Source organism: Danio rerio, chromosome 14, assembly GCF_052040795.2.
Source record: "Danio rerio strain M-AB ecotype USA chromosome 14, GRCz13ab, whole genome shotgun sequence".
In the NCBI taxonomy this organism is placed as follows: Eukaryota; Metazoa; Chordata; class Actinopteri; order Cypriniformes; family Danionidae; genus Danio; species Danio rerio.
Window position 1 is genome coordinate 47871630 of NC_141034.1, and position 72089 is coordinate 47943718.

At 36.3% G+C, this 72089-nt stretch overlaps 2 protein-coding genes across 3 annotated transcripts; both read right to left on the bottom strand.

Annotated features, from left to right (window-relative positions):
* Window positions 1-3359: 3359 nt before the first annotated feature.
* Window positions 3360-15514, bottom strand: adh5 (alcohol dehydrogenase 5). The gene is given in 9 exon segments (NM_131849.2): window positions 3360-3543; window positions 3659-3797; window positions 5072-5207; window positions 6859-7119; window positions 9149-9368; window positions 10406-10493; window positions 10660-10801; window positions 14837-14938; window positions 15496-15514. Coding segments are annotated over 9 exon segments (1131 nt in total). The 5' UTR covers window position 15514; the 3' UTR covers window positions 3360-3518.
* A 2115-nt stretch (window positions 15515-17629) lies between these two features.
* Window positions 17630-29143, bottom strand: gar1 (GAR1 homolog, ribonucleoprotein). 2 transcript variants are annotated; one of them, XR_015506660.1, is made up of 7 exons: window positions 29052-29139; window positions 27928-28133; window positions 27695-27849; window positions 26687-26746; window positions 25317-25431; window positions 21686-22883; window positions 17630-18683 (listed from the first exon to the last, which is right to left on the bottom strand). XR_015506660.1 is itself a non-coding variant. In NM_200975.2 (7 exons), exons 2-7 carry the CDS (start codon window positions 28121-28123, stop codon window positions 18134-18136), a joined length of 678 nt encoding a protein of 225 aa, NP_957269.2. In that variant the 5' UTR covers window positions 28124-28133; window positions 29052-29143; the 3' UTR covers window positions 17630-18133. The 2 variants fall into 2 exon arrangements, 1 of the variants encoding a protein (NP_957269.2); NM_200975.2 differs by having other exon boundaries at window positions 17630-18144; window positions 22743-22883; window positions 29052-29143.
* Between the last annotated feature and the right edge of the window lie 42946 nt (window positions 29144-72089).

The window sequence follows — 72089 nt, forward strand, 5'->3', positions numbered from 1 at the left end:
ACACAATGACTCAGTGGTTAGCACTGTCGCTTCACAGCTTGAAGGTCGCTGGTTCAAGTCCCAGGGTCAGTTGGCATTTCTGTCAGATTGCATGGGCTCCCCTTGTATTTGTGTGGGTTTCCTCCGATTTCTCCCACAGTCAAAAGACATGCGGTATGGGTGAATTGAATAAACTAAATTAGCTGTGTATTTGTGCATGTAAGAGTGTATGGTTGTTTTTCAGTACTGGGTTGCAGCTGGAAAGGCATCAGTTGTGTAAAACAAAAGGACTAAGCGGAGAGAAAATGAATGCATGAATGAATGATTTTGACAATTTATGTAGTGTAAGTGTTAGCATTACCATTATTTGACAGTATTTTTAATCAAACATTTTATTTGGAAAATTTATTTGATTTTAAGAATCAACATTTCACAATTATTTGACAGTTTTACTGAAATCTTTTTGGAACATGTTTTAATACAAATCAAACAATTAAAAGTGGTTATAGTATCACTGACAAACTAGTTGAACTGATTTTTTTAATGAACATTTTACAAAATAAAACAAACAATGAAGACTTCAGATGCAAAATCTCTAAGTGCTGTCTCAAATTTCCCCCTAAAATGAGCTTTTTTTTTAAGCCTCCCATGTTTATGTTTAGTTATTTCACTTTAAAGGCAATGAAAAAACGTATCCATCACTGTAAAAGTAAAATCATTAAGCTGACACACGAGTCTGAGAAAAATGCAAAAATTTCAAATGCCATTAGGAGGTTTTTGCATCTAAACTCTTCAAATATGGTTTTAATGTTCAAACCTTCAAAATGATTTTATCATTTACACTACAACAGTTCATTGTGTAAAATAAAAATCACAAAATAAATTTGGAACAAATCATAGAACATCAAATTGACCTGAAACAACGCCAGAAAAAAGTGAAACTTGATTTAAAAAAAAAAAAAAGAATTTAAAAACCTTCATTTAACCTTTATTTAGCTTTTTTTCCCCAAAGCAAAATCTCTTTGAATGTGTTTAATATTAAATAAATTTATTTATTTGAAAAATTTATACTGGGTCAATTTCTGTCTATTTGCATGTTCTCCCCATGTTGGTGTGGGTTTCCTCCTGGTGCTCCCATTTCCCGCACAAGTCCAAAGACATGTGGTACAGGTGAATGCAATTTAGGTGTGCTAAATTGGCCGTATGTGGGTGATTGAGTATGTATGGACGTTTCCCAGTACTGGGTTGCAACTGGAAGGGCATCCGCTGTGTAAAACATGCTGGATTCATTCTGCTGTGGCAACCCCTGATGACTAAAGGGACTAAGCCGAAGAAGAATGAATAAATGAATAATTATATTGTTTAAGAATCATATTGTCACTAATATTTAACAATTTATTTTTGAACGTTTTACAATAACAGAGCACTTTATATGGAATATACAGGTTTATTTGGCCATTTACAAATTTTTGGCAGTTTTTAAATATAAAAAAAAAAATTATGGGTAATTTTTAATGTTTTATAAATCATGATTTCACTACAAAGTACAAATTATTTAATATTTTTACATTTCATAATTTATTTCGCCAACTTGTATTTTTCATGATAATTTTTTTTTTTAATTTATGTACTTTTAAGAATCAAAATTTAACAATTACTTGACAATTTTACTTTTCTGAAACATGTCCTATTACAATCAAACATTAAAAAATATGTGCAGTATGCAAGGTTGACACCCAGTGGTTGAACTAGGTATTGCATTCAAAATGAACGCAGGCACGGGTTGCCAGATAGTAGACCAAGGAGCAGGTATGACGATCAACCCTAAAGGCTGATTTAAACCGTGGTCTATATAAAAGCATTGGCACACGATAGGAGGAATATTTTTTTTTATTTTAAAAGGAGTTTTTGTTCTAACCAACACCTCAAATCGATATATTAGAAACGATTTCTATTTTTTTTGCAGCTGAACAACAGAAAAATGACAATGATTACCTCAGGTAAACCTCATATGCTATATTCAGTGTTAAATGCAAACAATGCGAGTTTGAATGCCATTTTACCTGACATTTATTGCAGATAGTTCATCTCAGACCTTGAAAATAAAGTAAACTGTTTGAAATTGAAGGTTAGAACTGTGTAATAATACAAACAGCACATATCAGTGAATCAGCATCTACATTTAATAATGTTAAAGAGGTTTAATATGTATTAATTAGAATATAAAGCTTACCAATTCGTGAGGGAGTGCATATTCTGTTCTTCTGAATGGCTGCATTTAAATTTCTGTCGTGTTTCGTTTGGTGCAAACAGCCAAATTGCTTATTGCTGCAAATCTCATCATGTAGCATGTTGTTAAGACACGGGATTACAATGTAACCTGCTCAGCTAATGTTTACGCTCGGAATATTGATATTATTGGCTAATTAACAACCTCATGTGGAATTTTGAATCTGTGTCACATTTCGTAAGCTGTAACTGTCCACCGGAGGTCGCATTTTGGTCATGGCGTATGGTTAAATAAATCATATATTTTATAGCAAGGCAAACCGGAGTGCTGAAATATAAGTGGCACTAGGCAGGTTAAAATAACCAAAACAAAGACAGTGTTCTGGCACGTCACGCACATGTTCAAAGCAGATTATCTGACTAACCCTTGTATGGTGTTCGGGTCTGTGGGACCCGTTTTCATTTTTTTTAAAAAGAAAAATTAAACAATGAATTACTTTTTCAACCTGAAATTCAATGGCTTAGGCTTATTTTCTTTGAAGAACATAAATCTGAACAAATTTTCAATGACCGCATAATGTACCTACCCCCAAACATTTACGTTACATACAAGGTGTTCGGGTCCATTAGACCCAGGTAAAAATAAAAGTCTTGAAAGTGGAGTAGGAACATGGTAGGAACAATATGAAAAAACAAATTTGTGGGTTTTATTTTTTTCATAACATTAATAATAATAATAAAAAAAAAGAGAAGCGTATTAATTCATCAATATGATCGAACAAAGGTAAAGGGGAAAAATTAACCATGTTTGCTGTGCATATGGCTTGTAATTGGGACTAAGTAAACATTTGTTGAGTAATTTAATGTAAAATTGTTTGATAGTGTTAATTTGAAAAGCCAAAACTCTAGCGGGTCCACCAGACCCATGAACACTGGCTGAGTAACCAAAATACGAACACCACAAAAGGGTTAAATATCTGCAAACATATTTTGGTGTTTTCATGCTTTAGAAGAGTCAAACTTAACAGCACCCTAAAACTGAATTCTTTCTGAGCATTTTACATAATAAAACAATGTTCAAAATGTTAAAAGCTTCAAAAATAAAAAAATATATATCAAGCCATTAAAACAGTAACAGCACATAAACTGTGTTTGGTAATCAAATTTATTGAGTGTGCAACTGAAACCAGACACACAGATAACCGTAATCAAAACAACCTCAAACACAACAGTGAACAGTGCAACTACTGAGACAAAGGTGACCGTGATTAGTTTGTTTGCAGGACGAGGCTCAGGCTTCAATTCAAGGCTCAGAACTGCAGGACGGCTCGGATACTGTTGAAGACACATAATAAAAGTTTGCTTTTAGATATTGATGCTAAAATGGGGATCAAATTGATGTTTTACCAAAAAGCAGTAAATAAATACAAGCATCTTATAAGGCGTTTACCTCTTCCCAGCATGCATCAGGTCAAAGGCCTCATTGATCTGGGCAAAGGGCAAAGTGTGAGTGACAAACTCATCAACCATCAGCTTCTTGTTCATGTAGTCGTTCACCAGCTTTGGGACGCTCTCCACACTCTTCCAGCCTGAAAGACACAGAGAAAAGTTACTGATGTTAAAGAAGCATACTTCCCAAAACATCATATACATGATTATATATTAGGGGTTCTCAACTGGTTTGGCCATGGGACCCACATTTTTACATGGTCATCAAGCCGCGACCTAAATTTTTAACAACTATAATATAATTAAAGACTTACAAATAAACAATATTTTATTGCTGTCATTTAACAAAATGTATCAAATTATAGAAATATTACAAAATAAAAACGAGAAATACTGTAAACAGTGGTTATGGTAAGGAAAGGTTCAGTTACCATAAACCAAACTGAACTAATTAAATTAATAAAACATGTTTTCTGGTTTCTAAATGTAGTTTTAATTTAGAAGGTTTCCGGCTCTCTTGTGAGAGCACCTTACTACATATGACTCTGAGGCTTTAGGTCTTTTTTGCCGTCAATTTATGTAAATCCACACTTTACATATTCAGGGTCGTACTAGCGCTTCGACATATTTGTTGCTATAATTAAATGAAATTTCACATGTCAAACAGTATAGTTGTCGTGCACGCATTTCAAAATAAAAGTCAAAATAAGTTAAAAGTTTAACTTTTGTTGATTTTTTTGACTACGCTCTGCGTGACCCACTGAAAATGTTCCCACAATTCACCAGTTGAGAAACACTGCTGTATATGTTATAGATATAATATTAATAATAATAATAATAATAGAACAAGATAAACAAAAAGTAACAAAAAAGTGTTACAAAATGATGCTGATAAAAAAGCAATAAAATTATTAACAAAGTCATTACATTATAATAAAAAATGCATTTTCTTAAAAATTAAATGATTTATGAATAATAATAGCACCAAGTAATATATATATATACATATATATATATATATATATATATATATATATATATATATATATATATATATATATATATAAATGATGAATGTAACATTGTAAATTATTAAAGTGTGTAACCAAATGTAAATAAAATTTATTTTACAATATACAGAATCAAAATCAAACATAAAACAAGTAACAAAATCTAAAAATATAATTAATATAATTTAAAATAGAATCATACATATAGTCATACATTTTATTGTTATTTTGATCAAATTGTAATTAAAGTATTTATATAATTTCTTAAAATATTAATAAAAAGGATTCATAAAGTTTAAAATCTATTGTAAAACTGCTTTAGCTTTTATTAAGAAGAGAATAAAATTTCATTAAACACAAAAGTAAATTTAAAATGCATAACAATTTCCATTCTAAAACCATACCACCAAAAGCGGTGCCTTTCCATGTGCGGCCGGTGACCAGCTGGAACGGCCGGGTGGAGATTTCTTGTCCTGCTCCTGCTACACCAATGATCACACTGGTTCCCCAGCCTTTATGACAAGCCTCGAGAGCAGCTCTCTGAATTAAAATAATAATAATAATAAAATAAAATAAAAAAACACTGTCAAAAATATAATATTAGAGCCATGGCTGTGGTGAGTCGGCAAAATGTCTAAAATGAAACTATTTTTCTCATCAGAAAACAACAAACGCATATTGCAAGCGAAACATTGTGTTAGACTTTAGCAAATACAAATGTGACACTGTTAATTACTTTTGTGATAATGGCAAGACCTGAAGGCGCGTTCAACTGAACAAAAATATGAAGAAAACGCCTTCATCGCATAGAAACAACAAAAAATGTGTAAAATTTTGTATTATTATTATGTTTTTTAACTCAAATTTGAAAGTGTACCTTCTGTGTGGTGGTCTAGGGTGCTGTATTTAATTTTGTTGCTTCCTGCACATGTCTGTAGTCATAGGAAAAAAGAAAAATGTCTCTACCATAATCTATGCAAAAGTTATTGTATTCCAACAGATGAGAAGTGCTAGAAAAACCACAGGGACCAATTATTGTTTTCATATTTCACTATTCTTTTGTTTGATCAAACATAATTCACTGTGTATGGACCACGTCAGACATATAAAAGGACTACTTACGCACATCACCTCAAAAACAGAGGAGAAATGGCCCTGAAGCGCACAGCATGAGGTAAGAGATGACAGCTGTCTTTGCTATCTGGGGCTGCTTATTGATTATGAATGTATTGTTTTCACTTCTGCGCCATGGAAACACGGAGATTCATTTGACAACTGTTTGATTTGTGGATATAATTCAGTGAAAAGAATGCTAGAACCGTATAAGCATTTGCAAGAGTTTTCATTTGAGCTATAACTGGTACATGTGTCATATATGAACCATATGAAAATGAACCAAATGTTCAAAACCCAGCTCGGGTATCCAAAATACTGAGTATTTAAGAGTAAATAACTTTTGTACAGTAGGATAAAAACCAAAGTGATGCATATGTGCATAAAATATAGATTCTACACTTTTAAATGAAACCACTTAAAGGGGTCTGCTGCAATGCTAGCCCTTCAAATCTTAAAGCGAAAGTTGATGACATCACGCAGAGTTTAACTGGTTAAATGTTTAGAGATGGTTAAATAAATGAGCAAATAATTAAACATAGCACTGCTGCGCCCCCACCGCGATAGTATCGTGTATCGGCGATCTCACAGGGGGACGATATGGCGATCTAAAAACTATGTATACCACACAACACTAGTCTCTAAGATCAGAGAAGTGTATTTGAGTTTAAGTGTATGTGTTATCCTTGAAGTATAATAATAATAATAATAATAATAATCAGGATGATCCAATGCCATGTACAACAGAATTCCAATCGATGTGTTTTTGGATCCTCTTTTTATGAAGTGGGATTATTAAAGAAAATAGATGAATTTTTATCATTAGAGGCTGGCTATATTCTCTAACTGTAGCCTCAAAAAGGTATTTAAACCCCTATAAAAGTATTTCTTGCCTATTAGGTCCCCTTAAAATCACTGCATGTCTTATTATGAGTTACAAAGGCAGCAAATATTTGGATGAAAATATTGATTTGTACAACTGAGCAGAGATCTGCAGTTCAGGAGCACACAGCTGGGTGTCTGAATCAGTCGGCTTTCGTTGATCCCAAACTAAACGGCTGGTGTTTCTGCAGCTCACCATAATGCCAACATTGCCGATGCATTCGAAGGAATAGTCAACTCCTCCATCTGTCAGCTCCACCAGCACCTCCTGAATAGGCTTGCTGTGGTCCTTGGGGTTCACGAACTCGGTGGCTCCGAACTTCTTGGCGATTTCAAACTTGTCCGGGTTGACGTCGATGCCGATGATCCTGGTGGCGCCAGCAGACTTGCAGCCCATTACGACAGCAAGACCCACGGCTCCCAGACCAAACACGGCACACGTAGAGCCCGCTTCAACCTGCAGGGACAATAGGAGCCTACTGAGCACATTGTGAGGTAGTGGAATATACTACTTATTGTTAGACGATGCAAAAATCAGGGTTTCTGCACCTGTCAGTTTGGAGATTTTCACAAAGATTTTATTTTATTTTTTTCATTTTCATTGAATTCAAACTAAGTTTATTTGCATAGCACTTTTCACAAAAAATAATAAGATAAATAAAGCATTGCCCAGAGATGGGTTGCGGCTGGAAGGGCATCCGCTGTGTAAAAACTTGCTGGATAAGTTGGCGGTTCATTCCGCTGTGGCGACCCCAGATTAATAAATGGACTAAGCCGACAAGAAAATTAATGAATAAATAAATAAAGTAGCTTTACAAAAGTGCACATTATTGCATCAAAATCAGAAAAGTTAAGGTATTAGTTTCCATAAATTTATTAGTTACTAATAATTTCAACCAATAAGTTATCTATTTAAGAAAACATCCAACCTACACATTTAAGCATTTCATGTTTTACAGAGAGGTGTTTTCTGGATTCTATACAACATTAAACTCCATGAGAAAATTGCGCATTTATGTACCGGTCAAATGTTTGGGGTCAGTTGGATTTTAAAATGTTTTAAAATAAGCTTATCCTGCTTACCAAGGCTGCATTTATTTCATTAAAAACGGTAATAGTAATTAAAGCAATAATGACTGGACGAATAATTTCATTTTAAACTGTATAAAATAAGAAAGCAATTATTTAACAATTTAATAAATTGTTAAATTAAGTCTTTTACATTTAATGGCTTTTAAAATATTTAAAACTGCTTTTATTCTAGCCCAAATAAAACAAATAAGACTTTCTACAGAAGAAAAAATATTATCAGACATACTGTGAAACTGTACCTTGATCAGTTAAACATCATTTGGCAAATATAAAAAAAAAAGAACAAAAAAATAAAAATAATAATTCTGACTTCAACTGTGTGTTTGTGTGTGTGTGTGTGTGTATGTATATATATATATATATATATATATATATATATATATATATATATATATATATATATATATATAAAATTTTATTTATTTAAATTTTTTTCTGGAAAGCAGTATTATTCTGAATTGTGAAGTGATAAAAGATTCCAGAATCCCCTAAATAAAAACTTTTCGATTTGCATGTGTCAGAAAATATCGACTTTTTAAAGGAGATTTTCTTTTTTGTGCCATAAATGTCTTTAAATTTTTTTTTTTGCAAGAAATGTATGCACACATTTATTAAAACTTTGTGTGTATGTATTTAGTGCACCCCTCATAAATCTATTTTTAAAAAATGCAGTTTACTTTACAAAAAAAAATATTTGTGCAAGTAAATAATGGGAAAAATATTTATTTATTTATTTTTTATTTATTTATTTATTTTCTATCAAAAATATTATACATAATATATCATTAACAAAAAATATATTTCAACATGGTCAAAAATGGAGTGGGATGAAGCACAAGCTCATTTTAAAGCGAAACAAAAAATATATACAATTTAATTAATTTTGTAGTTTGTAATTGGTTCTTGCAAAACTTTGCAAGAAATTAGATGCATTATTGTTTCATTTCTAAGGGCGTTCGGTGACTAAAATATAGTTTGAAAAAAATATCTGTTTAATAAATCTGTTTCGTTTATATACACCAAAATACATAACCTATATTTACTGAGAAATAGACACAAATGTTAATTTTCAAAATGGATAGTACTTATTTATGCTAAACACTAAACAACATTTAAGTAAAACAAAAAATAAAAATATATATTATTATTATAATCAATCAACTGGTGAAGTATGCTGATAATCATTTGGAAATGAATATGCATTGTCATTCAGTCTGAATATATCTATTGTTCTGTATAGGTCGGCTATTATGCAGCATCATTTATGTAGCAAGTCAAATCATTATGCTTTAAATTTTAAAAATGTAATAAGAGAAAAAAAATGATGTTATAATTAACCATCAAGTATTTTTTTACCCTATTCACCTGCAGTGTCTTATTAAATTGAATTAGACCTTAGCAGTATTGATGGCAGCTCCATATCCAGTGGAGATGCCGCAGCCCAGCAGACACACTTTATCCAGAGGAGCGTGTTCATCTACTTTGGCCAGAGAGATCTCAGCCACCACGGTGTACTCAGAGAAGGTGCTGGTGCCCATGAAGTGGAAGAGCTGCTTCCCTTTACAGGTGAACCTGGAGGTGTTATCGGGCATCAGACCCTGGCCCTGGGTCACTCTGAAAAATAAATGAATAAATAACAGCACAACTGAGTGTCTGCAACTACAGTCATGTCCATAAATATTGGGACAACAACACAATCTTAACAGTTTTGGCTCTATACACCAACACAATGGATTTACGATTAAATGAACAAGATGTCCTTTAACTGCAAACTGGCAGCTTCAATCTGAGGGCATTTACATCCAAATAAGGTGAACGCTGTAGGAATTACAACACTTTGCATATGTGCCTCCCACTTGTTAAGGGACCAAAAGTAATGGGACAATTGGCTCTGCACAAGATGTTTGGCCATCGAAGAAAAGGTCTTGCCCAATTGAGCCTGCTTTCTCTTAAGGTTTTTTTCTTTACTTTCGCCAATAGGTAAAGTTCTTTCCTCGCCGCTGTCACCACTGGCTTGCATGGTTCGGGTCCTGTAGTGCTGCGCATGGATGGATTTGCTCTTCAGTGTTTGGACTCTCAGTAGTGACTATTAAATCAATCAAGCCTTTATTTGTCACTACACTTTCGTATAGCTAAATTGGACCCCCCAGACCATACACAAAACATCACATTTTTCAGGGGAGACAGATCATAGGAGGTAGCATTTAGAAACGAAGAAAGATACATTTGGACAGTTAGGCAAAAAAAAAACACCCCCTTAGCTTGTCCTTGATTAGGACAAAGTGAGAAAAGGGAGAAAAACAGCCCTATCTTAGCATAAGCACACCGGCAAGACACAACATAGACACAGTGGATGGGAACAGGGGTAATGGAAAACAGTCCGTTGAGTGCGGGCAGCCAACCGGTCCAGCAGCCATTTCAAGGCGCAAGTCACAGCCCCGCCAACGCCCCACGTGGGTAAAAGCACACGAAGGCGTTTGGATGGGGATTAAACCACACTGAACTGAGCTAAACTGCTCTGAACTTAAACTCTGAAAACTGGACTGACACTGTTTCAATTCACCAAAATCTTCTATGTGAAGCTGCTTCGGCACAATCTACATTGTTAAAGTGCTGAACAAATAAAGATAAATTGAATAATTCATAATTACCTGATTTTCTGGCACAGGTTGGTTTTTGGATTTTTACAGAACTTGCACTCGCCGCATTGAGGCACATACAGTGGAATAACAGTATCACCTTCATAAAAATAAAGAAAAATAAAGTGAGCTTTAGGATTTTAAAATACCACAAACATCACTCTGTTCACCATGTCTTTTCATTGCTAATTTTCACTGTTTGCAATCTGTTAGCAAACCTGTCTCTGTGTTATTCGAGTCAGGGTAAATAGTCTATTTTGACGTGCCTGGTTTGAATTTGGTGACCCCTTCACCAACACTCTCAACAGTGCCTGCCCCCTCATGACCCAGGATGACAGGAAACAAGCCCTCGGGGTCACTTCCACTGAGAGTGTACGCATCAGTGTGACACACACCTGTAGCATGGATCTGAAACACACAAACACGTTCAAGATTTCCGACTACATTACACACTTTGAATACATTGCTCTCTATACATGTTTTTATTGCTTTATTATTTTAATATAGCACACAGATATTCTGCATAACGGTGCTTAAAACGAGAAAGGCTGCACCTGTACAGTGTAAAGCTGACGCAAAACATGGTCCCTTGACAGGTTGCAGCTGCAAACCTGATCTTGTATCCCTCCTAATGCTCATTGACCAGGTGGGAACCTTGGGCTCATCTATCTCTGAGCTCAGGGTTCTCTACCGGGACAGCATGCCAAACCTGCTATCGTAGTTGAGCATTATCTAAGTGTGAACTCTTGAAAACAACATTAGCACTATTTGACTGTGAATAATGTTGTACTGTCATTGGCTGCTAATAATAATCACTAATACTATTTAGAATTTGCAAATACTTTTAACGAAATTATATTATTAAAGGGCCATGAAACCCCCTCGTTTCAGCAGGGTGTTTTCACACCTCTACTTTGGAAAAAGTCAGAAAAGTGGGCGTGTCCAGCTTTGTTTAGGGGGACGTGTCGGAGGAAGAAAAGTGGGATGGTGTAGGAGTGTCTATTTGGGCACGCGCGAGTTTCAGAGTCAAAATAAACACACAAACACACAGGAGAAAGTGATGGTGTTTAACCTACATGGACATCTGTAGTCGAATTATTTGCCAAATTATTAAATGGTGGACTTTAACTGCAGTTTGGCTCTTTCATTCAGGGAATTCATTCATGTCCCTCGTGACAAACGAGATATTTGATTTGAGGAACTGCTCTAAGCGTGTATTTTTCATGCAATGTTTGATACCGCACGGCGAATGAGAGAAAAAAAACCCTCCGCATTTCCCGGAAACTTAGATGCACACGGCAGGTAGCGTCCATTCCTGTCACTAAATGCGGTGAAAACCCTACACGAGGTTAAAGTTTGGTTGTGGTGCTAACATGTTTACACTCGGTGCAATAGTTTGTTCGATACGAACAAACTGAATAAACAAAGAGCGCTGGTTGCTCGCTTACCAAATCTGTAGAGACAGGACAATCACCAGCAACTAGAGCCGCGTCTTTATGAAAGGAAGTCTACAAGCGAATCCGGATCTCAGCGTTTGCAGATGAGAACAGCTCTCAGGTAAACAATAGCCGCATTTCCACTATCAGGCCAGTGCGAGCCAGGGCTTATATCGGCCAGGCCGGGCCAATCGCCCGGGAGGTTGAGCAGTGAGGCCGAAATCATGTCGCGTTTCCACTGTGGGGCTAGTAGCTCGCAGCGCGTCACGCAAACCCCGCCCCCAGAACATCCCCCGAATCGAACGTCACTCAAACCGCCCACTTCAGCGAGATTCATGCAGATAAAGCACACCATCACATCATCACGAAACTATTAAAATTAGGACAACCAAAACAAACAAATGACACGTTACTGTACAGCAGTACAACGCATGTCTATACGCACATGCCTGTGTGTTTTCATTCATCATATTCATTTACTCGCCGACCGACTGGCATCGAAATCCAGTGGTCTTGCCACCAACGGAGGGACCCGGAGCGCAGGGAGCGCACACATCCATAATATAACACCACATATATATAATTCTCCGTTAATAACTCGATATAAAATGTTTTTTATAACATCCTCTAGACAGAATCTGTCCAACATTCATCCCAAATGCTCCGGAGAGAACTGAAACATGATTATTTTCCCCCTATAGGCTTTATGACACTTAGTAGGTGATTCCCTTTATTTAAAGATGTTGCTTATTATATCTTAAGTAAAGGAAAGTGTTCAGTGTTTCAGCACATAAGAGCAGCACGTAATAAAATATAGCCTATATTTCGTTGCGCTCTGCAGCTATGCACTAATAAAGCTCTTTATGTATTTAAAATGTCCTTTTTTAATTTTACCACGTCATATAAAAACATACACACTTGTTTGAGGACACAGAGCACATTTTGAACTTGCAGTTTTCCCCGTCAAAAAAGTGCTGCGCGTCTGCAGTCAGAAAAAAAGGTCGCCTAGTTTCTGCTTTCACTCACCCCGAAAATGCTCTGTTTGCATGATTTGATTAATTTCATTGTATCCAAATACTTTATAAATAATATTTAAAACATTTTCCGGTGTTTATTTATTTTTATTTTTTTAGAAAATATCTAAAATCTTTTTTTCAAAGAGGCTTTTGAAAAATGAAAGTTTAATATAAATTTGAAACAGTTTGATATAGTACCTAATTGTTATAGCTATAGCTTTTGTTAGTTTTATATTGGTTTATTTATTTAATGTGAATTTTTTATAGGCCTATCTAATATTTGTAATTCTTTAAATTATTTCAATATAGGGCTATTTTATCTAGATATGACACTATTGTTTTGAGCCTACAAAAGTGGACATGAAATTTGTAAACTTTAATGTCCTACTGTTGTATTCATATTATCTCCAAAATAAATTAAAACAATAAAAATAAAAGAAAAAAGCCGCTCGCGGCATCAACAGAGCTATGAATGGAGCGCTCTTTTCCTCTGTCTCACACACATACACAGGCATCTAAACGCACAAAAACACACACAGTATTAAACTTGACAAAACCTCTTGAAAACCTTTACTGTCTGCTGTGTCTTTAATATGGTGTAAAGATTATTATGCGTTATTGAAACATCAAAGATGCAGCAAAGAAAGATCATTTTATGCAACAGCCTTACATTTAAAAGAGAAACTTAAGGGCGATCATATGCAAAAAAGACCCCAGCCTATAATTTGTTCCAGATGTTTTCTTTCCCTTATTTATTTATTTGTTTGGCGCATGTACTCGAGTGCGATCGGAAAACTGTGCCCGCCTCTCCTTTCACTCCGCCCCGAAGCCCCGGCTGGCCTTCCTTGGCCCAAGGTATTCGGCGGGCCGAAAAAGGCTGGCCGTTGGCCCCGAGAAAGCCCCGCTTTGGCCCGATTAGGCCCCGGAAGTGACAGTGGAAACGCCACTGGCCTTGGCTCGCCCTGGCTCGCTCGCTTTAGGCGCGATAGTGGAAACGCGGCTAATGTTCCTCCTTAGACACATAAGTTATTGTTAAGCGTCGCGTACACTGTTAATCCACACGTGAGTCTGAGCTCTCACAGAGAGAAAATGAAAACGAAACTTAACTGCAGCAAACTATAAAAGCAACACTTCACGCTTGTTTTGCCAACACAACGTGGTGTGTCTGTCGTCTAAGCACTGTGACAGTAATGAATATTAATGAAGTTGCACAATAGAGCGCACTGATTGGTTTGAACCAAGTCTTACTCATGCATTAATGCAAAAATTTGTTTCAAACCGGAAGTACGAATTTGCTTGAAATAACGCAAAAACAACCAATTTACACTTTTTAGTGAAATATAGGTGTCCTAATAGTGTTTTTAGCAGTGTGGGACACATATACGACTGTCAACAGCTCAAAAAATGTGTTTTGGTGTTTCGTGACCCTTTAAGGAGAAAGTCAGAATGTGGGAATATAAAACCAACTTTACCTCAATTCTAACTACCCCCTGTGAATGAAATGAAGTGAAAACCCCTAATGTCCCCCTGAGAAACAATTACCATCCTGGTAGGACTAAAGTTATGACAGCATTTGACCTAAAACCATCAATGTGGCCCACAGTTTCAGCTACAAATCATCTTTTATGTCCTACTGAGGGGCTGCATGGTGTTCGTAGTGTATGTGTGTAAATAAGTTTGTATGGATGTTTCCCAGTGATGGGTTGCAGCTGGAAGGGCATTCACGGTGTAAAACATATGCTGGATAAGTTGGTTGTTCATTCCGCTGTTGTAACCCTATAATAATGGGACTAAGCCGAAAAGAAAATGAATGAATTAATGTCCTACTGAACAAGAGGAAAAAGTCGCCTACATCTTAGATGGGGTGAAGTTGAGTCAGCTGAAGGAATGCTTACATTATTGTGTGATTGTTAATTAACAACTGTAGTCTTCGCACTACAAATGATGTATTGCTTTTGTCGAGAGGTACAATGTTCAGATTAATAGTTTACCTTCACTCGAACTTCATGGGCTTTCGGTGGAGCAACCTCCACCTCCTCAATGGAAAGAGGCTTACCAGCTTCCCAGGCCACTGCTGCCTTACATTTGATCACCTGAAAATTAATTTAGAAGCTTTTTAGTTAACAAACACTTATAAGAGATGCTGTAGTAACAATTTTTAACATAAAACGAAGGTTATGTAAGCCAGTGCTCTAATACAGTACACTTAAATACACACTGTAGTTTCTTGTGGTTTATGTATTGCAAAATATGTCCAGCATATGGCGAATCTGTATTTGCATGCGATAAGAAATCGGTGCTGACGGTGAAAGGTTGTTGAATGCAACAATGAAGAGATCAGACGAACATGTTTCTGATCGTTTATGCATGCACAAGATCACACAGCTGAATACTGAAAACAAGGGCAACTGGAAACAGGTCAAAGCAGCACAAAAGATCTCTTCATACTCGGATTTGCACTTGGACTTGCAGTCCTGTCATGAACAAGGACTGCTACACACTCTGCTATTCTGCTATATTTTTTGATTGAACTGCGTTTGGTGCTCGAGTTTTTACACAAATATTGCAAAATTATGCACATTACAAACGAGCAGATGTACTCTTTTGATATTAATTCAGAGGGTGAAGGCAAATTTCGCTGCCGACTTACTTTCCCAGTTGTGTCCATGCTTTTTCTTTCAGCGCGAGAGGAAGAGAAGGAGGGGCGTGGCAAACTGAAGAACTCTTTCTTCGGCCAATGAGAGACGAGGACGTGCCTACGCTTGAACAAAGTACGTTGTTTTTCTAATCGAGGGCAGTTCGTTTGCGTCTCATTGGTTTGTTGGTAAACGATTTATAGGACGATAAATTAAAAAGCGAGCATTTTTCCCTTCTCCAACTAGAAATAGCTTGCCAAACCATTTCTAATACTTGTATTCTGTATATTATTATTTATATTATTTTATTATTTATATGGATTTCATTTAATGATTTGATATAGGCTTGTATGTATATATCCAAAATGACGAGCAAATGAATATTCAAAGTAAGAAAATAAACAAAATGTTAAAAGTAACGTACATAAGTTTAAATTTCTATTGAGGCCACTGCAGTATTTACATACAGAATTCAAGTTTTAGATAAATACCTTTCATCAAAGTTGTCCTAATGAACATCACCCATTTTTATCTTAGGACTATTTTGAAAAGCTGTTTTGATCCACGTCAAATGTTGACTACTATATTAAGAAGCCTTTGTTATTTTTATTTTTAAACGCAACAGTAAACAGCTTCTTGAAGGATCTAGCAAACTATATTTTTAAAATGACAAAACTTAGTTATTCTACTTTTATTTTTTAATATGAAAACAAATCCAGGAGGAATCTTTAATATTGTTAATCTCTGTATTTTATTGGCAAAATTTTACATGCACAACAGCAATATGCTTTCATCTCCCACATTAACCATTTTTGTATCGATTTTGGTTTATTTCTACTGTAAAATTGTTGAAAAGTATCAATTATTATAATAGTTTTTTCAATTTTCCCTGTTAATTCTTAAAATCATTGGATGTAGAAATGCTGTACATTATGCTTTGTGATTTTTTTTTTTACCATTGTTATATTAGTTTGTTAACCTTTTAAACTGTGTATGCATGTATGTTCCTGATGGTTTGTGCAATATATATATATATATATATATATAGAGAGAGAGAGAGAGAGAGAGAGAGAGAGAATGCAATGTACTCTGATCTATTTTATTCATTTGTATGAATCAATAAAAAAATGTCAATGTCAAAAAATGAACGACTAACATGTGACACATTGAATAATAATATATTATTTATGTTGTATTTAATATTTGCCAGTATCATGCCAATAAAGCAATTATTGCATTGAGAGAGGGATTTTTTTAAATACTTAAATAACTTGTTTATTATGACAACAGATATGCATATATAACGATATATGCATGCGTGTTCATTATTACTTAAATTCTTGTATATGTTTTGTATTTTATTTATTGTTACTGCTTTGGCATCATTGTGCTTGGTTTCAGTCATGCCAATAAAACTCTTTGAATACGAGAGTGAGTTTAATAGTGGGGTCAGACTGTTTTTTGGGGTGAAAGTCAAATGCTAAATAAAAGCATCAGTGTTAGAAGACAAGTCTTTTTTAGATACATTTAAATTAAGATCTATAACCATCATCATCTACATAGATTGCTTTATAGTTATTGGTAAACATTTTCAGGCAATTACATTTATGCTAAACCATTAAAATGCATTTTCTTGTGGGGAAAAAGTAACAATCACATTATAATTATTAGGACATTTCAACAAACTACAAGCGGCCATTCCCTTTTATCAAAAGCTTGAATAACTACAGATGCAGTGGGCAAGTGTATTAATGACCACAAATAAATAGCCACCAAAATGTGATTCTGTAATGCCTGAAATGGTCAAAATTCTTACAGTAGTTCAAACAACCCTCTTTAATCTATTAGGAGGATCTTCAAAATTGTATAAAATGTTATTTTTAACTGAATTCCATGGCTGTTTCCACAAGAAAAATTCAAGAGAATTTCCCAATCCTGTCTGGTTGTACACTGAAAGATCTGGAAAATCCATGATTAAACACTTCGTCCAGCTGCTGATAACACACACACTGCTGTTCAGAAAGAAACAGTCCCTGTTAATTTTGCAGAAACAATAAATCTCTCTTATTAAGAAGATTTCAAAACCTAATCTCTTTAGCTTTGCTCAGAACAAATATCAAGACAGAATTAGTAAAAACCGAACCAAAGTGTTGTAAATAAACCACAGAATTTATTAAGTCCATGGTGGCAGCTGGAGTTCAACTGAAACACAATGGCAATCTTTTTTAAATGTAGACATCCATCATAAACCAAAAATTAAATGTTATTACACTGTAATCTGTGAAGATGGCTTCACATATCATAATCCTGGTGCTGTTCAAGTTACTACTTGTCCAACATCAAGTAATTGTAAAAACATAAGTTGATGCAAACCAACCAGCCAAGGTTGTGGAGACACCCGTCCTCTCGTACACAGACATGCGAACATTAGCCTAAAACATTAGCCCTATCAGTATACCAAATAAAACAAGAAGTCCACTGCTGAGAAAATACAAATATGGTACAAAATGAAGTAAAAAGTTCAGCTGTACAAGAGAGGAGTCAATTAGCAGTCTAAAGACTTTGGTTGGCCCCAAACGCTGCTGCTTCTGACTTCACAATGGAGGTCTTATCAGCCAATGAAAGGACAGATCCCATCCTGCGAGACATTCATCATCTTCCACCTGCAGAGCAACAGGAAATGTGTGTTAATAATGCAATGTTTACACGTTCATTGAAAATGGTAAAAAGCAGCTCAGATATATTACATTTATACTTCTTAAATGGATTGTTTACGCAAAAAATAAATTGTCACCAATCAAGAGGTTCTAAACTTTTGTATTTCAGATTAACACAAGATATTCCAAAACGCAGTCGCACGAGTGGTCTTTAATGAACCTACAAGAGCACGTGTCACTCCACTACTCATCCGTCTGCACTGGCTGCCAGTTGCTGCTCGCATCAAATTCAAAGCTCTGATGTTTGCTTACAAAGCGACTTCTGGCTTTGCTCCTTATATCTGCTCTCACTTCTGCAGATTTATGTGCCCTCCAGAAACTTGCATTCTGTCAATGAATGTCGCCTCGTGGTTCTATTCCAGAGAGGGAAGAAATCACTTTCCCGAACTCTTGCATTCTATCTGCCCAGTTGGTGGAATGAACTCCCTATCTGCATCAGAAGGGCAGTGTCACTCGCTTTCTTCAAGAAACGACTAAAAACTCAACTATTTAGTAGGGCTGCACGATATATCGATTCAGCATCGAAATCGCGATGTGCGCATCCACGATAGTCACATCGCAGGAGGGTGCGATGCAAAAAAAAAAAAAAAAAAAAAAAAAAAATTCTATATATATTATGGGTGGAGCCGAACCGGAATACGGTATTCGGAAAAGCAGGAATAGAGTGTTTTTACGAATACTTCTTTCAAACAATACTTGATAAATTATTTGTATTTGGGAACAAGAAAAACATTATATCAAAAAGCTGCGTTTCCTCATGAGACCGCAGTGCATGCCCGCGTGAGTGAGTGAGTTAGTGAGTGAGACGTTCAGGAGTCTGTGGGCGGGGTGGGGCCGGGGTAAGGAGACTGAGCAGGCTGCTTCTCTATACAGCAACAGAGAAGGCTTGGCAGAGCGAAAAATACTTTTCTGTAAGACTATTTTTGTTTATTTCATCATACTAAAATAACACCTGACAAAAGTTCACTCAAAAGTGAAAGTTCTTTCTGTTATTAATTACTAACACTCCCGTCATTCCTACTACTTTCAGAACATGAATTTTGATATTTTACCATATGAAAATTGAGAAATTAAAGCAATACAGAGATCTGGTCCCCGCGTCAGGTCAGGGTGCACCTGTAAACTTAAAAACGCAGACGCGGCGGAGGCGCACTAAACTCACACGGGAAAGAACTGGGCATTCAATTCATGTTTTCGTTAAATAATTCTTTAAATACAGCTTTTTATCTCTAAAGGGGAAAAAAGCAAAAGAAATTTGTCATTAAATTAATTTTAGCAAAGACGCAACTGCCTGTCATTTTCACATTCGTTTTTCAGTTGGGGATTTGGTCTATTAGAGTAACCTAATAAAATTGTTTTGTTGAACACTGTAGTCTACACAATAATCAATATTATAATTTATTATATACTTAACTATTATTAAAACTAAACTATACAATTGATAAAACAAAACCCTTTTTAATGTTTGCTTTCATTTTGACACCGCTAACAGTTGTAATAAGAAACATCACATTATGCAGAAGCATGCAGTCAAGTTAAAAACACCTTTGAGTTTAAAGATGATCAGTCTGCCAAGTCAAGTTTACAGTGTCATAAATGAAATGGGTAGCATGAGTAAAGAGGATTTGCCCAGCACACAACATCATGCGCTGCAGGTAGGCTGAATGATAATCTTTAAAAATATATAGGCTATGCAATACAAAACTTTAAACATTTATTTATTTTTTAATGAAAAGAAAAGAAATCAGGAGAGTAAAATATAATTTAAACCACTGGTCTGGCGCTGATACTTTATTGTTTGTATCCAGAAGAAGGGGAAAAAAGCAGATGAAAACCTGTCTGGGGAGACGGCGATAACATATCAGTTCTTCAGCAAAGATCACGACATCATTGTGATGCGTTTATCATACAACGCAGTTCGTGTTTATAATCATTAATATTAACTAGTATTAATTCTCTCTCTAGACTTAGTTTTAGGGCTTGTTCTAGTCGGCGCAATATAGCCTCGGCTTATTGCACGTACGAATCCGATTGTGAATAATGATTAAGCGCTTGCATTTTTTATTGCATCCTTTTCGCAAGTTATTCATTTGTTTTGTTTTTTAAGAGGTGCGAACATTATTTACTGGCAAACATGTTCCTCGATCTCATACATCAACAAATAATGTAGCCTACCTAAGTTAATTGACCTTTTATGTAAAAATTAAGGAATAACTTAATTAAATATTAATAAATAAAACATCCGTATAAACGTACATGTTTATTTTTGAACTTTCGTTAATAAAACAAGACAAAACTGTTTATAAATATTGTATTTAAATATTAAATTACTTTAACTGCTTGAAACTGCATAATAATAACAATTAAACGTTACATTTTTAAGAACTTAACAAATAGTCTAAATGGCACTTTACAAATCAGTGTAATAATAGCTAATATAAATATTAATAATTATAAGTAAAAAGAAAATATTAACCTAGTAACAATATAAGTCAGATGTTTAAAAAAACAGCGTAGTTTATCTCCACCTTTTGAATTCCTATTTTAAATTATTTGCCAGAAAAAACTAACATGTTGACTTTGTCCGGTTTAAGTGAAGAATGGGGTTATAATGTTTCCAGCAATACACTGTCAGACGGTGTGCTTGTAGCGAAAATGCACAGACAGGCTACTTTTTCACAACCATGCGAGAGAGGGCTTCTCCTTCTGTTCCGCCGCCCGCATTTCTCGCAACGCAGGTTTCTCTACTCTGCGGAGCGGCACGTTCTTAAGTAGTTACCAAATAGCCTATGTTGCTCAATTTCTCGTCAATTTCTTCCATTTATCACTTTATCTTTTGTATCTGGCCATTTTTGCAAATGCCTCTGCCATGCCTGGCTGAGCTGGGCTTCTGCGTTTAGAAGACAGGAGTTGATAAGGCCTACATGGCTTTTTTTCCCTCGCCGTCAATCGCCACTAGCTTGCATGGTTCGGGACCCGTGGATCTGCGTATCGATGGATTTGCTCTTCAGTGTTTGAACTCTCAGCAGTGAATATTAAAACACACTTTACTTAAAACCCCCATACAAAAAGCTTAATCCAAATTGATTCGTTCACCTTTCTCGGTCGGCACGAATCCAAAATGTTCCCAGATGTAAGAGTTCGTTTTCTAACAAGATTCATGGTTGAACTTGAACTTGCTGAATCGCGCCTAATGTTATCTTCTAACAAATATGTAATACTTGGCAACATAACAGTAATTTGTGTTTTAAAGTGCGTGACTTCACGTACTACGGCCGGTGGCAATGGACAACCGAGGTGGCAATGACCACCGCGGTGACGCGGTTGTCATGGTGACCGTCACAGCCCTAGTTTTAAGTAAAATATATATATATATATATATATATATATATATATATATATATATATATATAAAATAATCGCAATATATATCGCAGGGGAAAAAAATATCGCAATGTCAATTTTTTCCAATATCGTGCAGCCCTACTATTTAGTCACCACTTTCCTTCCTAATCTGCAATTGCCTCTCTGGCTCCACCACTAACTGTAATGCTCTAATGTTCTGCGTCTTACACGTTACATACCTGAAACTTGCCTACAGCACTTATTCATTGTTGCTCTTATAGTTGTGTAAATTGCTTCCTTGTCCTCATTTGTAAGTCGCTTTGGAAAAAAGCGTCTGCTAAATGACTAAATGTAAATGCATATTCTGAAGCCAGTTTTGGGAAAAAGCAGTCATTGTCATCAATAGTATGAACCAAAAAACACCATAGAAGTCATGCGCCTCTTTCACTACGATACTAGTAGATATCCAGAATGACTTTACCGATAAACTTAAACCGATGTCTACACAGACAAGAACAAGAAGACCGTTCACACATCTATTACTAAATACCAGTAAATTCTGACATCATTAACCAGAAATGAGCTCTTAACATCTGTGCTTGTATTTGTAAACATAGAAGAGATCAGGCTTTAGTTGACAGCATCACTTTTATTTAAAGCTTTAGCGTTCATGCAGCTGCTTTTGTAAAAAGGCATAAATATAAAATAAATAAAAAGGCAGAAGCGTTAACCACAGCTAAATGTTTACACATCTGACTACATTACAAATTCTGGGGATGGATGAGTATTGTTAACAACTTGGATAAAGACAGGGTACCCCTAGGATCCTCCAATTGAAATTTAAGGCTTTTTAAGACCAGTTTAATACCATTTCAAATGCCAACTTCGTACCCATTCTGACAGAAGTATGAGGGAAAAAAATATCTGTCATTATTTAGTTCATTGATCAGAATGATTGCTTGGTTTCATTAAACCTCAGTGTATCATCACGAGAAATGCTGTATTCATCAATGAGCACCGTTTTAGCTAAGATAATCTTTTATGTTCATCTGCTCAAGAAAACCTCTCCTACATCTTGGAGAGTGAGAACACAATCAGCAATTAAAATTTTTGGGTACACTATCCTTTCAAATTGATCAAATATGGCAGCAAAGACATTTTCATTTAGATGACTTATTTCTGACGATCTGCTAATTTACCTCTGAATCCACGTCCACCGCCTCCACCTCTGCCTCCTCTGAATCCTCCACCGCCACCTCCACGTCCACCAAATCCTCCTCCGCGTCCACCAAATCCTCCACGACCTCCACCGTTGGCACCACGACCTCCACGGAAGCCGCCTGCAGACACAATATTCACTTTAGGACTCTCTCAAAGGCAGAAACCAATTCTAACATAATACAATTACATGGTCAAGTGCCCATATAATGTTATTCCTTTGTTTTGGCGAAATTTAAGTTGCTCTAAATCTTCCTTATGTACAGGGATGTAAACAATAGTGGGGGACTTGGGTATTATAGATAAGATATAATGCATCAATTCAATTCAAGTGTATTTGTATAGTGCTATTGACAATAACTATTGTCTCAAAGAAGCTTTATAAAAATGCACATTACTACATTAAAACCTAATTAAGTTAAAGTTACAATCAAATATATGAAGAGTTCAGATGCGAAAGCTGCTAGACGCCTAAAAATGAGCTAATGACATTGAGCGAATGCTTTAGGCAAGTAGTACATGTTCAACAAATATTTTTTGTTCAAATCATCCAAATCGCAGCATCAGCCCATTCAGAAATAAGTTTGTTTGCAAAAGCTGCTGAACAACACTTGCCTTCGACAGCAAACGCCGCTATATCTCGAGAACCAATCAGAAGGCGTGAATGAAATCATGTTTTCAATGTTGCAGCGTGCTGATATGCCGGCTTTTATGAGGAGGCAGTTTTATTCCGCTACCGATTTTAAAAGATGGAGTTTAATGAACTGGATGAGCCTCTCTGACTGTCAGTGAATGGCAAATGAAAACGTCCCTTACCTCAAAACACTCTGCATTATAAAAACAAGAAAACACACTGTACAGTCAGAAGTGTAACATGCATTCATAACGTGTTTTTGCGCAGCAATGCTACTTTGAATGAGTCCAATTTACTATACATTAAACGGCAACTCCATTTCATGAGAGACAAACTTAAGATGACATTGTTTTATCCCACATGGATGCCATGAGGATAAACAAGTGACAAAAAAGACCAAGACATTGAGTACGGTGAGAATGAATGCATGACAGCTTCTAAAAGTGTGAGAGGCATCCTCTTTTTGCACAGTAGGCCTACCTTGTGTTTTGTTTGCTAATTTAAGCTATTTTTTAAAAGATAAATGTAAATGTGTAAAACAATTAATTCTTACTTTATTTGATATGTATATACAATGCACAGATATTGATGTTGATGTTTCACATTGTTTTTACACCACATTATTTGAATTTAACAAGCTTAGTTTACAGTGTTTGCAATGTCTACATTGCTCTACTTCCATTAAATCTAAATCCCAAATATCAGAAACGACAACAGATTGAGATTTAATTAGTCAATTTATTTTATTGTATTAATTAATGCACTTAACAGATTTTATTCATTCATTCATTTTATTTCTGCTCAGTCCCTGGTTTATCAGGGGTTACCACAGCGGAATGAACCACCACTTACTTGACAGATTTATACATTTTTAATTGTAGGTGGGATGTGTAATGTGTCTTTTTTTGTTAAAATAATTTCTAATTGCAGCTTTAGTAATTTTCAACTAATTACAATGTCTTGTGCTAGTATGTGGATTTAGAGGTTCTTGCAAAAAAGGCTTGAGTGGATTTAGCTGGTTTTGACGCAAAAAAACCTACCTTATTAAAAACCAAAGAATTGTCTAAAGAGACATTTTTGAGAAAAAGTTATTTTTCTACTAGCTATTAACCTTATAAAATGAGCCTTATTAAAGAAGCCTGACAGAAAATGCTAATTTAAAAAAAAATGAGGTCTGATGGATTTAGGGGGTTTTGCATCTGAACTCTTTACATGTATACTTACAAAAATTTACCCTGAAGTTTAATAGCATACAGGTAATGTGCACATGCCTAATGAAGTGTATTTGTGCATTAGTTTATGTGTTCAGGGCTCGGCCATTTGGCCTAAAAACAAAATCTCAATTAATTGAATATTTTAACGATTACGATTAATAAACAATTATTTTTTATTTATTTTTTCATTCATAGTTCACTGACAAGTTTTGAACAGCAAATATGCTCACATATTAAAAGAGAGATTTTCGAATGAAGGACGCATTACTTGATTTTAAAGTAAACACATTATCTACCAACTATTATTATTTATCGAACATCAACATTGAGCAACTGAAATTAATATACATTGACTAAACCAATTAACTTTTTTCTCATAAAAAAGTGAAAATAAATAACTTGCATCGCACTGCCCATACTTGTCATCACTACAAAACCAACCAATCACAGAGCTTGCGCAATGTGGCGTCGCATACCTTTTTTTTTTAAGTGTATGTGACCGTTTGGAGGCTGCGCCGGACCATATGCATGTGCTTAACACGAAGTGTAAATCAGCCTTAAAGTGGAGTCCACAAGTGGCAGGTAAAGTAATCATATTTTTTTATTGTAATTTTTTTATGGTTTTTGCACTATAGCGTCTACAATGAAATGTAGTATTTTAGAATAATGATGCATTTTTAGTCATAGTGAATATTGCATGGTCTTACCTCCTCTCCCACCTCTGCCTCCTCCTCCTCTCCCTCCACGAGGAGGCCCTTTCTCACCCGGAGGCCTGGGCAGGAATCTCTGCAGGGGAAGCAGCTTCATGGGGTCAATGTAGAACTGATGCAAGAGGAGAAAAAGAGAGAAAAGCTCATTAAAAAAATAGTCTGCATAATGAAGTTAATCACAATGATAAGAGGCAGAAAAGCTAAAGGAAGCCACTAAAATAGCTTGAAGGCTTGTAAGAATTCCTTTGATATTCTGGAGTAATATCTGCTTCTAAATTATGGATATTTCTAAAGGAACACCCACTGATCGTTGTCTAATATTGGAAATAACACTGATAAGCAGTGGGGTGTTTAAAAAATATATTACCAAGTAGACCATAAAACATGGCTAACTTTTGAAAAATCCTACACTGACACAAGCAAATGTTTAGAGTCGGGAAACTCTAAAAACTTTTAAATGATATATCATTAAGGGCAGCACAATATATCATTTCAGCCTCGATATTGCAATGTGCGCATCCACAAGTCACATCACAGGATCTGCAATGTTGAATCAGTATTCCTATTGACCAGAATTTGAAAAACACATTTGCAAACACTCATGAGTTTTTACAACGCTTAAAGTTATCCAAACATTTATTATGTGTCTTTATATTATTTAATTCGGTTTAAAAATATTAAGGCATAAAAAAATGTATTTTTACCTTTAAGGTAAATTATGTATATGATGAAGACTATAAGGTGTTGTTTTACATTTAATTATAAAATTTGTATATCTAAATACTGATAGATTTCCAGAAAATTATATAGCACCGTATGTTTTATGAGTACAGTATCGTTACTCTACTATTTCCCTCAGTGACTGATTTATTTTCTTTTATGTAATCATCCCAATGTATCAAAAATGATAAAGTATTTCCAAATAGATATTAATTTCATGAAATCACTCAATATCACAATATATATTGTAGAAAAATGATATTGTAATGGCAGTTTTTTTTTTTCAATATCGTGCAGCCCTGGTATTATTGCATTAAATGCTGATATGAACAATTATGCTTTTGAAATGTTACAACTTTAATAACACTAATAAACTTGTAATAAATTAGCTTACGGTTATAGATTTTCACGTTTCATTTTTTTACTGATGTTACTTGTTTTAGTGTTATTTACATTTTCATTCCAAATTGAATAAAGATAAAAAAATGAGTGTAGCTTGTGACAATAATTATTATACATTTCAAATATATATTTTTTTAATTTACAAAATCAAATAAGGCAAAATAAAACTTCCTACATTTTACAAAAAAGGGGGTTCAAACATTTAAAAAACAGAGAACAAAGAAAATTCAAAAGGCTGAACTTACCTTCTGTAACTTTTTGAATGAGGATGCCTTCATATTATCAGAAAGTTTGACTGAAAAATACTGAAGAAATGATTAAGGACTATATACATAAGAAAGAAGATTGTCTGCAAGTCGTTTTCAGCACAGTTCTGATCATTTTGAACATTTAGAGGTCTTAGAAACACATGCATCTATAAATCAGTGCTTCCACTCTTTCATGGACACCAGATCCAAGCACATTTAAAGCACCGTAAATTTTCAAATCAAGGTTTTTTTTTTTTTTCAAATCCAGTCATCATTCATTTTTTTAGAACTCACCATTAATGTTTAAATCAAATTTGTAATTCATACCCAAGCATATGTAGTGCCACTTAAAGTAATTACTATACCTTACATTTCACTTACACTTAGTATTTACAATATTTACATAAGTATTGCGAGTAATAAATCATGTTCGAGGAACTTTAATAAAATTTGTTGAATTTGATACTGGTAATATTCAAATTAAGTTTCTCAAATATTGATCAAATGTGCATTAATTGTAATTACACAAAATTTAAATACACGATTAAAGAAGATTTTTTTTTTAAATTGTTTTTTTAGGGGTTTTTTTAGGGGCTCGAGACGGGAATCGAACTCGGGTCGATGCAAGCACTTCGGTGCTATGTGATGCACTAACCACTAGGCTATTGGCGCCGACTTTTATTCTGTTTTTGACAGCAGCACAGTACAAAAGTTGAAATAACACTATAAACAAATTTGGTTTGAAATTTTACTTAAGCACCGTCAAGGACCTTTGTTTGTTTTTAAGTACTTTCCAGACACTGACTCCATATGTCTGATACTCAAGTACTTTCAAGAAGCATGGAAACCCTGATAAGCAGAGCAATTCCAAGTGGATTCTTGCAGCACCTAAATATGCTACGATAGCCTTTACAGAAACGATTATAAAATAACTTTTCACTCCACATTACTATGAAGTCATCTGACAGCACTGCCAACATCATATGCAAAATAATTTAAGGATACAAAATCACGGAGCTGCCCAAAGATCTCGTCCACCTTTCCAATCTGTTCTTTGTTCTCCAGATATACAGGAGCATTGAAGTATGGGACTTTGTTCTCTTCCGTCACACATTTACAGACAATCTCATCCTCACAGGGGTGCATGAACTCCCCCAGTGCTGAAAAACACAATGAGCAGAAATATAAAATCACATCACATAAAGACATCAGAAAGACAAAATAGAAAGAAACCTTACCGACAACATATTCAGGTGGGCCATAGTCTTGGTTCCTGTTAAATCCACCTCTGCCTCCTCGACCCCCACCAAATCCGCCTCCACGACCACCTCCAAATCCACCTCCACGACCACCTCCAAATCCGCCTCCACGACCACCACCACCACCTCTGTTAAAACCTCCTCCTCGACCACCGCCGCCACCACGGAAAGACATGACGGAGATCCTGTAAAATACAATCAATCAAATCTCAGGATATATAGGGCAATAATGTTAAAGACAAATAATGTTTGTTTTTAAGTACTTTCCAGGCACTGACTCCATATGTCTGATACTCAAGTACTTTCAAGAAGCATGGAAACCCTGATAAGCAGAGCAATTCCAAATGGATTCTTGCAGCACCTAAACATCCTACGATAGCCTTTACAGAAATTACTATAAAATAACTTTTCACTCCACATTACTATGAAGTCATCATATTGTGGGTTTTTGAAAATGACCTTCCATGCAGTGTGTAACGCAGCTCTAAGTGAAGTGAAATATCCAGCTAATGTTTTAATCTGAAAGTGCACTGTGTTGTGCGAATGTGCGAATATAAAATCAAGTTTACCTCAATTTATTAGCTTGTAAACAACCTTTATTACTCCCATAATATGTATTTATCCTACTACTGTAGTCAATGGTTAAGGTTTCCAACATTTTTCAAAATATCTTCTTTTGTGTTTAACAGAGGGGGAAAAGGCCAACAGGCTTGGAAGATGTAAAGGGCGAATAAATGACATAATTTTCAGTTTTGGGTGAACTATCCTCTTAAAAGTAATCTCAGACTAAAAGCAAACTAATGCTAAAAGCAGATCAAACGTTCTTCAGTTTTGATGCAAAGGTTATTGCGAATGCTGATAATATATTAATACATGCAAGTAATTATTAGAATATCTATGTATTATCATAATCACAAACTCTCGTAAACAGAATAAAGCTCGTGGTACTAGTTATCGTACATGCTGAACCAGGCATGGAGGTTAGCTTTTAGCATGTCTAATACTTCCGAGAGTAAAACAAGGGGCGCATAATACCAAAAGATATGCTACGTACACACAATTTACTATTAAAATCAAAGAGAAAGTACAAATTTTTTATTTACCTTTAAAGTTGTGTGGTTGGAATATGAATGATCAACACGCTGTTGACTCTGAACCACACGTGCCTGCCTGCAGTGCACAGCCTGCCGTAAATGAACACCGGTTCGCAGACTGTCGTAAACACGCCAACACGGAAGTAGTAACCATAGCTGCGTCCCAAATCGCATACTTATGCACTATTCTACGCCATTTTGTAGTATAAATAGTGTAAGTAGTGTGTTCACATTGAAAACTCTCAAAATAATAAGTGCACTTTAATTACCCGGATGCTGCACTCATTCAGCCGCTAAAATGAAGTGTGTAATGATGAACACTTCACGCACTCAACGACCGCAGGTTTGCTTACGTAGCGGAAGGGGCGGAGCTATCGGACGCGCATGTTGGATAACTTTATTTATTTTGGATGGTGAAAGCAAAATTCTCCTACGAGAGTGATTATAGCGCCTCCCGATGGTGAATGCGGCAATACTCACGGCAGGTAATATTTGATAATTCGGTTGTTTATTTCACTGATTTGGCGACCGTCAAATGTCATCAGGGAAACGGTTTGAATTTCCGCTTAGTAAAAAAACATTAGTGTGCCATTTGGGACAACACTACATACATATACTATTCTGTTGAGTGTGTAAGTGCATAAGTGCATAGTGCATGAGTGCATAGTGTATAGTGTGCCATTTGGGACGCAGCTTGTGTTTGGGCATTAGAAGCGTACGTGTCAAGCGAAAGATCATAGAAATGCTAATATTTAGACTTAAGATTTAGCATTAACAGGTAGAACATTACTTTCTAAAGCAGATGGATTATTTATCCCGCTAATATAAAAAGTTCTCAACTTTACACTCAAAATGTAAAAATTATTTTGTTAGTTTAATTGGTGTCCAACACTGTGTGGGTTATTTGTAACACCCTGTTACTTGTTTAATTTGCTGGATTTTTTTTATGTAACCCTTTTTGTATCAGTAATACTGTATATTTGTAAATGTTTTTTCTTGCATAATAAAAAAAAGAAAAGAAAAAATCCGTTATGCCCATTTCCTTTTTTATCATTTAATTTGATACATTTTCCTGGGGTGTTTTCCTTTATTATTCTTTTTTTATAATTACTATCATTATTATCATTATTATTTTTAATAATATTATCATTTTCTATCTGACTTATTGTTGGCAATATCAAACATATTACTCTGAAAATCATCTTAATTGTATGCTAATATTTAAGGGCATGTCCTTATGTCTGTTATGCCCATTTCCTCCTTCAATTTGTAATTTTAAGTGTTTTCTTGGGGTATTTACCTATATTAGTATTATTATCGCATATCTTTTTTTTAATCTTTTTTTATTAAATGCATTGATAGGGTTTTTTTGCTGGTTACTATTTATTATGTGCCAAAACCTTGTCAAGCAATGTGAAACATTTTGTTGTATAAGGAAACATGCTGGCTCTTATTAATAAAGCTAAATAAATAAATAAATAAATAAATAAATAAATAAATAAATAAATAAATAAATAAACAAACAAACCTCAGTCATAAATAAAGCTGCCATTTAATGCTAAAAAATTGGGATTTTGATTTAAAAAATGATCAAGACATGCACTGGTGAAACAGCAGAGGTCAGTCTTACCACACGAAAAGCAGCTCAGGCGGATTCAGTCTCTGATGGGCCCTGATGAGTCTGAGGGACCGGAGCATTTGGATTCTGATCAGGGAACCGCTGCTTCTCCTGGGTCCACGCAGGAGAAGGCGATATCTGTAAATAGAAGTCAGTTTCCCCCGAATCTCTCTCCCTCTTTTTTATTTTTTTCAGTTTTCTTGAATGCCGCAGGCAACTGTCAGCATCCAGCATAGGAGCTTGAGTAGTGTAGAGAAGAAGGAGAGAGAGAGAAACCCTACATCAAGAGCAGTGGCGCGCTTTATGTGGAGCTTATTATAACCTTGTGTTGTATATCTTGTACCGCAAATACCTTTACACTTTCCCTTAAACCTTTTAGAGAATAAATCCATCCTTTATGCCCGCACGTCCTCAGACTCAACAGTGACTGGAATTCTGACTTTATCTCTTCTTCGCTGACTGAGAGACACTACAGCATCTGAATGTCAATATTTGATGTTAGTCCAGCACACACATGCTCGAAGCTGTGCTGCTTTACACACAGGAGGGGAGACGTAACCCGAAAATTTTGTTTAGTATGTGCAAAAATGTGTCTGAATGGGTGACACAGATTCAGGGCTGAAAACACTATATTTTGTTCCTAATGCATTTTGTATTAAATCAGCGCTCTTGATGAAACCTTTATACTGTGAATGAATAATGAATAATATTTCATTTCAGAAAAGACAAAAATGTTGTACGCCAAGGACAACATCATTCAAAGCCAAGGTCTCTTTAAAATACATCAAATTCTTCTTGTAAAAGCCTACAAATGCTTTACCTTTGAAAACATGCTGTGGATTATGTTGCTTATTCTGGATGCTGCAATAAAAATGACATCAAAAATGATTCTTTATAGGGCGACACCGTGGCTCAATGGTTAGCATTGTCGCCTTACAGCAAGAAGGTTGCTGGTTCAAGTCCCAGCTGCATGTCGAATTTGTATGTTCTCAGTGTTTTGGCGTGGGTTTCCTCCGGGTGGATGGAATAAACTAAATTGACCATAGCGGAAGTGTGTGAATGTGGGAGTGTATGGATGTTTCCCAGTAGGCTACTGAGTTACAGCTGGAAGGGCATCCACTGTGTAAGACATATGCAGGATAAGCTGGTGGTTCATTCCTCTGTGTGACCCCTGATGAATAAAGTGGCTAAGGAAAAAGAATGATTCTTTATTGTCAGAACGCTCTTTACAATAAGCCAAGGTTTAATGGACATAGGCTACCTCAAGTTCTTTGAGGAACCAGGCATCCCGGCAAAAACATCCATTAGGAACCTTTATTGTTTAAATAACATCTTCATTCATTCATTTATTTTTCACTTAGTCCCTTTAATAATCTGGGGTCACCACAGCGGAATGAATCGCCAACTTATCCAGCATGTGTTTTATGCAGCGAATGCCCTTCCAGCTGCAACCCATCATTGGGAAACATTCACACACACACACTTATTCACACGCATACAGTACAGTCAACTTAGCCTACCCAATTCACCTATACTGCAGGTCTTTGGACTTGTGGGGAAAACCGGAGCACCCGGAGGAAACCCATGTGATAAATTGACATCTTTCAAATGTAAAATAATCTTTGCATTAACATTTATTACAATAACGGCTTAGCTCCCCAGTATTTGGTGTATTATAGCTCCTCACGTCCACTGCGCTCAATTAATTCTGGACAATTGATTATTCCCAGAATATCAAAACCAACAGTAGGCGGTAGATCACATCTGGCACTCTGTCTGTTTAAAACTAGATTAAAGACGCATCTCTTTGAATTAGCACTCATATAAAATACAAATGCTCTAAAAGATTGTTAGTCTGCATTATTTAGGGCAACCAGAGACGGTAACACTTCCCAAAAGACATTATAATTTGAACGGCATCTGCGCTTATGTTAGTCTTGTTTTTTATTATTCCCGAGGTTTCTATAATCCTGGACCAGGCCGTATCCTGAGCAGCTGCTGTGATAGTTATGGAAGAGTGGAGAGCATGAGACTGATTCCTTTAAGACCCCATTGACAGTAAAGTCCTCGCATTGATCCTGAAGGGCCAGCCAGTACACCAGCTGGTGACCTCCCTAACCTGCAGCTTCTCCACGATGGACGTCCAGCGTTCTCCAGCCTCCAGCGCCTAGACTGCAGCTCTGCACAAGACGTTTGGCCATAGGAGAAATGGTCATTCCCAACTGGTTTCTCTCAGGGTTTATTTAATCCTTAATTTTCGCCAATTGGTGAAGTTTTTTTCCTCACCCTTGTCGCCACTGGCTTACATGGTTCTGGAATTGTGAAGCTGCACACTGATGGATTTGCTCTTCAGTGTTTGGACTCTCAGCAGCAGTGAATAATAACCCCCTGAACTAAACTGAACATTAGTTTCAATTTACTATAATCTTCTATGTGAAGCTGCTTTGACACAATCTACATTGTAAAAGCGCTATAGAAATAAAAATGAATGAAATTAAGCGAATTTTGTAATACCCAGTGAGTCGGGGTAGGCTATTGGCAAAACAAATGAACAACATGCCTTCTGTTGTTGCTAACAAAAGCTACAACTAGCCTATGTTTTTATTAAACATGATGATTAGTAAAATATATTATGTGAAGAAAAAAATTCGCAAAGATGGTTTCAGATACATTAACATTACAACACGACAGAACAATCAACAAACTTCGGATCAACTGAATCAAATGATTCACTGTTTCGAATCACTAGGCTACACACGCCATGGTGGCGACACCTGCTGGTCAAAATACTGTAATTTTAACAAAACAGTGTCCAAATATGCATAAAATAGATTTAGTAATTTCTCTAAATTACACCCATTGTCATATGGATGGTTCAGCTATAGGAGTAACAGGGTGGACACGAAGTAACAGGGTGGACATTAGAACTGAGGCAACTTATTTGCCATACCCTTCCTCACTCAATTATTCATTTATTTATTCATTTTCCTGTCGGCTTAGTCCCTTTATTAATCTGGGGTCGCCACAGCAGAATGAACCGCCAACTTATCCAGCACGTTTTTACGCAGTGGATGCCCTTCCAGCCGCATCTCTGGGAAACATTCACCATCTCTGGGAAACATTCACAAACACTCATTCACACACACTCATACACTATGGACAATTTAGCCTACCCAATTCACCTGTACCACATGTCTTTGGACTGTGGGGGAAAACGGAGCACCTGGAGGAAACCCACTCAAACACAGGGAGAACATGCAAACTCCACACAGAAACACCAACTGAGCGAGGATCGAACCAGCGACCCAGCGACCTTCTTGCTGTGACTGCTTACTACTTTGCCTTCATTTAATTATCAATAACAAAATGAAGGTTACTGAATTATCATAAATAAAACAGCAACATTTTTCAATGTCACTTTTTAAATAAATGTAATTAAATTAATGCTGAATTTTAAGCATGATTAGTCTTCAGGTGTCTGTAAAGCTGCATTCAGTATTTGCAAATGATATTAATTTACTTACTTCAAAATTACGTTTGCTTTTTTGTTCAAATTATTTATTTAAAATGAGCTGAAAACAAGACAATTCTCAATTGCTGTATGTTTGAACCATTTAACTTGTAAAAACTAATCAGTTAACATAAAAAAATAGAACACAGCCAGAAACTATGTTTAACTATAGCTCCAGAGGTGTAATTGCAAGTGTACAAGTTTGCGACGCAGTTTGCGAATGTTTGAGGGAACGACGGATTTGGGAAACGCCAAATCGACGATCCATGCTTGTAATGACAGAACTCGCGACCTTATTTGGTTAACAGTGGTTTTCGGAAACGCACCTTCAAGAGGCAACATATAAAGCAGATATAACACAGCAGGGACACAATTTACAATAACAATTTCACAAATGCTGATATTAAACCAAGAAAAAACTAAAAAGAAGCACAGTGATCTTGTAATATTAACTGGATTAAATTTTTAAAGGATGATAGTGAAATAAAAGTGTGATTCCAAGTATCAGCAGCAGAAAACTAAAAAAAACTAGCAACCGAAAGAAGTGAAAATTTTGGGTATGTAAATGTTAATAAAAACCTACTAGAGCGCAGATTTCAACTTGTTTTCTGAATGTTAAGAAGTGACTAAATATAGTGGAGTTTTCCCAATAAGAATTTTGTAAATGAACAGAAACCAATGAATATGTCAACATGGTTGAAGCAAAGGCCAATTCCTTCATGTTGTCCAAACACAAATCGATTGTGAGCATTTTCTATTGCTCGTAAGACCACATGTATCATTGTGTAGGCCTAACATTTTTTTTTTGCCTATTTTTAGACTCCCAAAGGGGTGTCATTATGGATCACCAAGGAAGGAGTAGCTAAAAATCTTTAATGTTCTGCTGAAAAAAAGAGACTCCTAAACCTTGGATGATAAATTAACAGCAAATTTTCATTTTTGAGTGAACTGCTGGGTGGCCACTCCAGTAATTCCACCTTTTAGGAGATGAACCGTGTGATTTAATTGCACAAATGTAGAGCGGTTTTGTATTCTACCGTATCGATTTCTTGGTTGGGTAATCCGTGATTGTCACAATAGTCAGTCAGATTAGGGGGTAAGGAAGGTAATGTGGCCTTTTAGACTGTAATGGGGGAAAAGTCTGCTAATTGCCCCTGACTGCTGAAAGTAAATTAATTATTGATCCCTTACGCCACCCTTTTTCTGTACTTACATAGCTTTACAAATCCTTTTATCTCCCCTAAGTGTGAGTACATTTCCGTTCCAGCATAATTACACACGGAGGGAAACCCATGGACCACTAACCACTAACCACCTCATTAGAATCAAAAAAGTTGTTTATTTTGGATCTGTGTGTGTATCAAAATACATATTTTGTGTACATGGGTCTCATTTGGTAACTGAATTTTATTTACTTATTTATGTTTTTGTGCTGATGACAATATTAATTGGATTGTGCATAAATGTAGTCTAAATTTGGTGGAAAATTTTTAACTAACATTTACAAGTCTAATTTATTCACCATTTTATTTATAATATTTATAAAAATATAAATTTTTCCATGATTTTCAGATGACACCAACTAAAAAATCGTTCAGTATAATATTTACTGTACCAAAAACAAACAAACAAATATTGTCAAACATGTTTAGAAGATAGAATCGTTTGAAGACATTAAAATAATTAATACTTTTTTTAAGTTTACTATTTAATAGAATTACACAATTTTAGTTTTACCATTTTAAATCACCAACACAAAGTAGTTTTTAATAATTGAAAATGTAATAAAATTTATGTTGATCACTTATATTCATTTACAGTACATGTTTTACATTCAGGTCAGGAAAAAGTATGATCGTTTTACATAAAAACTTACAGCAAGAAGGTCGCTGGTTTGAGCCTCGGCTGGGCCAGGTGTCATTTCTGTGTGTAGTTTGCATGTTCTCCCCGCTATCGCGTGGGTTTCCTCCGGGTTTTCTGGTTTTCCCCCATAATCAAAAAAACAAGCGGAACAGGTGAATTGGGTTGGCTAAATTGTTCGTAGTGTATGAGTGTGTATGGATGTTTCCCAGAGATGGGTTGCAGCTGGAAGGGCATCCGCTGGATAAAACATATGCTGGATAAGTTAGCGTTTACCCCAGATTAATAAAGGAACTAAGCCGAAAAGTAAATGAAAGGATGAACATCTTTTCCACTGAATGACAAAGTGATTATTTCTTAAAAAATACTGATATTTTATTTTCCATCTGCGATAGCACCCTCCTAATGGATATTGGATAAGAAGAAACGGCCAAGCATCCAGCCCCACATATACAACTATATCTAATTGAAACTCATTAAAGTAATTTTTCAAAGAGAGAAGTTAAGGGCCTACAAGTCTTTGAATGTCTACAATTCTGTTGTGTGTGCTCATGTGCAAGAAATAATGTTCCAGGATTACCAGATTCAAAACTTTGTAGTGCTAAAATGTGAGATTCTGCCTAGCCAAAGACAAGGAAAGAAGACGGAACTGTACAAGGCCTGGGTAATCATCAACAAGCAAAACAACTGCATTCTTACAGCAAACTGTACCTGTACGGCAGGGTATGTAAACTAAACTCACACTTTCACGTTTTATTCATAACATTCGCTGTCCATAGTTTAATTCACCATATTTAACTGTTTTTGCTGATTGTCTGATTCAGCATAGCTTCAACTTAACAGATATTAAATGAGAACTGCAGAGTCCAGCAGTTTTAATCAGGTCCTCACTCCATTCAGCTCCCTTTTAGCCAAAGATGTCTGCAGTTGGCATTAAAAGCAGTGTGGTGTACGGTAAAGTTTAAGTTTGGCATCCTACCGCACAACACCACAATTTTGCTATTGCAACCAGTCTTTCTTTTTTTTGCAACCGAGAACCTGTGTGACGTCATGTGTGATGCAGGTTGGTAATTCCTCAATAGTATAAGTATGAGGAGTACATTTATTTCGATTTGCTGTAAATCAATTTTTAAAAAAACTTATAAAAATACACTAATTTAGGTATGTTTTGTCTGGTTGATTGATTAATTGATTTTTTTTCATTTTGCACCATGAACAAAGTTATGACTATATATGTTATTTAAATATGATGTTTTTATTGAATATAGTGTGAAAGAATCTTGAACAAAATGTATCATATTTATCCGTAAAAATATTCATCAACTAAATTGTTTAAACATTAATAATAACATGAAATCCTTCCAGATCCCCAAATCAACACATTAAAATTATTTAAGAAGGTCACATGATGTTGAGTACTTAAATATACAAATTTTTCCTGTTGTAAAAATAAATACATTTTAAACTCTAACATAATAATAATAGGGGCATCACGGTGGCTCAGTGATTAGCACTGTTGGGTTTCCTCCGGGAGCTCCGTTTTTCCCCACAGTCCAAAGATATGCTCTAGATCAGGGGTCACCAATCTCGGTCCTGGAGGGCCGGTGTCCCTTTAGGTTTTAGCTCCAACTTACCTCAACACACCTGCCTGGGTGTTTTAAGTATACCTAGTAAGACCTTGATTAGCTTGTTCAGGTGTGCTTGATTAGGGTTGGAGCTAAAATCTGCAGGACACCGGCCCTCCAGGAACAAGTTTGGTGACCCCTGCTCTAGATGAATTGGAGAAACTAAATTGGCTGTAGTGTATGTGTGCTGAAAGGGCGTCCTCTGTGTAAAACATGCTGGATAAGTTGGCGGTTCATTCTGCTGTGGTGACACCTAATGAATAAAGGGACTAAGCTGAAGGAAAATGAATGAATGAATAAATAATAATACATATGTTGGGTATTTGTAACCCAACTTGCCTCAAATATGGACAGAGCCAGCGGCTGGGTTAATTTTTTAAGTTACAATTTTAACCTAATAGTTGTTTTGGTTTTATCCATATTTGCTGTCACATTTGAATTAAAAGAGCCCAAATATTTTTACCCAAATATGAGTGTATTGTCACTTCACAGTTTTATTCTTTTTTTATTTTTCATCAATCAAACTGCACCTTTAGCAAAACCAACTCAATGGTATCTGGATGCAGAATTTGCAAGCTGCATGAGACATGCCATATCAGACACAATGCACTCACTGGATCTAGTGATGTCATTGTGAAGGGTACAGTTAGGTGTGCGCATTAAAAGCAATGCATGCAGCTCAGCTTAATAGTATCTGGATGCACAATTGGATATGCAAGCTGAGACTGCATGCGTGCAGCTCACCATGCAACTGTACCAAATCTGCAACCAGACCCCTCTCACTCAGCTTGCAACTGCACTAAGTCCGCATCCAGACCTCTCTCAAACCAGCAGAACTTTAGCATGAGTTCCTTTTTCACTCCACACACAACAATAAATAAAACTTCTCACTGACACTTCCGCTTTTCTCCATACAGCAGCCGTGCACAAACTAACCCACTTCCATCATTACTTGTTGATATACGTGGATGGACAGAAAGAGAAGAGAGTAAGAACTGAGAGAAATTACTAAGGCAGGTGAGAACTCGCATCCAATCTGTGTTCAGGATGACACTGAATGCAAAGCGCGGATCCAAGCCAACTCAAGCCTGCATCATTATTCTGCCCATTGATTTTCCACTGGGCCTCCGAAGGGCCTTGTGCTCTTTGAAACGGAGTATAAACAAAGTACCAGCGTGATACAACAGCATTTTGATTCTGCTTCAGGAGGCAGCAGGCTCTGTGGATTAGAGGTTTCGCTCAAAGAAGCACAAGTGGTATGCATGCGTGTGTGTACAGTTGAAGTCAGAATTACTAGCCCTCCTGAATTAGCCCCCCTGTATATATTTCCCCCAAATTTCTGTTTAACGGAAAGACTTTTTCAGCACATTTCTAAACATAATAGTTTTAATAACTCATTAATCGATTTTTTTTCAAGTTTCCAGGTTCTGCAGATTGCATTGTCCCAAATTTTGCTTGACAATCTTAAGCCAATTGTAATCAATTGTGTTGGTTCAATTTGGAATTTTCCCAACCAGCGCATGCAGAGCCCGGGGGACCAGAGTGAGTGCTCTGACTTGGCCCCCCTGGTCCATTCCTTTTTTTCCCTTTTCCTTTCATCTTTGCCATGATGACAGTACATAATATTTACTTGATATTTTTCAAGATACTAGCAGTGCATCCCACACATAGACTTTACTTGGGTGAGCCAAGGAATATTAAAGGCTGCCCAAATAGTCTACATTTAGTGACACTAGACAGATTACAGTTAATCCAGAACTCAGCAGCTAGGGTAGTCACCCGCTCGCATGCTTCTGAACACATAACTCCAATTCTCTTTCACTTGCATTGGCTTCCTGTTCTTTATCGTATACAATATAACATTCTTTTATTAACTTACAAAGCTCTTCACAACCTTGCACCTGATTACCTCTCGGATCTTCTTCACTGGTACACTCCTCGGCACTCAGAGATCTTCTGCAGCTGAACTGTTATTACTTCCTAATTTTAAGATGAAATCATTTGGTGGCAGGGCTTTTAGCTGCATAGCAAGTTATGGAATTCCCTACTGTTAGATATTCGCAGGTTGGACTCTATCTCTAATTTTAAATCCCAGGTTAAAACCTTTCTGTTCAGGATTGCTTTTCATGACTTTCAGGATTAATATTATGTTTATTACTCTTTTGTCTTGTTTTTTTTTATAATGTGCCATATTGTAAGGTGTCCTTGAGTGTTTTGAAAGTTGTCTATAAATAAAAAGTATTATTATTATTATTATTACTTTTCATTTGACTATTATTATCATCCTTTTACATTTTTTTTATAATATACACTTTCCAATAGAACCAAACATGGATGATCGATTAAGTAGTTATTGTTTACCAATTTCGTTCTGTGACCACGAGGCCTGTTAACACTCTAACAGATAGTCTCACATGCTCTGCAGAACCATAGAGACGCACATTTTTAGGACTTAAAAAAAAATCCAGCAGTGGTTTCTAAGGGTGCTTTCACACCTACACTTTTGTTTCGGAACGTATCTCGTTTGCCCAGTTAGCGCGGTTCGATTGGCATATGTGAACAGGGCAATCGCGCTCTGTTCCGCGCCAAAGTAATCGCTCCGAGATCGCTTGAATGAGGTGGTCTCGGCTCGATTGAACGGACCCTGGAGCGGTTCGATTGCAGTGAGAAAGCGATCCGATCCGAGCGCGGTTATATCACAGTGTTTTATGGATATGTAATAGGCTTACGGCTATATGAAGAGGGAATTATGAGTAGGGCGGGAAGTTTCGCGAGTCTCCGGATGCCCGCAAACGAGTGATGATCTCCCGGTAATCTCGCGTCTCTCTACCAGTCCTCAAATAGGCATCGTCGCACACCCTTCTCACCCCTCCCCACCGCGTCTCTCCTCAGACACGTCACGCGCGCGCACCCTGTCAATCACCACCAAACCACCACCTCTCCTGACAGCTGAGCAGGACGCTGCAAAATAAACCCTGACACTCTGACCAATGTAAGGAGAGTTTACTCGCACGTGACTTGTTTTAGCTCTTTTAGTCCGATTAGAAACTTTGCAGTGTGAAAGCGAACCGCTCCAAGAGCAAAGAGCAACAATGTAACAATTTTAATCTCTGTTTCGGAGCAACTGAATCGATTCACAGGTGTGAAAGCACCCTAAGTCTCCAAAAATATCCGGGATTCGGCTTTTGCTTTCTAAAGCTGTCATTAATCGTATAAGTTTCAGCTGATTTGAATGGTGTCACTCGATTAAATGGCCATTGTCAGTGGTTATCAGCTAATAGATATGGGCCAGTAGGGGCCTACTGCACCTACTAGTAGGCTCAGAAGGCTGTTATCATCTATCCACATGGCTAATCAGCTATAGATCACATAAGGCTGCGGCCGTAAGTTAACGAGAATTATGTATATTATTTATTAAATTTCCCATTAATTGTGTTTTTTAACGTCTACACCTTCCCCAACGTCACAGTAACGTAAAAACAGATCTGGATCTGGGGTTTTCTCTAGTATAGCTGATTAACCATGAGAATTATTTATATTGTTTCTAAAATTTCCCATTGTATTAACATCTACATCTTCCCCAACCCTGAACCCAACCGTCACAGTAATGTAAAAACAGATCTAGAGTCTTCTCTACTAGCATAGCTGATTAACCACAATGATTATTTTTATTATTTCTAAAATTTCCCATTCATTGTATTTTATTAACGTCTACATCTTCCCCAATCCTAAACACAACTGTCACAGTAATTTTAAAACAGAACTGAATCTGCAGTCTTCTCTATTAGCAGCTGACTAACCATGTTGATGGATGATAACAGCTACTAGTATGCCCCATTTAATCGGGTGATAACATTCAAAGTGGGTGATGCTTTTTTGATTTTTTGAGAGTGAGAGAAACATTAAATAATTCTTTATTTTAAAGGACTGAAGCCGCCTTTCCACTGCATACGACAAATGACAAGCAACAGACAGGAAGTCATTCATTTCCAATGAAGAGTAGTCTGGAAGCTGCATGGAGTTCCAATTATCTCCGTTAGCAAAAAACTCATGCGACTAGACTGTATGCAACTGGCTGACCGGATGTGATGTTCTAGTATTGTCCAAGCAGGTTTGTGGTTGCGAGATGAAAAATAGGAGTTGTTTTCGCTATTTTTTGAATCAGAAAAAAAAGTTTATATTAAAAACATTTCTATTCAACATTTCTAATGAGTAATAAAAAATATTTTTTAATGTTGTCTCCACATTCCCTCCAAACTTTTTTGAAGTCTATAAGTAACTATTTATTAATTCATTTAACTATGGTTAACAGATGGAGAATAAGGCTCTTTTTGCACTTTATTTCAGACCACGAGAACCAGCTTGTCTTCCATGGTGCACAACAACATTGAAAATTCTGTGCGACTGCCACAAGGGGGCATATTCCGACAGCCGTGACCAAATATTGTGTGCAGTGGAAAGGCGGCTTCAGAAAAACTTATACTCGAATAGCATGACATGACTGATCTAAACTGGCTGCAAAATACATGTATATGTACACTATTTTATGGTTAATCAACACAATTTATTTATTTAAATGATCTACACATTTTAATCTCTTTAATTATTATAACTTTTTGAGATATTGTCTGTTTATATTTCATTTTGTGTCATTTAATTCTCATTTGCTGTATATTTTATATACGCTACCCAACAAAAGTCTTGTTGTTGATCCCAGTTGTAAAAGCAACAAATAATAACTTGATTTCTTGTTGATCATTTGAAAAAAGTGGCAGAAGGTACTTTTTTTTCCCGATGAATCATCTGTTGAACTGCATCTCAATTATCACAAATAATACAGACCTATTGGAACCCATGTGGACCCAAGATTCTCACAGAAATCAGTCAAGTTAGGTAAGGGAAAAATCCTGGTTTGGGGTTACATTCAGTATGGGAGCGTGTGACAGATCTGCAGAGGGGATGGTATCTAGACATTTCGTCACCTTAGAATTATAAGGTTCTATCTGACATTTTTGTCAAAATTGAGTAATTCACATATTCTTTTTAAATGGCAACTAATTTACATTATGGGATGTGTTTTTATACGTTGTTTAATTTTTATTTAAAAATCAAAAAAGGTGTATCTACAAAGTTGAACTCTAGCTTGGCTCTATAAGGTTCTATCTGTGAGCCAATCAGCATTTTTAATGCACGCACGAGGACCAATCAGGATCAGCTTTCTTTATCATTTCGCCGGACTGCTCCACTGACAGCGGGAAAGAACCTTATAGAACCTTATAATTCTAAGGTGACGATTTGTGCTGCCCATTACATTACAAACCACAGGAGAGGGCAAATTCTTCAGCAAGATAGCACTCCTTTTCATACTTCAGCCTCCACATCAAAGTTCCTGAAAGCAAAGAAGGTCAAGGTGCTTCAGGATTGGCCAGCCCAGTCACAAGACATAAACATTATTAAGCATGTCTGGGGTAAGATGAAGGAGGAGGCATTGACAATAAATCTAAAGGATCTTGATGAACTCTGGGAAATTTGCCATTCCAGATGACTTTATTACAACAAATAAAATAAAATAAAACAAACCAGACTTTCTTCATAAGAAAAATATTATAGGAAATACTGTGAAAAATTCCTTGCTCTACTAAACATCATTTGGAAAATATTTGAAGAAAAAATTGAAGGTTAAAAATCTCAACTGTATGTGTATTTGTCTGTATCGAAAGGCACGGCGTTTATCCGTATCAAAAGGCACTCATCCTCTGATCAGCTGGAGTCAGTGTATCCTGAGTGGGTGAGGAGAACGGAGCGTTCAGGGACATCTGAAGACAGGTCATCTGATGCTTACAGCCAGCCTCTGATGCATTCGGAGTTGGCATTTCACCTCTTGAGATGAGAGACGATAAGAGCTGGCATTATGTTCGCTTTCTTTTAATGCTTTGACAGGCCGAGTCCGATTTAACCAAACTGGTTGAAGTGTTAAGACAAGAGTGGGAGGAACGGCACTGATAAAGGTCATATCTGTTAAGATCCAAGAGTTATTTCTTGGGTTTTGTGTGTGTCTGAAGTGACGGCTGAGTGAATGAAAGTTTAGAGTTTCAAAAAAGAAAGACAAATAATATTTTTGACTGTTTCACTAAATTGAATGTCAGTAGAGCCAGTATCCATGTGTCAGGCTGTGTGTCCACCAATGCTTTTTTACCTGGTTGTTACAGTAGATATGCAGTTATAAAGGTCTTGTCTGTAAAAGGAGATCCATTATGTCCCTTTTTACAAGATGTACAATAGGTCTCTGATGCCTTTAGAGAGTGTATGTGAAGGTTCAGCTCGAAATACCACACAAATAATGTTTTATAACTTTTTCAAACTGCCCCTTTTAGGCTTTGCTGTTTTAGTGACTGTCCAAAACAAAATTAATATAGTTAGTTTTGATTTCATGTGTACTGTAACCTAGGGTTCGCCAATACAGGAGTAAAAAATCACGATATAATGTTTAATATCATTCGGTATCGATTATTATTGAAAATACAATCCATTTGGGAATATTAGGAGTTTTTTTATTTTACCATTTTACTTTCATTTACCAACATTACTAAGGCAAATAGTTTTAAAAGTCAAAAACAAAAAAATAGACAAAAATGTCTCGTCTCTTATGTCTTTAATAAAACAAACATACAAGCTAAAGAGACCTAAACTTAATAAGTAAAATGTTACAAAGTGTGTGCAATGATAAAGCATTAACACTGGTTGATCAGCACCTGTAAGGTGTCTATAATAATCCTACAGTAAACCACAAACTCCATTAACAAAACAAATTATGATAATCAAATCTGAGCTTTCAAGTAAAGAATCCAGCCCTCATTATTTAAATACATATAGCAGCATTGCAAATTGTGAGGTTGGATGATTACATTACCGCCATGCTAAAAATCTTTCAGATGGGGTGCTAGTGGCTGGGATGCACAAGAAAAGAAACCAAAAAGCCACTCTGGCGACATTTTTACATCCTTTTTTATTTACAATCTCCTCACTGCTGCTTGTCACAGCACTTATTTTCACTTGTGTTATTCTGACCTGGGGTGGCAAAACCCAACAGGAGTCTGTTCACATGTTGCGTCTAAAAGCATGTGGAAAGTGTGAGCACATGGATTCAGTTTCCTTTACCATTTTTAATGCGCTTTCTGCTTGCGCTCCTCTGGCATCTGTCATAACTAGGCGACCATCAACCGTTTTCTCAGAGGATGATCAACAAACAAACCATTGCTGCGGTTCCGAAACTAGTTTATATTTATGAAGAGAATAAAAAAACACTGCAGTGTTTGGATGCCATTATTACCAAATTGTATACAAAGTGTGAGCAGATTGGTTAGTTTTATTTACATAAATCGCATTGCGCATTAAGCATTCTGAAATGTTTTGAACTAGGTGCGCCTAGAAAATGCGCATGCGCCACGTGCGCCTCTATTGTAAATAACCCTAAGCTTATTGATATTCCTTCCAAGGTGCACGCTCAGCAGCCACATTTTAATAAAGCGATAGCGCTTCATACAGAAACTTCATACCAAATCCTTTTTTTAATCGTTATTGACAATGATGTTTGGTCAATTAATATTGATATCGCTTTATCTGCCCAGCCCTACTTTAATCAAATTTCAACCACAAATGACCCTGTCATCATTTACTCACCTTCTTGTTGTATCAAATCTTCATGACTTTATTTCCTTTGCAGAACATAAAACAACCAGGGTCATTCTGAATACGTACCCCTATATACAGTTCTGGAGAGCGCCAAATACATCCCAGGTGGTATGTTTTTTTGTAGTTTTTGTTATTGCAAATCGACCAGGGGTTGCTGTGTATGCTTTTTGAGATCTCAAATTTCTCTCACAAGTGCCATTCACGCCTGTTGTTCTTACGTAAATCCACCAGAGGCCACTGTCGATTGACTGATTGACTGACTGATTAATTGACCTACCCACCACCTTCGCTAAACCCAATCAACAGTGTTTTTAAAAGCAATCCAGAAAAAGAAAACCCCTTGCAGCCCTCTGATTTTTACCAAGTTTTCAGATTTTACCACATTCTCACTCTGTTATTTACTTGTTTATTTAATTTTTTGGTCGCTGGTTCGAGCCTCGGCTAGATTAGTTGGCATTTTTGTGAAGAGTTTGCATCTTCTCCCTGTGTTCTTTTGGGTTTCCTCTGGGTGCTCTGGTTTCCCCCACAGTCCAAAGATATGCGGTACAGGTGAATTGGGCAGGCTAAATTGTCCGTATGTGAATGAGTGTGTATGCGTTTAAAAACGGGCTGGATAAGTTGGCGGTTCATTCCGCTGTGGCGACCCCGGATTAATAAAATAAAATTTGTATTATTTTATTAATTTTAATTAATATTAAATAGGATTAATAAATGTCCATTGCACTTTTATTATGGTAAACTGACTTAAAACAGCTTGCATAACTCTTAAAATTAAGTTAAAACATGATTAACTTAGGTTAATAAGTTATGAACTAAAAACAAATGCTGTCATGACTAATTGATCTAATAATTTTTGTACAGTGTAAGTGCTAAAAGGAAAGGCGTCATACCGCCCTGTAGTGTTCGTTTTAAAGATGAAATGCAGCCATACATACCTCTGGCTACATAATTCGCAATCTCCAGAAATGTACATAGGTCTACATTTTCAGAATGAGCCTATGTTAAAAAAAAAAGCATTATGGACAGGTTGGCTGAAAAGTTTATGTGTAGGCTAATAAATTCTGTTGATTCAACTTAAATATTTCTGTCTAAAGCTATTTTTTTGTAATGTCTACTTCATTTTACCAAACTTAGCCAAATATAACCTAATTAATTTCTGATTGTTTGGAATTAATCACAGCATAGTGTAGTTATTGTTATTATTTATTTATTTTTGGTTGACAATCCTAGAATATATGTATATCTATTAACTTAATATTTTTCAAAATACTGAGACTTTTTGTTTTCCAAACCAATGCCTTCATCCTATTGTTTTGTGACAGTTTAGCAAAGTAATCTGCTGGTCTGTTTCAGATATTTTTACAGTGTTCATAGACCCTTTGACTACAATATAGCGCAAATGATTTCCAAATAGAGGCCCAGAGAAACAGCCACTAATGAGGCATATATACTAGAAATGCCAGGCGCTCTGCTGCAAACACCTGAGGGGGCTTTTTTACTTTTTTTCTCTCTCCAGTTGAGTCGTCTCAGTTAGATATCTAATTTCATAGATGGTTTGATTCTGGATATAAAAGTGTCAGCATACTGTAAAGAGCTTGTTTTCCATTGTTGTGTGTTTGTTTCTGTTGTCTGTTGTTGTAGAACATTATGTGATGATTGGTCGGTTTGTTGTCTGTCCCACCCCTGATCCACTGGGATGGGAAAGCCAATAACAGACAAATGCCGAGTTTCATCAAATTTGCTGAGTCTTACAAAATAAAAAACATGCTCATTGTGAACAGAGCACTTATATATAGACTTATACTGTATACAGCACTCTCATATACAGAGCACTATATATATATATATATATACAACAGTTCTGTCTGGATCTAGAATCTGATTGGCTGATAGCTGTGTTATATTTAAGTAATATCAGCATCTGTACAGCCTCTTTACCCTTTGTGTATTACTCCGCCCACATACTGCCAGCTACAAGCAGACACTAGAGTTTGACAAATATTACTGCTGTTACACAAAAAAAAAAAAATTTTTATAGTTTGATGTTCTCAATGTGTTTGCATGGGTTCCCTCTGGGTGCTTCGGTTTACCCCACAGTCCAAAGACACGCGCTATAGGTGAATTGGGTAAGCTAAATTGGCTGTAGTGTATGTGTGTGAATGAGTGTGTATGGATGTTTCCCAGTACTGGGTTGCAGTTGGAAGTAGATCTGCTGTCTAAAATATATTCTGAATTGGGTAAGCTAAATTATCCGTAGTCTATGTGTGTATGTCCTGGGTCTCCATGTTACGACCCACCACGTAATAATTAGATGTTATGGAACACCAACATGATGTGGCTAAAAATCAACTTCAGAATGTCATTATATGAAGATAAGTGACAGCAATGAAAACACTATTTGTATATATTTAAAATAATTTTTAACTGTCACACCATAGGTTAAATCATAGGTAATAAAAGTGTTTTAATAAATTAATAAACTAAAATTACACATTGTTTTACTTTGTCAACAACCCATAAATCTACTTTAATGCTACAGAGCTGGTAGGATATTTGGTTTCCATCAGAGATAGTAACGAAGTACAAATACTTCGTTACTGTACTTAATTTTTCTAGTATCAGTACTTCACTCCACTACTTATTTTTCTGACAACTGTTTACTTTTACTTCTTACATTTTTACACAAATATCTGTCCTCCTTACATACTTCTAAATATCTTTCTACTCCTTACATTTTTTAAACCCCGGTCGTTACTTTTGTTTTCATGTGTTTGGTGGCACGATTTATATTATTTCTTGTCATTGCACAATATGAACACATTTTGATGCAGTGTCTATTTTTCCTAATTGCGCGCCTGCGTGCTGCACTGCACGTCCTTTTCAAGGTTATCGCGCACCGCACGTGCCGTGAACTAGTTTTTTGAAGATTACTATGAGAAAGGTTTGGATGACTATGCAGATGTGACAGAGGGAGTCGGTGCATCTAACACAGGGGTCAGCAACCCGCGGCTCTAGAGCCGCATGCGGCTCTTTAGCGCTGCCCTTGTGGCTCCCTGAAGCTTTTTCAAAAATGTTCAAAAAGATGGGGAAGGTTAGTATATATTTTTGTTTTAATATGATTTCTATAGGAGGACAAACATTTTTAACGTTTTCAAATGCTGTAAAAGTGTGTAGAGTTAATATTTAATTTCAACATTTCTGTCAACGAAGATTTGCGTCATAGCCTGCGACACAGGTTTCTATCAGCAGGGCGGGATGCCAGGCAGGTGGCTGTTGTAAACAAACCGGGAGATAATAAAGCATGGAAAGCCGTTCACAGATGGTGACCAACCACTTGATTTCAGTGGCTATTTAATCATGAAGGCTCATTATGTATTTGTAGCCAACTAAGTAATTTTTATAGTAGGCTAATATAGCTACTATATATACACATACAGCATGTGTTTCCTTCATTATAAGGCTTTACATTTTTTGCGGCTCCAAACATATTTGTTTTTTGTTTTTTTTGGTCCAATATGGCTCTTTCAACATTTTGGGTTGCCGACCCCTGATCTAACATGATGGTGCCCTGTTTACGTGGTAATAAGACACCTTTTGCTCATTCGAACTACAGGTAAACTTCTTTTTTTTTATTGACTATGATTTTGCATATACCTGTAGGCCTATACTGTTGTCTATAATTAATATTTTCAACAAATATTTTACAACAACAAAAATATCTATACTGGGCAATTTATAAAAAAATATATATATTGCAAAAGATCCCGAATTTTCAACACAATCTCACGGCAATTCGTACCTTTTTGATTTAGTGGCTAATTCGTATGAATTCGTACAATCTAATTTGTACAATTTAGAACGATTTGCTCCTTCTCCAATGAAAGTTGGGTTTAGGGGTGGGGTAAAGTGCCACACCTCCTTTTTTAAATCTTACAATTTCATACGACTGAACTTATACGAATTTGTACGAATTAGCCACTAAACTGGCAAAACGTAAAATACTTACGTTTACTGGTGAGATCAGGCTGGAATTTTTCACGTGAAAAAAGATCATGCACATGTTTTGTAGGCTGTAGTCACACATGTATATGTTTCTTTTAGCATAGAATAAATGTATCACAGTTTTTCTCAGTTACTTTGGCACATTTCTCAGATCAAAACTGAAACCTACAAAAGCCAGTCTCCTGCTCTAAATCCTCAGTTTATCTCTCAAAATTAAGATTCTGTGTAAATGAACATGTCAGTGGCGTTAGAAGGACATGTCCTTGTGTCACTGTGTATGGATAAGACTCAAATTACTTATTAGTCATGTTGTCAATAACATTGTACTCTGGAGGGCTATTCTGATGTAAACTGTGGCAATGTTTTCTGCCTTTTGTACTGTAATTAGTTGCCAGATCATGTCATTGTGATACAGAAAGGAAAAAACAGCACTGCACAACACGAAGAACAAACAAAATAAAAAAAACATGTTAACATAGGACAACCTCCATTTAGACCAGGGGTCACCAATCCTGGTCCTGGAGGGCCAGTGTCCCTGCAGGATTTAGCTCCAACTTACCTCAACACACCTGCCTGGATGTTTCAAGTATACCTAGTAAGACCTTGATTAGCTTGTTCAGGTGTGTTTGATTAGGGTTGGAGCTAAAATCTGCAGGACACCGGCCCTCCAGGAACAAGTTTGGTGACCACTGATTTAGACCTTAAGAAAAGGTTAGACAGATTTAACCATTAGAAAAGGTTAGACAGATTTAGAAGAAAAGTATAAAGGAATTTTATTTAAAAAAAAAGTCATCAAGACTTTTCAAGACAAGACAAGAGGCTGTACTTTACTTTTACTTAAGTACAAAAGTGTAGTCAGTACTTCTACTTTTACCCCACTTGTTTTAAACTATCTGTACTTCTACTTAAGTAAATGTGACCGGTTCTTGCTTTACACTGCGTTGTGTTTAGGTGAAAGGAACCAGTCATATGGGAGTAAACTGCCTTTTATTCTGCATGAATAAAATAAACAAATGACAAAGCGGAGTCTGTGGCCTTCCTTAAGAGCTATTCAATCTATCAGTGAAAGATTATTTTCACTATAAAGCTTGCACACTAATGCTTATGAACTCACGAGAAAACAAAATTTTTTTACGTTTTGCCAGTTTAGCGGCTAATTCGTACGAATTCGTACGAGTTCAGTCGTACGAAATTATATGATTTTAAAAAGGAGGCGTGGCACCTAACCCCACCCCTATACCCAACAGTCATTGGGGGATGAGCAAGTCATACAAAATTGTATGAATTAGATCGTACGTATTCATACGAATTAGCCACTAAATCAAAAAGTTATGAATTGCCTTGAGATTGTGTTGATGAACTCTACCCAAAACACATGCTTCATATACGTTACACAACCTCTCATACATGTTTAAACAACAATATAATGCAATTTAGAACAAAATTACATGTGTTATTGTGATAAACAACACTTATTTGATATGTTTTAACCGGAGCTTCCTTAAAACTCACCTCTCCTCAATTGCGTTTGCCGCGCACTGAGCGAGAGCAGGCTGAACCGGAAAACTATGCTTAAAGGGGCCACGTACCATGTACCGAAACAAATATTTTGAAAACAAACACAACTATGAAATCATTAATTCTGAAATATAAGATATTTAAAGAACAACTTTGAAAATGTGAAACTAAATAAAAATAGTTGATGATTAACAAGGAGAATTTTGAGTGAAATAATATATATATATAAAACACCTGTTAAAGAAAGTGTGTACTTTTGCCATCTCTGATTTTTATTGTTTTGACAGCCCAACCTAATTTAAACAAATTGAATTAAGTGTTAAGACTAGAATAAATGACTATTTTGTTCAGATCTCAATGCTATTTCATATCTTTTGTGTTGGGAGCATAGTGTAGTAGTCTACAGGTAAAAAAAAAGAAAATAATGTTTTGCCCGTTTCTTCAAATTCGATGTCTATATCCACTCTATTGTCAACAGTCTGTAACCATATGCATGTTTTCTCAGGCGGCAGATGGACTCTTTGATTGCATTAAGAGAATATCAGCATAATGTTATACAGCTACAAATGGGAAACAAAAAAAGTCCATGCCACCAGGTCAGATAATTGTTAGCTGCAAGCATAAAAAAACTCTATTTTTTGTACTTTGATGTTAGTAAATCAAATACTTTAATGTATCGTAATTGGCTCCCTTTGATATCGGCCAGTTTTACACATTCCATCTCACTTTGCCTTCTCCATGTCATTCAGTGCATCATCGATGGCCAAGATTATACCCTGAAAGCACCTATACATACAAATAGCAGTGTCATTACAGCTGAGAGGTTTTCCATGCTCTCCCTGCCCCTACTGTTCATCCACACAATCCTTTCAACAAAATCAGAGAAGATAATGTGTATTATTAGGTTTCCCATTCTCCCTAATAAAAGACAGGGAGTACATTTCGTTTCCAGGTATTAAACTGGCCTGCAGGGCGGTCATCACTGGATGAACTGGACCATGGGACTCTTGAAGTCTTATGCGAGTTGTGATTAAAGGAATTGTTCATCCATAAAGGGTAATTCTGTATTTTACTCACCCTTGTGTCATTCTGAAATCACTTTCTTCTGTGGAAAACAGTTCGGTGAACTGATTAGTGCTGACATTTTCAAAAATGATGCACACATTTTTGCTTTAAATTGTTTTTGCACTACATAGTTTGTCCACAAGGTGTCAACATTCAGCTGGGGAATTATTTAACAGTCGCAAAAGAAATGAAAAAGACAGAGCAAGATTGACAATAAACTACAGTTGTTAGCTGTGGGTGAAAGTTAATGAATTTATTTATTTATTATATGATACTCATTAGTCATCACAAAATAAAGTTTTGTACATTTATATAGTGGTTCTTTTTTATAAACAATGTATCTGTGCATTTTATTATTTTGTGAAAATTTATTTGCCCACATATTTTAGCAAATACCATAACCTACCTTCCACCCTCGAAATGACTCTTATTCAGTTCTACTAACATGGAATGCCTTCAGGGCGGGGCTATCAGCGTTTTTGGGTGGGGCTTTCAGGGCGTGTCTTCTGGTTAATTGTCATGCCATACAAAATCTGTGTTTAAGATCTGATTTCTTAAAAAAAAAAAAAAAAAAAAAAAAACAGCACTCTTCACGGCCTGACTGAGATACGATATAAAGTGGCTATCAGACCAAATAAGAAGCACTGCATTCAAATATATTTTACTACGCTATGTCTTTAAAATATGGAAATTAATTTTACCCAGGTATTTTCAATGAAATTTCTGCGCAAGCCTGCTGCTAATGATGACGCCTGCGTTTAAATGGTCTTTCGTCTCTTTTTTACGGTTTAAAAACCAAATGGATGCTTAAGTCTATAAACTGATTATATTTTAATTACAACATCAATGATGTAAAAGGAACCTTATGAAATTTAATAGTCACATAAAGCTTTCATCGGAAGCTCATCATTGGCTGAAAAACACTAGATTTGCATATAGTCCATTCACCTTCATTTTGCAAGCAACATCTATCTTCCAATGATCCAATCAGTCCCAAAAATACAAAATTACTTCTCTATTTTTTTTTCTTCTAATTTTAGGACTGTTTCCATCGGATGTACTTCACAATATGGGAAAAAAGGACAACCTTGACCTCCGTTTTATGACCACTTTAAATTTTGTTTTATTTTCATTTACCCTGAACCTAAACCTACCCTTCACAATAATGTAAAAACAGTAGGCTTATTATTGTTAGACAGCATTACAGAAAGTATGATATATTGACAACCTAGGCTCATTAGTGATACATACCCCGTATTCATTTCTGGAGATCATGAAATACGCCCCAGGAGCTACATTTTTTTTTTTGCAGTTTTTGTTTTCACGAATCCACTAGAGACCTTTGTACACTTTTGAGATTTAAAATTTCTCGCGCAAATGCCATTCGCACCTGCTGTTCTCACGAAAGTCCACCCGAGGTGGCTCTGTATGTTTTTCAGATCTCAAATTTCTCCTGCTGTTCTCATGTAAATCCACCAGAGGCTGCTGTCGACTGACTGACCAATTCCTCCATCCACCCACTTCCCTAAACTCAGCCAATAGTTATTTCAAGAGCACCGACTGACCTTCCCTAAACCCAATCGACAGTGATTTCAAAAGCAATCCTAAAAAAAAGCCCTCACTAGATTTTAACCATGTTTTCAGATCTTACCACATTTTCCCCCTGTTTTTTATTTGTTTATTATTATTTTTGCCTTTTGTTTTTGTTTAACTTGCTTTCTGGAACTGTTCTTCACCTGACTCGAACCCCGTCATCGTGGTCAACTCCTCTCTGCGTCTCAAGTCCGACATACATGGCAAGCTACTAGGCAGCAACTAAAAAGCCCTCCACATGGAGGTAATGGCATGGAAAGAAAAGCAGAAAATTGCAGTACTAAACTGACAATAAAAAGTATTGACTTTTAAGGTGTCATCTAATCTAACAACTTCCTAGGATTGTCTAAATATGTATGCATATATGTTAGTGTGTTTATACATATACACACTCACTGGCCACTTTATTAGGAACAACAGTCCAACTGCACGTTGATGCAAATTTCTAATCAGCCAATCACATGGCAGCAACTCAATGCATTTAGGCATGTAGACATGGTCAAGACGATCTGCTGCAATTCAAACCGAGCATCAGAATGGGGAAGAAAGGTGATTTATGTGACTTTAAATGTGGCATGGTTGTTGGTGCCAGACGAGCTGATCTAAGTATTTTAGAAACTGCTGATCTACTGGGATTTTCATGCACAACCATCTCTAGGGTTTACAGAGAATGGCCTGAAAAAGAGAAGATATCCAGTGAGCGACCTTTCTGTGGGCGCCAATGCCTTGTTGATGCCAGAGATCAGAGGAGAATAGCCAAACTGGTCCCAACCGATAGAAAGGCAACATTAACAGGAAGTGTAATGATGTGAGGGATATTTTCTTGGCACATTTTGGGCTCGTTAGAATCAATCAAGCATCGTGTCGACGCCACAGCTCCACGTCCATCGCTTTGACCACAGTGAACCCATCTTGTGATGGCTACTTCCAGCAGGATAACACACCATGTCTTAAAGCATGAATCATCTCAGACTGGTTTCTTGAACATGACGATGAGTTCACTGTACTCAAATGGCCTCCACAGTCACCAATTATCAATCTAATAGAGCACCTTCGGGATATGGTGGATGTGCAGCAACTGCGTGATGCTATCATGTCAATATGGACCAAAATCTCAAAGAAATATTTCCAGTACCTTGTTAAATCTATGCCACGAAGGATTAAGGCAGTTCTGAAGGCAAAAGTGGTCCAACCTGGTATTAGTAAGGTGTACCTAATAAAGTGGCCGGTGAGTATAAATATATCCATTTTAATTCTTGGATGCTCATTAACAGCGCATCACTGCATGGTTATTATTTCTAATCAAAGAAAAAACAAGAAAATAAATCTTAGCTTTGGATATATTGTGGCACTGAATTAATCTCATTATCTTATACATTATGTGCACTAGCATAAGTGTAAAAATGAACCACCTAAGTTGCTAATGTCGAAGGTTTCTCAATTCTACAAACAGTTAAGTCCCTTATTTGTCTTCTACTCAAGATGTTTTTTTTCCATAAAAATAAAGGTAATTTACAATAAGGTTGTATATATATGTTTGTTATTTAGCATATTAACGTATTACTTAATGATAGTGCCAACCACTTGTCCACCTATAATTAAATGCTGTGCAAGTGTTGTTCATTATTAGTTTATGTAGGTTAATACATTAACTAACATTGAATAAACCTTATTGTAAAGTATGACTAAAATAAAGCTAAATGGCACAAGGCTATAGTAAATAACATTGCAAGTCTTAAGTGAACTATCGTAAAGGTGAGCACATTAATCACAGATATAGGTGAACCATGACACGAAGAGTAAAGCTCATTCACAGTTGACGCCTCGAGCAAATCACTTTACCTGTAATTAGCATAGTGTACACGCCACTCGAGCAAGAGTCATCTGCTAAATGTCAGAGAACTGCGTGCCATGATTAGATGTATGTTTGCACTGAGAAGATCACTAACATTTGGAGACAGTTAAGTATCAGGTTTGTGTGCTTTAATCTTGTCTGATTTAAATCTACAGCGGGAGGAAACAAGCTGATTCCGGAGGTCCGACATCCTGCAGAGTTTAATTTCAACTTTACTCCAAAACACCTGCTTATAAACTCCGAGACCTTGATTAAACTCATTCAGGTGTTGATTAAAGTCGCAAAAACTGTCAGTCATGAAAACATTTAGTCATTTGTTACTTTAATTGGGAAGTCATAAGACCCTTATAACCTTTATATTCTGATATCTTATGCTTGGTATCGTTAGCTCAGTTATGCCATTTTAAATGCAAAGGTAACATTGTTTGGGCAACACTTTTGTTTATGTAACAGTTCACATCATTTACTGCTGGCTTGATACATGCCTTTTATTAATATATTAACTGTTCATTAGCGCTTGATATATGATCTAATTTTACATCCTGGATGCTACCCCAGACCTAAACCCACCTAATAATAAATAAGCAGCTATTTTATAGTTTATGGGGCTAAAATTCTTAGTTATGGTTTGTTAATAGTGTAAATTGTACATTCAAATAAAATGTGAGCCAACTTGACATTACCAAGACAAAATAAAATATCATAAATCTGGCATAAACATGATTGTCATGAGGCAATCATAAAATAATTGTGTCATAAATTTTCTAACAAGGTCATTAGTATTTTTTCTTGACCTCAACTAAAGTGGTACAAAATAAATTTGTCATTAAAATAGCAGTTATTATTAATATAATTAAAAATAATTAATTATATTAAATAAATAAATAATATATAAAATTATATATATATATATATATATATATATATATATATATATATATATATATATATATATATATATATATATATATATATATATAGTATTGATCCTTTTAATGACAAATTTATTTTGTTCCTATAAAAAAAACTGAAGTAGTCAAGGCACAATTATCATGACCTCATAAATCTTTATAATTTTATATTTTTGCATATTTATGACATGGCTCATTACCTAGCTATTATTAAGATATTAATTGTTTATTTAGCATTTATAAAGATTGATCTTATTTTACATTCTGAATGCTACCCCATACCTAAACTCAACTAACTACTAATAAACAGCTAATTAATATGTTTACGTTTATTAGTATGCAGCTTGTAGAGTTGAATGTCTCAGTTAATAGTTTGTTAATAGAGTGAATTGTACATTAAAATAAATTGTGAGCCAACTTGACATTACCAAGACAAAATGACATGTCACAAATCTGTCATAAACATGATTGTCATGAGGCCATTATAAATTTCTAACAGTGTCATTAATATTTTTTCTTGACCTCAACTAAAGTACAAATTTAATTTGTCATTAAAATGTCTGTAAATATTAAAGCTGACAGCTATTTCTCTGCAACTCTCACATGGTCGCCCACTGAAGATAAGCAAGGCTGCGCCCGGTCAGTACCTGGGTGGGAGACCACATGGGAAAGATAGGTTGCTGCCAGAAGCGGTGTTAGTGAGAGCAGAGGGTGCTGTGTGGGTCCTAACACCCCAGTATATTGATGGGGACTCTATACTGCTTAGTGAGTGCTGTCTTTCAGATGAGATGTTAAATCGAGGTCATGACTCTCTGGTCGTTAAAAATACTAGGATGTCCTTCGAAAAATAGTAGGGGTTTAACCCCGGCATCTTGGCCAAATTTGCCCACTGACCTCGGTCCATCATGACAATATTTTATGCTTGTCTGGAAAATGTATCTTGAGTTAACATTTAGAAGAAACAAGAAAATGTAAAATATTTTGAGGTGTGACAATCATGTTTATGACAGATTTATGATAAGTTATGTTGTTTTGGTAATGTCATGACAAATGACATAAAGACAAAGACAAATTAAGTTTTATTTGTTACTGTGTCTTCACACTGAAAGCGGAGAGAGCATAGCCAGTTGTCATTAATTTTCAACAGGAGTCAATGGCAATAAGCGTAGAGGAGAAGCGTGTCTTTGATGATGTGGGCATCGAGGAGTCAACTTTATTGAGCTATGATGTAGTTCAAGTAATCTGAATGTGGAATTCACTTGAGAAGAGTCCAGACAACACAGTCCTGTGAACTTTGGTTCCGACCACAGTTGTTCCCAAGGGTTTGATTATTGTGGTTGCTGGATTTCCCAATATGTAAAAAAAAGTTTCTGGTGAGTTACTGTCACATAACCAGCTATAGATCTCAAGAGATCGCTGGTTCTCACACAAACTCTCAGAACTACATTTCCACATTTCCCAGGACTACATTTTCATACATGCACTGCTCCCAGACACCCATGCTGACACATTTAGCTTGATTGCATTCTCACCAGCTGAACCTTGTTAGAGACTGATACTCACCCTACTTAAGCCACACATTCACTGTTTCAGTTTGCTGAGTCTTGTGTACTGTTAAGTGACATTTCAACAAGTTTCTCCCTGTCTTGTTTATCCGTGCTTTACCCTAGCCTTGTATATCCGTGTTCTCCTGTTTAGCCGCCTGCCTTTTGACCTGTTGCCTGTTAATACTACTACGGTTTTGGATTTGCCTGCATATGCCTGTTTATACCTGATTTGACCACTGCTTGCCTGACGCTGAATAAACCTGCATATTGGATCTTACCTCCAGTTGTCTTTGTCACTCCACCCCGTCGTTACAGTTACTAATGTCAGTGTTATATATATATTTTTTTTTTCTCTTAAAAAAGGCAGGAATCTCATGCTAACTATTGACTTTATTCTAGAATGCAGAAGTGCGCTGTTTTCGCGATTGTTTCAGAATTTCTGATTCAGTCGCCTATGGGAGAAATGACTAGGAATAATAAACGGCAGAAAATGGTCAAACTACTTGCTCTACAAACAAATGTTTGCATGACTATACAGACCAAGTAGAATAATATAATAAGAAATTATAATTTTGCTACACCAAACAGCAAAACGAGCAGTTTTTAATGTCTAAAAATGAATGGAAGTGAATGAGACCGGAAGTCTCGTGCCAAAATTATTCAAATGGCTGCGCCCGTTGGCTAAGAATAAGGTGAATAACAACAGTACAAAACAGTATTGCTGCGTCAGAATATTTCACACATATGGACACAAATTGGATAAGTGGAGTAAAGCCACATTACACACAACAGCTTGATCTTCCATAGTTAAATGATTTGTTAAAAAGAAACATTTTCACACTATAAAGCATAATTTATGTGGGAATGTAACCGATTTGCTGATATCCCTTTAAATGTAAGATCAATACAGCGAATTTTGAAGCTCTAGACAGTGAAGCAGTACAGGCAGACAGGGTTGTTGCAAGGGCGGCCAGAACCAAATAGATGCTCTCGCCATCTTCGGTGTGAAAGCACAGTTAGGGTTAGCGTTAGTGTTGTCAAGTTGTCATAACAAAGACATCTTAAACAACATCATCTTTGCATTTAAATTGATGAAACTGAGCTAATGACACTTTATTTTATAAATAAATGACATTAGATAGATGACATTAAATGACAACTAAATGACATTTAGATTTCTAATGACATTTTATGTTAGTCTTATGAACACGCCCTCTTCAAATAAAGTGTTACCATTCATATAAAGCACAAATAGCATGTTCTGCCTATTAAACGCATACCCAATAAACCAAACATGTCTCTTGTTTTTAAATATTTATATCTCGAATCAGTTCTTAAATTGCGCACCGCAGCAGCTCCTTCCAGGCCACTCATGGAAAAATATCTTTTCTGTCCCCCGCAAATCCTCCTCACTTTTCCATTATGTGTCACATCAATGTTTCAATAGCCACTGTGTTTGTGCCCAATATGGTCCCATTTATATTTAATATCTGCTTTATCCAAAATATTCTGCCAACCACAGCACTGCTGATTCATGCAGTGTCAAAAGCAGAGCCCAGCAGACTATGCGCGTTCTTTACCTGCTGATGGGCAGTTGTTTCTTTACCGTTGAGAGTTTGCAGCTTGCAGACAAAGAAAAATTCAAGAAACGCATTTCAAAGTCATGCCAGCAATGACACATTAAAGAACCGCAAACAAGACAAACTCTTCATTCAGCGTGACAGATGTGTGACAGATGCAAGGATACTGTCAAATGGGTTTTGCAAGCTTTAGCTTTTTACAACTGTCTGTGGGGCCCTTATGGTAATTAAATGTATCTATTTAATTTAATGAAAGGTCATACAGGTACAACTTCTGTTTTTATTGTGAGTCAAAATGACCTGCATTGGATACAGTGCCAATCAAAATATGCACTCACCGGACACTTTAATAGGTACACCAGTACAACTGCTTGTTAATGCAAATTTCTAATGAGCCAATCACATGGCTGCAACTCAATGCATTTAGGCATGTGAACATGGTCAAGACGATCTGCTGATATGAGCAGCGTATATTTGAGGGTGCGCAAGAAGTTTTGTGTAGGAACAAAGAAAATCGGCGCTCAAGCAGAGATTGACATGCTTGTAAGCTAATACATGAATGCGATCTCAACTTAATACTGCGCTCACGACATTTGTCAATGAAATAACGCCACATGTAGTTGGTAGATCTGTGTAAAATGCCCAACAGAGTCTGCCGCCACAGCTGGAAAAAATCCTAGAGGAAACACTGAAATGCATATGTAAAGGTCAATAAAACAAACGATCAAATTATGTCAGATCCACAAAAAAAATTACTTCCAGTAAGTTATGATGACATATTCACAACAATTTTTTCTCCAAGTTTTTTGTCAATCGATCAAAGGCTTGTGTCGCCAAATAGCAACTGTGCAATAGTGGAAAGTGCAATGTTGCAATGGGTTAGCTAGCTAGCAAGGTCAGCTGTGAACTTTAAAGTTGTAACAATAACAACATGAATGCTAGTAATATAATGTTGATTAGTCGTACGTCAATGGCATTTGCATTTTGAATAAAATCTAGTTTTAATGGCAATATTACTTTTGTGGGGATGAGACTTGTGTTTTAGCAAGCACCACCATATTAAGTGAAAGAAGAAAAAGGAAAGAACTGGCTCTACCTGCTAATGAAAGTGAGGATGAGATGGGTTTTAGTGACCATGAGAACAATGCAGACTGGACATTTGATAGAGACAGTTTAGGTGAGGTAGCTCAGAGGCAGATAAGACAGGCGTAGTATAGTACAGTATATAGTATAATATATATAAACATTGTTAGCTAAGAGCTACATCATTCTGATGCATCTGGATATACTAGACTTGCTATTTATTTGTTTTAATATTTACTGGGAAAAGTATTTATATTTACTGTATGTACATGATAATACAATATTAGGTTTGTTATTAATAATATTCAGCAAAAAATAATTAAATAAATGAAAGCTGTAGGAGTATTAGTTGTTAAAAAGTATCTATAAGGTGTCATTTATAGGATCTGTGTTAAAGCTTATAATGCTGCAACACCAATTAAATCATTTCAAACTTACAAAATTAATAATTATATGGAAAGATTTAAATTTGAAATTTCTGAGTTAGATCTATTGTTGGACATTGTTGCCATATAGCCATATAGCAACATAAAGTATTTTTTTTTTTTACTGCACTTCAAGTTAAGCCATTTTTTAAAAAGAAAAACAGTCAATTTTTTAAATAGATTTATCATAATGCGTGCGGTAGAGGGTTAAAAAAGAAAAAAAAACATATATACAACATAGGCTCATTCTGCACACATAGCCCTGTATCCAGTAAATTTCTGGAGATCGCTAATTAAGTAGCCAGAGGTACATATGGCTTCATTTCATCTTTGTAATGAAAGCTAGGGGACAGTAGGACACCGTTCCTTTTCTTGCTTACCAGCTGACCGCTTACCTCCATATGGATGGCTTTCCCGCTGTTACCAGTTTGTCAAGTGGCTTGTCATGTATGTCGAACAGGAGCTAACCATGACAATGGGGTTCGAGTCCATCAAAGAACAATTACAGAAAGCAGTTAAGACAAACACAAAACCCCAAAACATAATATAAACAAGTAAATAACAGGGTGAGAATGTGGTAAAATCTGAAGATTGTTTTTTAAAACTGTCTGTTGGGTTTAGGGAAGTGGGTGAGCGGGTCAATCGGTGCTTTGAAAACACTATAGACGAATTACTGGTTTGTAAACATTGAGGATGTGTGCACAGCGAGGTTGCAGAAAAAAACCCGGAGCGCTAGCATTTACAGCGAGGTAATGACATCCGATGCGGTACAGAGTTTGTTGTTGTATTAGAAATAAGTTATATATTGATTACATATTACATATTTACATTTTACATTTACATTTAGCAGACGCTTTTATCCAAAGCGACTTACAAATGAGGACAAGGAAGCAATTTACACAACTAAGAGCAACAATGAATAAGTACTATAGGCAAGTTTCAGGTCTGTAAAGTCTAAGAAGGAAAGTATTAGTAGTATTAGTTTTTTTTTTGTTGTTGTTGGTACAGTTAGTGTGATATTCAGAGAGGCAATTGCAGATTAGGAAGTGAAGTGGAGACTAAATAGTTGAGTTTTTAGTCGTTTCTTGAAAATAGCGAGTGACTCTGCTGTTCTGATGCAGTTATTTCATGCAGTTATTCATTCACAGAACGCAAGTTTCTGGAGGGCACATAGATCTGCAGAAGTGAGAGCAGATATATTATTTACATAATGCTTTCAGTGTATTATAACAGCTTGGAGTGATAAGCGGAGTGATAAGCACAGTTATTCAACAAAATTAACGATAAAGTGAGCGGCGTTCGTCTGACAGGTCCCTCTGCGATAGCACCCTCCCAATAGATATTGGATAAGACGAAATGGCCAAGCATCCAGCCTGAAATATACAACTATCTCATTGAAACTCCAAGTGATTTTACAAGAAAGAAGTTAAAGTCTTTGGATGCCTACAATTTTGTTGTGTGTGGTCATGTGCAAGAAATAATGTTCTAAGATTACCAGATTCAAACCTTTGTAGAGCTAAAAACCGAGGTTCTGCCTGGCCAAAGACAAGGAAAGAAGGCAGAGCTATACAAGGCCTGGGTAATCATCTACAAGTAAAACAACCGCATTCTGACAGCAAACTGTACCTATATAGCAGAGTATGTAAACTTACATTTTTACATGTCATTCTATTCCATATTTAACTGTTTTTGCTGAAATCATTGCTGCAACCAAAAACGAGTAATGTTTATAATTCAGCATAGAACCTGATATAAAATGAGAACTGCAGAGTCCAGCATTTGTAATAAGATCCTCACTCCATTCAGCTCTTCATGTTAAAGATGTATGCGGTTGGCATTAAAAGCAATGTGGTGTACGAGAAAATGTAAGTTTTCTATTTTTAGACTTTTGTTTTTGGCATCCTACCGTTTATTTTAAAATTTATTTTTGCAAGCAGTATGCACGTTTGAACTCGTGTGATGTCGTGTGACGTAGGTTGGTAATTCTCCTATTGGTTGGGTTTAGGGAAGGATGGGTGGGTCAGTCAGTCAGTCAGTCAGCAGCGGCCTCTGGTGGATTTAAATGAGAACAGCAGGCGTGAATGGCACTCGTGAGAAAAATTCTCAAAAAGCATACCCTGCAGCCTCTATTGGATTTGTAAAGACAAACAGGGTTGAAAAAAAATCACAGAAGGGCGAATAATTTTGAGTTTAACTGTATATACAGTGTAAATGGAGAGGCACAGCAGGAGGGAGATTATCAGAGATTGGCCAACAAATTGTTTTTTTTTTCCATACAGAACTCAAAAAGAGTGCATATACTGTAACAGAGCCATCATATTTACCTTCAAGCTTCTTTTCAGAGCTTGACAGCTGTAGTCACTACAAACTATTGAAAGCACTTGAAAAGACTCCAGAAATTCTTCTCTTGTGTTTAACTGGGACAAAAAAATAATAACAGGTTTGGAGAAACACAGAGGTGAGTAAATTATGACAGAACATCCATGTGTGTGTGATGTGTGATGCACAACGGTCTGTAATGCTGCAGAGAAGCTGAAGTTCCTCAGACCGGACCTAAAAATATCCCGCTGCAGAAGCGAACACCTGTACACAACGATTTCAAATCAACTGAGGTGAGAGGAATGTGAGTAGAGAGCTTCCTGCAGGTATATTGCTGTTCTGGGTGAATCTGTGTAAGGCTGAGAGAAGGAGGCGGTTGGCGAACAGAGATGGGAGTCATTTAAGCTCTGACTCGTCCACCCACACGGATACTGCAGCAGATCCATGTTAAACACACTCATCCTCATCCTCTTCCTCTCTCCAGCTCTCAATTCACTCTCTGCATGTGCCCACAGCTTTTATTGCTGTTCTGTTCTTAGTCTCTGCCTTTAGCACATGTTTGCTTAAAAAAAGTGGACAAGAATTCATTCTTTGAGGACATTTTTATTACTGGGTTCTGTTTTTTTTTTTATTAAATTAATTGATGTCTTAGAGCAAAACTATCATGTATTGTCAATTTATTGTTACCACAGACTTTGTTTTATTCTAACCTAGGTTCATTCTGATAACCTAGCCCTATGCATTTCTGGAAAATGCCAAACATGTCTCAGTAAGTCTCAGTTTTCTTGCGAATGTCACTTGCTCCAGCTCTTCCTGTGTAAATCGATCAGAGGCCGCTGTCACCTGTCTGACTAACTGACTGACTGATCGATACCCACCCACCCCCTTCCTTTAACCCAACCGATGTTTTAAAAAGTGCTGATTGACCAGAGCCCACCTACTTCCCTAAACCCAACCGATAATGTTTTCTAAAGCAATCTAGAAAAAGAAAAGCCCAACTGATATTTACCACATTTTCAGATTTTACCACATTACCACACGGACTCAAACACTGTCATCGTTGTAAACTCTTCTCTGCATTTCAAGTCCACTTACGTACGCAGTGAACCACTAGACATAGTGGTAACAGCGAAAAAAATCGCCCGCACAGAGGTAAGCAGTCAGCTGCTTGTGCAAAACAGAACAGTTTCATAAAGCCTTATCCCGTTCGTTTTAGGGTGCTTTCACACCTGCCTAATTTAGTTCGGTTAAATCGCACTAGAGTTTGGTTTCCCTCTTGATGCGGTTTGTTTGGGCAGGTTTTAATGTAGCAATCGCACTCAAGTGTGCACCAAAAGCAGATTAAAAAAGTGTGGGCTACAAACACTTTCAAATGAACCCTGGAGCGGTTTGTTTGTGGTAAGAATATGATTTGTACTAAAACAGACCCAATCGCAATAAGTACTGCGCCTTTTTGGACTAATCCAGCTGCCGTAGGGCGATGCACTGTGCATATTGGAACGTGGAGGAAAAATTGGCATTTTCCCGCAGGTGAATTCTGACCTATCAAAAAGCAGTTTAGGAAATATGTTCAACAACATCTGGCCAATGAGTGATGTGTGTTTTCTCAGATGACTGCATTTTGGTTCTTTTTTAAATTGGTTCGGACCAAAGCAATCAGTGTGGTGTAAAAAGGACCCAAAGATGGCAGAAAATGCTACAATGTATCATTTGTTGCCCTTGGTCCGGACCAAATGAACCGAACTACAGATGTGACTGCAGCCATACGTATCTGTGGCTACATAATCACGATCTCCAGATATGTATATAGGGCAGCGTTTTTAAAATGAGCCTTTGTTGCAACATTCATTAATATCAATAATAATATTAATAATAATAATAATAATATTAAAAATAATAAATAATAAACATCATGTATTGTCAATTTATAGTTACCACACACCTTGTTTTTATTAATTAATATCCGTAATAATAATTATAAAAATAACATAATAAAAACTAATTTAAATGTAAGCAATTGACATTGTGGAGTCAATTTATTGTTTTATTATTATTAATATATCTGGAGATTTCGAATTATATAGCCAGAAGTACTTATAGCTACTTTTCATCTTTAAAATGAACGCTCTGGGGTGGTATGACACTTTTCTCTCAAGCAGCTGACCCCTTACTTCCATATGGACAGCTTTGCAAGTGTTACCAGTTTGTCCAGTTCGCTAGTACATCAACAGTCAGTAGACAGCAGCCTCTGGTGGATTTACACAAAAAGAGCAAGCATGAATGGCACATGAGAGAGAAATTTGAGATCTAAAAAATCCTACAGCGAAAAAAAAAAAAAGGAAAAAGAAAAAAAAAACGTACCTCCTGGGACATATTTGGCGCTTTTCAGAAATGTATATAGGGCTACGTTTTCAGAATGAGCCTAAGTTTTATTATTATTACTATTAATGTTATTATTACTATCAATTTTTAAAAAATGACATTAATTTAATGTTCTTATTTTTATTTTTGCTTATATTGTCAGATGTTTAGACAACTGAAAAATTGTTACACAGACATGGTTTACTGAAAGAAAAATATGCAATCCAAGTGGAAAAGGAAAGCAATTTAAAACGTGACAGTATTGTGCATTACTACAGTTAAAAAGAAGAGTAAGTCAATGTAAGGTTTCATTTTCACTTTAAACAACAATCACAGATTTCCCTTTAGCCCACTTTTGTCTGTGTTCTGATATTTACCCATATACAGTCAGAGATCTACAATAATTTTTTAACACTGTTTCATCTACTGGATAATACAAAAAGCAAAACGACTGCATGTCTTATTGTGCTGATGTTGTTCATTATACAAATTTTCTTTACACACATTTTGCTGTGCACTTGGACCGTGCATCTCTGCCTCATATTTCTCCATGTGCTATCCCTTTGCATAATTCATCTGTTTTATCGCCACGCAAAGGGCTCTCGTCAACACCGGCTAATTTTAGCGAGGCACAAGAGGAGGCTTTGTGATAAAGCGCAAAGCCGCGAAGTGTCTTTTCCTGCTCAGACTTCAAGTACATGTAGATATGTGTGTGTATGTTTGTGGCTAAGCGCTGTTTTCCTCTCAACATCCTATCACTTCAGTGAGCCGCTTTTATGTGGCACGCTTTTATCTCTACCTCTGCTTTTTTCATTATTTTTTCCTCTTTACGTTTTGCTCTTCCCTTTGGTTAGGAGGGATATGTGAGTTCATCGGTGCTCATTGGAGCTGCTGCAGTGGAGAACCTTTGAAGAACCTTTATCTTCAAGGGGACATTTATAATTTCCAAAGATTTTTAAAGCAAAATTTTTTTTAGAATAATAAAAACTGTCTGTTGAAAGCTCTTCAGTTAAAATGTTTTCTTTTTTTCAGAACCCAAAATGGTTAGTTTATGGCATCACTGCAAAAACCCAATTTCCAACTGAAAACTTATTCTGAAAACGTAGCCCTTTATACCATTCTGGAGAGTGGCAAATATGTCCCAGGAGCTATGTTTTTTTGCAGTTTTTGTTTTCGCGAATTCACCAGAACCATTTGTGCACGCTTTTTCAGATCTCAAATTTTTCTCGCAAGTGCCATTCCTACCTGCTGTTCTTACGTAAATCTACCAGAGGCTGCTGTCGACTGACTGACTGTCCGACCGAACGATACACCCACCAATTATCTTTCCTAAACCCAACCGATAGTGTTTTAAAACCACCAAATAACCAGCGCACACTAACTTCCTTAAACCCAACCAACAGCAATTTGAAAAGCAATCCAGAAAAAGAAAAGCCCCCTGATTTTTACCTCGTTTTCAGATTTTATCACATTCTCACTCTGTTATTTACTTGTTTATTTAATTTTTTGAATTTTGTCTTTGTCTTACCAGCTTTGTGGAACCAGTCTCTCTGCGTCTCAAGTCCATGGCTAACTGAACAAATAGCTGGAAAGCAGTCCATACAGAGGTAAGTGGTCAGCTGCTTGCGCGAAAAGGAACGTGTCATGGCACAACGTAGCGTTCATTTTAAAGATGAGATGCAGCCATTTGTACTTCTGACTACATCTTTTGCAATCTCCAGAAATGTATATATGGCTACGTTTTCATAATGAGTCTGTGTTGCCAATTTCAGAACCTTTTACAGTTCTTTATGGACAATGATGGCTCCATGATTGCTTTATGTTCTTTGCATGAAGATGACAAAAAATTAAGAGCTGCTTAATGAGAGCTTCTCAAAGAACCCAAAATTATTATTTCACGGTGCCACTGTAAACTCATTGTTTTATCAAATTTATTTTCAAGAGCATAAAGTTTATTTAATTGGCACTGATGGCTACATAAGAACATTTTACAACCCAGGCTTCCTCCGAAAACATACCCCTATATACATTTCTGAAGAGCGCTAAAACATTTCAGGAGTTTTATTTTTTCATTTTTGCTTTCACGAATCCAACAGAGGCCGTTGTGTACGCTTCTACAGATCTCAAATTTCTCTTGCAAGTGCCATCCGCGCCTGCTGTTCTTGTAGAAATCTACCACAGGCCACTGTCGACTGACTTACCGACCGACCGATACACTGACCCACCTCCTTCCCTAAACCCAACTGATGTTTAAAAAAACCACCAATTGGCACATCTATTCACTTCCCTAAACTTAACTCACAATGTTTTGAAAAGCAATGCAGTAATAGAAAATCCCGCAGATTTTTACCATATTTTCAGATTTTACCACATTCTGACCCTGTTATTTACTTATTTTATTTTATTATCCATACGGCGGTAAACGGTCAGCTCCTAGCCCAAAAAGAAATAGAAACTGCCCTGTTAAAGACGAAATGCAGCCATAGGTAGCTCAGGCTACATAATACGCGATCTCTAGAAATGTATAGGGGAGGTATGTTTTCAGAATGAGCCTATGTTGACATTTAAAGGGGACCCATTATGCCCCTTTTTTCAAGATGTAAAAAGTCTCTGATGTGCCTAGAGTGTGTTTGTGATGTTTCAGCTCAAAATACATCACAAGTGTGGTTTATTTATAAACTAATTTCAAGAGGATCACGTGCTTATGATTAAACACGGCTGGTACCGCATAAGCTCTGTATATTTGCACCAATCAGATGAATACTAACACACTATAAATTACCAGAGCATTCTACTCCAGTCATCTTCGTCTTGAAGAATCCCTCCCTTCCACCCTTACTCCTCCACTTCTCTGAAAGGGCAGCACAGTGGCCCAGTGGATAGCACTGTTGCCTCAGAGCAAGAATGCCGCTGGTTCGGCTCTCTTCGAGGCAGTCGGTGAGTCTGTGGGGAGTTTGCATGTTCTCCCCGTGTTTCGTGTGGGTTTTTTCCTGGGTTCTCTGGTTTTCTCCCACCCTCCAAAGACATACATACACCATAAGTAATTGACTACTTCAAAATAACATTCTAAGACAACTTAGTCAGATATATCCCAGCAGTTCACTTGTAGTGGAGTTCTCAAAACCTACCTGAGCTCAAACTCTCCTCCCGCCCTTCAAACGGGAGGGAGCCCAGGGCTCAAGGATTTTCTAGGCTCAGGGCTCTCTCCCGGCACAGCATGCCAAACACGCTTTATTATCAATCATCAGCTAAGTGTGAACTCTTGAAATAAAGTTTTATAATTATTTCAAACTATTATTATTATATTTTTATTTTGATATTATTTTTATTATTATTATTATTATTTTGATGACTATTGCTTTAAATTCAAATGAGATTGTGTTCCCGGCCCTCTTTTCAAAAGAGGGAGGAGCTACAAATGCCTGCGAGTCAGCATAGTGGCAGATTCAAAAACAAGACTAATGCTGTCCTATGCTAATAAAGGAGAGATTGTCAATAATGGGCGAGGCTTTCCCCCTATGATGACATGTACAAAGGGAGAATGTCAACCAAAGTGTTTATGCAGACTGTTTTTATGAAGTGTGTTTATAACAACAAAAGATACATTTTTGCCATTAGAAGCTATATTCACAGATTGTTGTACACAACTGTTTTTAAACCCCTTGTAAAAGTGATTTTTATCCCTTTAACATCCATGGATCTTTCCACAAAAGGGTCTTTACAATGAAATGTTGTCCAGATTACTTATATAATATTGTATCAAACTGAAAAATGCTTTTATACATCTGTTTGTTGAAAGGTTCATTTAAAAAAACCTAAACAAGTTTTCTATGAGGGCGAGGCAGTGACGCAGTAGGTAGTGCTGTCGCCTCACAGCAAAAAGGTCGCTGGTTCGAACCTCGGCTCAATTGGCGTTTCTGTTCATTCCGCTGTGGGGACCCCGGATTAATAAAGGGACTAAGCCGACAAGAAAATGAATGAATGAATGAAGTTTTCTATGGCATCACTACAATATTCAAAGAAATTTTAGAGCTATTTTTATTGGAATTGATGGTTTCACTAAGATATTTTAACATCCCTGAATCATTTCCTTTCAACTTTATAGTGAAAAGAGGTTCTTCAGATTAATAAAATATTCATCAATGACAGGTTATAAGAGGTTAAGAACCCAAAACAGGTTCTTCTGAAGAATCTCTGCAGAAATCCCCCCCTGAAACCTTTATTTTTGAAAAGTCTGTTCATCTGTCTGGCTTTCTACTGCTGATAGCGGTAGCTTCAAATAGTAAAGTATGTTTTATTAATTGGAACGTCTGCAAAATATTGACCTCGGTATTTGTCCAACCTAATCGTGTTTACTGTGCTTCCCAGCGGCATGTAAATAATCCCAAATCAGCTTTAATGAGTTGGGAGAGAGTTTGAACTGCCTGCGAGCATGAAGCGTGGATGATTCCAGCTTTCGGAAAGGGTCTATCGTGTTAGCGCCAGTGCTAGCCTATATACTGTAAAAGAAGGGCAAGCGCGGCTGACAGAGATGAAAGGGCTGAAGCGAACACGAGTCTTCCACTTGGCATGCGTATGTGTTCATGTGTGGGTGTGCCGGATAAAAGTGTTTGATGACACACTCATTTGCTGTATGATGTGATCATTAGCATTGATGTTCTAATTGATTTGGTCAGCAGAAAGAAGAAGACATAAAAGAAAGCAAGGCAGAGCGACAGAATAGGGGTGTGTGGGTGTGTGCGGAGATGTGCATATGCTAATGAGTTTGTGGTTCATAAACATGTGCGAACATCTTAAAGAAGATGTAAAGGTTAACTCCAGTTAATTCTTAGAAAAGTGATGGAGTCAGTTTTCTGTGAATGTGATGGTAAATAATAAATCTGTGGGTTCTTAGAAAAAATGCATAATTTTAACTTTGAACTTGTATGTGTCGTGTTGACGTTTGAGCATAAAAAGATCGGCAGAGCTACAAAGTAGAGAATGACTCCAAAGGGAGTTTCTGAACTCTCTCAAACTCTTCAATTTTAATCCTGAGGTTTTTTACAGGAGCGTAAATTTCACAATAAACCATATTGAAAACATTTCCACCTAAAGAATGGGGCCTGGTTGAGTTGCATTTGTAGCATGACAAATACCAGTAAAAAGACTGCCGGTTGTTCTGATTACTTCTTGTCTCATAAATTCTGAAAGAGAATCTCCTAAAATGTATATAACAAGGTCCCAAGGTTTTGATGTGTTTTTTTTAAAGGTAAATGAAGGTTATACAGTGTGTTGTAAAGGGCAGAGCTCCTCTATTAAAAAAAAAAAGGAACGTACTGAAAGAGAGCAACCCTCAGCCAGGTAAGAAAAATAATTTAACACATAACTTTCCATAAAAAGTAACTAATTAACGCAACTACCCAGCAAACACACAACTTCATAATGCGTTAAAATTAGATTTAGGTTGCCAGAATCTAAGGAAAAACTTATTCTGGCGTCCAACAGCGATGTGAAATGACGTTGATATTTGGTTGATTTTAAGTAGTGTTGAAAACTGACCAAACTCTGAGCCAACATCTTAAACCAACGTCATATTGACAACAATACTGACATTTACTCATCAGGTATGGCAACCAAAATCCAATGTCTAATAGATGTCATATTGGTAACATCCACACAATGTCAAGTTGTAACATCATTATATGTTGATATTTTATTGTTTTTAGGTTGCATCGGAAAGTAACTAAAATGCAACATCTGTCCAACATTGGACATTGACGTCAACCCAATTTTTTATGTCCAAACAAAATGCAACGGTGGGGTACAACATCGATCTGATGTCATGTGCTGCTGTAGTTATTTTTTGGGAGGAGTAACCAGACCCATAGTCAGGCTGGTAAAAGAAATGGTTATTTTTTTCTCAAAAAGCTGACCTTTTTGCAATTATTTAAATCATTTGGTATTTAACTATGCCGTTGTAAAATTATTTAAAAGTATTTAGAGTTGATATACTGAATTTTCTGACATTTTAAAGCATTATTTTTAGCTGATTTAGCTTGTTAGATTGTCATCCAGGTCGATAACCATAATTTTTGAAGTACTAAAAACATTTCCTAAAGGTTTAGAATAAAGAAATATGAAAAAAAAATCTGTATTATTTTTAAAATAGAAATTGATTACAGCATATATCATTAGAAAAATGATTATCTGTTTAGTTTTAAACTAAATTAATAATCTTTGATGAGTTATTTACATAATTTATGATGGCATAGTAGTCAAAATAGGACAAATGAGCTAATGTATGGGACACATTCAGGACCTTTGTCAGTAGTCTTTTGAACCACCCGAACTGTGGCTACGGACCAATGTTTAAAAGTAACTTTCCCCAACAGTGTTACTGAATCACTGAAAAAAAAAAAACATTAAAAATCTGATGTTTTGTTTGTGTGTGGACAAGTAAATTACAAGATGGAAAGGCTCAGCCTCTGCACAGGCGAGCAGCT

What these genes read in the sequence shown, in the direction of transcription:
- gar1 (NM_200975.2), bottom strand. Translation starts at nt 28,123, where the DNA reads ATGTCTTTCCGTGGTGGCGGCGGTGGTCGAGGAGGAGGTTTTAACAGA. An exon ending in CCCACCTGAATATGTTGTCG is followed by an intron (nt 27,850 to 27,927) that starts GTAAGGTTTCTT and finishes TGTGTTTTTCAG; the next exon opens with CACTGGGGGAGTTCATGCAC. An exon ending in AGGCAGAGGTGGGAGAGGAG is followed by an intron (nt 22,884 to 25,316) that starts GTAAGACCATGC and finishes TTGTGTCTGCAG; the next exon opens with GCGGCTTCCGTGGAGGTCGT.